Raw genomic sequence first — 72089 nt, 5'->3', positions numbered from 1 at the left:
CCAAGCGAAGGGTAATCAGAGGGAAGTTGCGGTTCTCGCAACGAGGAGCCTTAGACCCGGGGGAAAAATTATAAAATAATTTTTGGGACTCTAGAAAAGGGTTATTGAGGTTCCCATGGCATTAGAATGCCAAGAAAATACCTAGAAAAATTTTTCAATCGGTACAGCCAATTTTGACCCGTTAAGCCAAACGGAGGGCATTTTGGTCATTTCGCCTTCGGAGGTGATTTTTGACCGACTTGTCCAGTTAAGTAAATAATTATTATGAACTAAAATATGAATTAATATTGATGAAAAATGAATTGAAAGTTAGTAGTGATGAAAAGAAAAGAAAAATACAATATATGCAAATTATGACATCAATGTGATGTCATTTAAAATTGGCCACCAATCACATTTAAACTATCATTTATCTAACTAATAAAAGAGGTAAATAAAGACCAAAGGAAAAGAAAAAATGTGGGCAGTCATTTCCTTCTCCATTTCAGCCACACCATAGCCAAGAAGCAAACCTCCATTTTTCTTCCTCACTCAAGCTTGAAGATCTCTCAAGCCTCACCCCAAAACCCTAAGTTATCTTCACAAAAATTAATCTACACACCCTAAGCAAGCTCTAGGCAGCCACAAAGAAGAGGAATTCTAGAGTTTTCACAAGCTCAATAAGTTGAGCCAAGAGGTTAGTGCTATACTTTCACTCTCACTCCTTTAATCCTTGTTAGAGCATCATTTTAAGTTAAGAAATTGTAAGAAAATGAAGTAAATTATATATGTTAGGGCATCTTCAAATTTTCGGCAGCCCTAAGGAAGGATGAGTTTGATTGTTTAAATGAATTTAGAGTGGATAGAAATGATGTTTAAGGTATGAATATGCATGGATGTTGAACTAGTGTGCTAATTAAGGTTTATGGGTAAATTGAATTGGACATTAGGGTTTTGAGAAGTAAAAATTGAATTGGCTTATCAAACTGTTAAAGAACACTCTAATGGTCAATAAGTGACCATTTGAGGTATGTTGACCATAAATTGGACTGAAAAATAGTATGGCAAAGTGAAGGTGAAATCGCCTAGATACAAAGAATGGATGAAATTTCAGTCCAATTACACAGCCATAACTTTGGCTGTGTTAGTCCAATTGGTGTTTGGCCAAATGGACATGAAATTAGGCTTACAATGGCACATTTTTGCTGAAGAAACCATGCCCAAAAGACCAAAGCAAGAGGACCAAAACTTGGCCCCAATCCGGATACCCTGCAACTGATTCTGCAGAATTGACCAAATGAACAGTAACTGTTCATTTGGCCATAACTCACTGTAGATATGGTCAATTGACCTGAAATGTTTATAGAAACAAGTTAAGACATAGACAAACAACTTTCATGAAGGAACCTCCCCCAAATTATGGCCAGAACCTAACCCAAATGGCAGCGGCAGTCACTGTTCATGTTATTGTAGATATGGTAATTTCTGCAGAATGGAAATCCGGCCAGCTGTGGTTTTTGGACCATATCTGGAGCTACAAAACTCCAAATGGAGTGATTCAAAAAAAGAAATTCAACTAGACAAAATAAGGAACAACTTTCATGTTTTCCATTTCTTCAAATTTCCACTGTAACAGTGTTTAATGGAACAGTGAACTTAGACTCAAAAACTGAAATTTTTTGCCCTCTTGGTTTTAAGTTAGAAATGGTAATGGTGACCAATTCTAACAAGTTCTAAATGTAAAATGTGGTATGTTGGGAGTGCCAAAGTCAATGTACACATTTTCTATCCAAAAGTCAACATTTTTGTTGACCAATGAGGTGAATAGTGACACCAAAACTTGAAATGCACAAATTGAAGAATTTAAAAGTTTCAAATGCCCTAGTATACCTAACATGATTGGTTTGGATAGTTTGGCATACCAATAGGGTTCGATTAGCGATCGCACATGGCAATATGCCATTTTGTGATTTCATGGCTTTTAGCCATTCTGACTTTGCATTGAGAATTGGCCTTGTGCCTGAGATTATTTACAGCTTGGTAGCTGTTCTGTTGCACACCGGGAGATGCATATGTGACCGATGGTGTGACGGCCCGAGGTACTAGATACCCAAAGGCGCTTACGTTATCCAGTCCAGTCGTCTAGTGTAGGTTACTTGGGGCAACCAAATGAATAAAAGTGAATAAAGTAAATGATATACAAACACCAAACAAATAAAACGTACACATTCACTACACATTTAATTTCTTGCTATTTTCTTTTATTATATTATTGCACCACTAAGCATTATTGCTTAGCGCGTTGCTTTTGCCACGCGTAGGTACTGGAGATACAGATCGTGAGCCCAGTAGACCACGGTGGGTGAGCCCATCCTGCGACTCGCACACAGTGTCCGTGTCACCTCAACTTCTGCAGTGCATTGGTAGGACACTAGGTGTTATTTTGACATTTTGTAACTTAATTTTGATTTTCTAATATGTAATTAAACTTGTGTAATGTATATTGAGGTTTATGTAAATTATGAAAATTGTATTTGTGAATGGAAAAGTAAATGGTTATTTATGAATTATATGTGATCATCACATGTGATGGATGGTTGAGAATTGAAAGTGAAATGTGAGATCTTGATATTGAGTTTTGTGATGATATTGGAGTTGAGAATGAATGAATTTGTTTATTGGAAGTGTTTTCACAGGTTCCGAAGAACTGTTTTCTCCATTTTTAGCCAGATCACTGGATTTTCTTTAAACTTTACGGAACCTCAAATAAATTATGATTTCAATAAATGACTTAAATGAGTTATATTTTACAAGTTATATTCAAAATTATGATGAAAATTAATTAGGGTATATTAGAGTGTGCCGGTACACCGTGTGACATTACTTACTCGGGTATACTGTACACGGGTACGGGGTGTCACATGACACGGATACTGTGCAGAACTGCAGGATGGACTCACCCAGTCTGAGGTCTACTGGGCTCACGATCTGTATCTCCAGAACCTACACGTGGCAAAAGCAACGCGCTAAGCAATAATGCTTAGTGGTGCAATAATAAAATAAAGGAAATAGCAAGAAAATAAATATGTATTTAATGTATATGTCTTATTTGTTTTGTATCTGTTATATTCATTTATTTCTTTAACTTTGTCCATTTTCATTCATTTAGTTGCCCAAGTAACCTATACTAGACGCATCGGATCGATAAACGTAAACCGCACCGGGTATCTAGTACCTCGGGACGTCACACCATCGGTCACATATGTATCTCCCGGTGTGCAACAGAACAGCTAACAAGCTGTAAATAATATCAGGCATAAGGCCACATCTCAATACAAGGTCAGAATGGCTAAAAGCCATGAAATCACAGAATGGCATATTGCCATGTGCAGTACTGCTAACTGAACCCTATTGGCATGCCAAACTATCCAAACCAATCTAGTTAGGTATACTAGGGCATTTGATACTTTTGAATTCTTCAATTTTTGAATTTCAAGTTTCGGTGTCACTATTCACCTCATTGGTCAACAAAAATGTTGACTTTTTGATAGAAAATAGGTACATTGGTTTTGACACTCCCAACATACCACATTTTGCATTCAAAACTTGTTGGCATTAAGCATTTATACCATTTCTAAGTTTAAACCAAGGGAAGCAGAATTTTCTGTTTTGTAGCCCAACTTTACTGTTCCATTGGGCACTGTTGCAGTGGGAATTTGAGGAAATGGTAAACATGAAAGTTGTTCCTTATTTTGTCTAGTTCAATTTATTTTTTTGAATCACTCCATTTGGAGTTTTGTAGCTCCAGATATGGTTCAAAAAACACAGCTGGCCGGAATGAAAAAACTGCAGAATTACCAAATCTACAGTACCATGAATAGTGACTGTGACTGCCATTTGGGTTAGGTTCTGGTCATAATTTGGGATAGGTACTTCATGAAAGTTGTTTTTCTATGTCTTAACTTGTTGCTGTAAAAATTTCAGGTCAATTGACCATTTCTACAGTGAGTTATGGCCAAATGAATAGTTACTGTTCATTTGGTCATTCTGCAGAATTGTCTTGCAGGGTATCCGGATTGGGGTCAACTTTTGGTCCTCTTGCTTTGGTCTTTTGGGCATGGTTTCTTCACCAAAAATGTGCCATTATAAGTCTAGTTTCATGTCCAATTGGCCAAACACCAATTGGACCAACACAGCCAGAGATATGGCAGTCCAAGTGGGCTGGAATCACAACCACCCTGATGCACTCACTGGGCAGCATACTCATTCACTTTGCCATGCTATATTTCAGTCCAAATTATGGTCAAATTACCTAAAATGGTCACTAATTGACCAATAAAATGTTCTCTAACAATTTCCTAAGCCAAGCCAAATTTTCACTTCTCAAAACCCTAATTCCCATATGAGTTTTCACAACGTGCTTTAATTAACTAACTAATCCATTATACTTATATTTACACACTTTAAACATAATCTCTAGTGCACTCCAAGTCCATCAAAACACTCAATCTTGTTCCTTACTTAGGGGCAGCTTAAATCCATGGGCTACATACACTTAACTTTTATTCATTTAAGTCACAAGTTCATGTTGATTTCGAGTCCCTAGCATAGAAAATAAGAGTTTTAAATAGATAGGTGCACTAACCTCTTGTAGGGCAGAATTTTCCCAAGCTTGACTTCACTTTCTTTCCTTTTCTAGGCTGCCAAACACTCCTCCTTGGTATGGGTATAATTTTTAGTGAAGAGAGAATAAGGTTTTGAGGTGAAATAAGGTGAGGTTTGGGAGCTTTAGTGAGCTTTCATGGTGGAATGGTTATGGAATTTGAGAGCTACGGGTGGGTTTTGTGAAAGTGATGGCTGCTGGAATTTTTAGGAGCTTTTGCTGTATTCTTATCCATATTTTATTGGTTAATTTAAGTGTTGATTAAATGTGATTGGTGGGTAAGTGTTTAATGACATCATATGATGTCATAATTGGTATTTTCTTCCATTTTCTTTTCTTCTTTTCTCTACTCATTTTCAATTCAATTTTTAGCAATATTTATTCATATTTTAGATCATAATAATTATTTACTTAACTGGACAAGTCGGCCAAAAATCACCTGTGAAGGCGAAATGACCAAAATACCCTCCGTTTGGCTCAACGGGCCAAAATTGTCTGTACCGATTGAAAAATTTTTCTAGGTATTTTCTTGGCATTCTAATGCCATGGGAACCTCAATAACCCTTCTCTGGAGTCCCAAAAATTATTTTATAATTTTTTCCTGTCTAGGGCTCCTCGTTATGAACCGCAACTTCCCTCTGGTTACCCATCGCTTGGGCACCTACTGCTTAACTCGGTTGTATTTTATTTCTAAAATTTTTACTAAATTTTTCTTATTAATATTTGAGTTAATTATGGTCCCTCACTTTGATTTAAATATTTTTCCGGACGTTCTAGCTGTCCGGACCGATACCGATCACCGGAACAGTAGAATGTACGGAGTTGCTACAGGGAGGGTGTTACACTGTCACTCATATTCTTAACAACTTAAGAATAGAATTTCTAACAAAATATCAATGGACCTTTTCTATTACACATAAATACATTATGTAAATAGAAAAGTGAAATTGCGTTATTAATAAAATATGTACAAGATACATACTAAATGATATGCTCTAGGGCATACTACTAACAATCTCCCACTAGCACTAAAGCCATTCATTACAATATCTTAGACCCATCTTCTCAAGATGTTGATCTAAATGAGTTTGTGACATAGGCTTAGTGAATGGATCAGCTGGATTTTTAGCTGATGCTATTTTCTACATAGCTACATCGCTTCGCCCAACTATTTCTCTGATAATGTGGTAGCGCCTTTCTATGTGTTTGGATTTCTGGTGAGACCGAGGATCCTTATATCCAAACAACCTCTTTTGTAGCATCTGATGCAGCAATATACTTGGCTTCTATAGTGGAATGAGCTGTCGTACTCTATTTGAAACTTTTCCAACTAACTGCACCTCCATTACAAATGAACACAAACCCAGAGATAGACTTTCTACGATCGATATCTAATTGAAAATCAGAATCAGTATAACCATCCAATTGCAAGTTAGCACCTCCATAAATCAAGAATAAATCCTTAGTTCTTCTCAAGTACTTAAGGATATTCTTGACAGCTATCCAGTGTTCCAAACCTAGATTGGATTGAAACCTGCTAGCCAAACTAACAACATGTGCGATATCCGGCCTAGTACACATCATTGCATACATCAAACTTCTAATAGCCGAAGAATATGGAATCCTGACTATTTTATCTCTTTCTTCAGGTGTCTTTGGAGACATCTTTTTAGAAAGGTGGATACCATGTCTTACTGCTAACAATCCTCTCTTGGAATCAAGCATGTTAAACCTCTTTAGCACCTTTTCCATGTATAGACTTTGGGATAAACCAGTTATTCTTTTTCGCTCTATCTCTATAGATGTGAATTTCAAGAATATAAGTTGCCTCCCCTAAGTCTTTCATGGAGAATATATTTGACAACCATACCTTTACAGCTGTGAACATACCTATGTCATTACCTATCAATAGAATATCATCCACATATAAGACAAGGAAAGTGATAGCACTATCACTAACCTTCTTATATACACATGGTTCATCCACATTTTTTATAAAACCAAATGATTTAATGGCTTCATTAAAATGGATGTTCTAACTCCTCGAAGCTTGTTCCAACCCATAAATGGATTGGTTTAGCCTGCATACCTTGGAACCATCTTGGGATTCAAAACCCCTATGTTGTTCTATGAAAATGTTTTCTTCAATGTATCCATTGAGAAAAGCCATTTTGACATCCATTTGCCAAATCTCATAATCATAGTATGCAGCTATTGCTAATAGAATCCTAATTGATTTAAGCATGGCAACAGGCGATAAAGTCTCCTCATAGTCGATTCCTTGCCTTTGGAAAAACCCTTTCGCTACTAGCCTTGCTTTATAGGTTTCTACCTTTCCATCAGAACCAATTTTCTTCTTGAAAACCCACTTATTCCCTATAGGTACAATAGCTTCAGGTGGGTCAACAAGATCCCAGACTTGATTCTTATACATGGAATCAATTTCGGATTTCATAGCTTCAATTCATTTTGAAGAGTCTATATCTAATATAGCTTCTTCATAGGTAAGTGGATCATCTCCATGTTAGTAGTATGCCCTAGAACATGTTATTTAGTATGTATCTTGTACATATTTTATTAATAAAAGGCATTTCCACTTTTCCATTTACATAATATATTTATGTGTAATAGAAAAGGTTCATTGATATTTTGTTAGAAATTCTATTCTTAAGTTGTTAAGATTATGAGTAACAGTATTTTTATCACAAAGTATCATAAATTGGTTCACAATCAAGGATACTTCACAATAAGGACATGACTTATCCAGAAAGATTATAATCATGTTTGTTCCCAAGTTATTTATATGAGATATAAATAAGATGGAATGGTGAGTCTCATGCCATATAATAAACATGGAAGGCACTTATACATGACAAGTAGGCCGAACCAGTGACATTTATGACAAGCACATGGAGTTTACTCTTGTCAATGTATTGTCATAAATCATATTAGTGCATATAATCTTTAGACCTGAGGTAGCACAATTATCTTGTATATAGGTGGTTTGAGTTTGATACTGCTTTCATACTTGTACTGTGTTTGGGTATATGGGCATGTGTTGGCTCCTACTAGTTATATATGGATGTAGGTGTTGATCAAGATGGAATCTGTTACCCTAGGTACATAGGGATAAAATCCTATGTTCATTTAATTGTTATTGATGTTTCAAGTTCCTAGCCAGGACAGAGAGATTTATTCAGAAAAGAGTTTTTGATGAGAAATCCTTTTTAATCAAGAACTGGAATTAAAAGAGAACATAATATTCATAACAAATGGGGTTTTGACATAAACCATGACTCCAGCTCGAATTGGGATTTTGTAACAGAGAGATTCTAGTGCATGGTAACATATGATTATAGGTTCATTTAAGGTAAACCTTATTGCTGATTGGATGGCTATGGCATGCTATGCTAGGTGTTAACCATAGTCTATGAGCTGCATAAAATTATTTACAGAAATCATTTATGGTAAGAAAGAGTTCTGATGATATTAAGAGTTGACATCATGTCTCATTGCCAATTAGTGATGAGCTTAGTGAGTCACACACATACACAAGTAATCACCAAATTAAATATGATTTAATTAATTAATTAAAGAGTTTAATTAATTAATTAAGTATGTTTGGTTTGCAATTAGATTGCAAAGTCCTTAGCATGGCTTGAAACCAAATCTAGGTTATTGGATGTATAGTATAAGTTAAATTTATATTTAAAGTATTTAAATATGAATTTAATTATGAGAAATTAATTAATAGAGATTAATTAATTAATTTATATGTGATATAAATTGATTAGAAGAAGAGAAATAATTATTTTGGGTTGAGAATTCAAAATTAAGACATAAGGGTTTTAAGTGGTGACCTAGCTATATAAGAGAAAGGATGAAATAACAAAATACAATCTACTCATTCATCCAAAGGTGCCGCCACCCTTGCCTTACTCTCCCTCTCATCTTCTTCATCTCTCATCAATTCAATGAGAATAGCAAACAATCTCTTGAATTAAAAATACCAGAAATCATTTCTAGTGTCCTGTTTACATCTGTAATCTCTCAAAAGGCAAAACTTGATTTTCTAATTGCTTGAAAAAGTTTTAGAAGATGTTCAAGGGCTGCCATTGGTGATCTTGGTGTGGACAAGCTAGAGGGACAACATCTGGTGTCCCAAGCACATGCCAAAGGTTCCAAACACACTGCAGTGCATCAATAAGGTTAGTGCACTTATTCTTGATCTAATCTAGGGTTCTAATGTCCAGAAAGATTGTAATCATGTTTGTTCCCAAGTTATTTATATGACATGTAAATAAGATGGAATGGTGAGTCTCATGCCATATAACAAACATGGAAGGCACTTATACATGAGAAGTAGGCCGAACCAGTGACATTTATGACAAGCACATGGAGTTTACTCTTGCCAATGTATTGTCATAAATCACATTAGTGCATATAATCTTTAGACCTGAGATAGCATAGTTATCTTGTATATAGGTGGTTTGAGTTTGATACTGTTTTCATACTTGTACTGTGTTTGGGTATATGGGCATGTGTTGGCTCCTACTAGTTATATATGGAGGTAGGTGTTGATCAAGATCGAATCTATTACCCTAGGTACATAGGGATAAAATCCTATGTTCATTTAATTGTTATTGATGTTTCAAGTTCCTAACCAGGACATATAGATTTATTCAGAAAAGAGTTTTTGATGAGAAATCCTTTTTAATCAGGAACTGGAATTAAAAGAGAACATAATATTCATAACAAATGGGGTTTTGACATAAACCATGATTCCAGCTCGAATTGAGATTTTGTAACAGAGAGATTCTAGTGCATGGTAACATATGATTATAGGTTCATTTAAGGTAAACCTTATTGCTGATTGGGTGGCTATGGCATGCTATGCTAGCTTGAAACCAAATCTAGGTTATTGGATGTATAGTATAAGTTAATTTTATATTTAAAGTATTTAAATATGAATTTAATTATGAGAAATTAATTAATAGAGATTAATTAATTAATTTATATGTGATATAAATTGATTAAAAGAAGAGAAATAATTATTTTGGGTTGAGAATTCAAAATTAAGACACAAGGGTTTTAAGTGGTGACCTAGCTATATAAGGGAAAGGATGAAATAACAAAATACAATCTGCTCATTCATCCAAAGGTGCTGCCACCCTTGCCTTGCTCTCCCTCTCATCTTCTTCATCTCTCATCAATTCAATGAGAATAGCAAACAATCTTTTGAATTAAAAATACTAGAAATCATTTCTAGTGTCCTGTTTACATCTGTAATCTCTCAAAAGGCAAAACTTGATTTTCTAATTGATTGAAAAAGTTTTAGAAGCTGTTCAAGGGCTGCCATTGGTGATCATGGTGTGGACAAGCTAGAGGGACAACATCTGGTGTCCTAGGCACATCCCAAAGGTGCCAAACACACTGTAGTGCATCAATAAGGTTAGTGCACTTATTCTTGATCTAATCTAGGGTTCTAATGAATTAATCTGTTAATTCTAAAATCTTAAATGGCAAATGTAGAACCAAAATATATTAAAAGAGTTTTAATATGCTGTTTATCATTGAAATGAAATAGATAAAAATGAATCTTGCATGATGCATGCTACCCTAGATGTTAAATTTTTGAATTCAATGATCTAAACTTATATTTTTCATGCTTTCGCTCCTTCAATTGGTATCAGAGCCATTATATTTGCCATTTAGATTGTTGATTATATGATTTAATTGTGTGATTTGATCATGAGATGATTGTTTCATTGCTGGTTGGACCAACAAAGGTAGCGGCTTGAGGAAGAACACCATAGTGCGCATGGTTTGATCCATTCAACCATGCGCATGGCTGTTTGGGTTTATTTGTGGGCTTGGTTCCAAGGCCCATAATGAGGCCCATGTCTAATTAAAGTGATTAATTAGGAGTTTTAATCATACAATTAAATTTTGATTCAAATCTGAATTTTTAAATTTGTTTGAATGTTATTCAAATCTAAATTTTTAAATTTGTTTGAATGTGATTCAAATCTGAATTTTTAAACTTGTTTGAATCATATTCAAATATAGATTTTTAAGTTGAATATGAGATATTAAATTTAATTTAAGTATGTATATTTTATTTAATTATTAAATAGTGATATGCATGATGGATGATCGTGGACTATAAAAGACTAATGTGATTGGATTTATTTTTTTTATGTTTCTTTGGGTTGTAAATTAATTAATTTATTTTGGGCATGTATTATAAAGGTTGTAATATTTATTGGGTTGTAATTTCATTTATTTAGTTCTTATAAATTCGCCTTGGTATGCCAAGGATTACTATGTAATTGGATTGTGAGAAGATCAAAGAGGTCAAGAGCATCGGTGGGACTAGTGGGAGGAATTCAAGATCAAGTGTTGATTATGTACTCCTTCAGCAACTCTTGTAATATGAATAAATGAAATGCACCTAGGAATGCCCTGATTCAATTCTTGGTGGCTCAGAATTGAATCCCTTAGAAAGTCCATGATCATGCCATATTTATGATTATCCATGAATGCATGAGATGTATGAGAATGTATGCAAGTATATGATATATGCATGCTAATTGGATAATGTGCAAAGTGAGACCTTAATAGTAATTAGGACAACTACAAAATCTTCCAAACAAATGATTAAGTTGGAAATGGTATAATTAAAATAATTATAACATGGGCCCTCCATTGGGGCAATTATTTTAAGAAATTTTATATAGTTGCGTATGATGCAATTAATTTAAGAAATTTTCTAAAGAATAATTGTTAAGCATGAGATGTTGTAAATATGTAAATGGTTTGGTGGCCAATAATGGATGTGCCTGAGGAAATTGAAATTATTTACATGTTTACTGGCTCAATGGGATCAACTTAACTATTGCAAGATAAGTCAATAATGGATGTGCCTGAGATTTTGAGCATTAGGGGGCTAGGTAAAGGATTGAACCTCACATAAGATGTGATGGCCAAGGAGTTGCTCACTTATAGTTTATTGTTATTCCAATAATGGATGTGTCTGAGGATGATCAATAGGATTATAAGAATTCAATCACCCATTAGAAATCCATCCAACTAGGATTTCAATTTTCTACTTTAGAAGTGTATGATTCGCTAAGTTAGTGGGAGGACCAATTTGATTAAAAGACCATAATCATTTTGGTTAATTACATGATACATTTACTACTTAATCTGGTTATTTTTCTGCAGTTAATTTTCTGATAATAATGAGCACAGAAGAACCACCACCATCCAATATCCTTGCAAGCATACTTCATTGCAATAGGTTGACAGGACCTGATCTATTTGATTGGCTAAAAAATTTGAAACTTGCCCTGAACCTTGAACATATAGGATATGTTCTTAACTCAAATGTTCCTACTCCCTTACCTCCAGAGGGCACTCAAGAGGAACATGAAACTTTGGACAAGTGGAAGCAGCATGTATGAGAGCCAAGTGTTACATGCTTGCGTCTATGAGTAATGAGTTATAGAAGCAGCATGAGAACATGCAGAGTGTGAGTGAGATCCTTCTTCACCTACAAAAATTGTATGGCGAGTACAATAGGAATGCTATGTATGAGATATCTAGGCAGCTGTTTCACATGAGGATGTCTGAGGGGCTGAATGTTGGGGATCATGTCCACAAGATGATTCGGCTGATTGAGCAGCTAGAACATCATGACTTTAACATGGATTTCCAACTGCAGACGGATTTGATCCTTCTGTCCCTTCCTGAGTCATTTGGGAATTTTGTGACAAATTTCCATATTTGACTAAACAGGAATGCACCTTGGCTGGTTTACTCAACATGCTGATTATTGCCCAAAAGAATATGCCGGGCAATAAAGGAAAAGAGGTAGCTTTGATTGCATCTTCTTCTGCTGGAAAGTCCAATAAGAAGAAGGGCAATAAGAAAAAGAAACCTCATATTCCTAGTCCTTCTAAGAAAATAGCTAAACAGAAAAGGAAGACTAAAGCTGATGAAAGAAAAGGAAAGTGTTTCCATTGCCAGCAGGATGGGCACTGGAAAATGAACTGCCCAGGGTATCTTGCTTCTTTGAAGGACAATAAGGATACACCTTCTGAAGGTATGTCCATATCTTGTTATTTAGATTATGATGATACTCATAGTTCATCTACAACTTGAGTTTTAGATACTGGTGCCAGTTCTCACATTTCTTATGATATACAGGAACTAGCAAATAGAGCAGCTTGCGTTCTCGAGATGTTAGACTCCGGATTAGCGATGGCTCAACTTTTGAAGCTTTAGCCATAGGATCTAAATCTTTTTACATGTCTAGACATGTTTTGTGCTTAGATAATATTTTATATGTACTTGATGCTTTTAAGAACATCATTTTTATATCTAGTTTGACTAGAAATGGCTATGAATTTTAGTTCACAGATGATGTTTGCAATATTTATTTTGCAAATAAATATATTGATTCAGGTTATATGAATAATGCTCTTTATTATTTGGATAATAATGACAAATACAAAATGAATGCAAGTGATCTAAATGAATGCAATGCCATGGTGAAAATCAACTCAAGTTCAAAATATATTTGGCACTTAAGGTTAGGTCATGTTGCAAAAGATAGTATTGCAAAACTGGACAAAATAGGGATTCTATCCTCATTGGGTTCTGAACCTACTCCAACCTGTGAATCTTGCCTTAAGGGAAAAATGACTAGATTGCCCTTTGTAGGATAAGGACTAAGAGCTGAATATATTTTGGAGCTAATACATAGTGATGTATGTGGTTCATTTAAAGAAATGGCTAGAGGTGGTTTTCATTACTTTATTACCTTTACTGATGATAAATCAAAGTTTTGGTATTTGTATTTGATGAAATACGAACATGAATCCTTTGAAAAGTTCAAAGACTTTAAATCTGAAGTAGAAAATCAAATAGGAAAGAGTATTAAAGCTCTTCGATCAGATCGTGGAGGTGAATACTTGAGTACTAAATTTGATGAATACTTGAGAGAGCACGGCATTGTTTCCCAGCTGACTCCTCCAAGAACACCACAGCTAAATGGTGTATCTGAAAGGAGAAATTGTACCCTATTGGATATAGTATGTAGTATGATGAGCTATACAGATATGCCAATCTCCTTTTGGGGATTTGCATTAGAATCAACTTTGCATATTCTGAATAGGATTCCATCAAAATCAGTATCTTCCACACCTTATGAGATATGGCATAGAGGAAAACCAAGTCTTAAGCATGTTAAGATTTGGGGTAGTCTAGCTTATATCAAAAAGCTGAACACTGATAAATTGGAAATCAGATTAGAAAAGGGTCGATTTGTTGGATATCCAAAAGATAGTTTTGGATATTATTTTTATTTGCCTACATCACAAAAGGTTGTGGTAAGTAGAGATACCACATTTCTTGAACAGCAGTTTGTTCAAGAAGGAGCTAAAGGAAGGCATATATAGTTAGAATTGGAGAATTCTGACCAACCAACAGATCAGATGGATATAGATCCATCTAGTCAACCTACACCTATTGATGAAATATCTATAGTTGTTCCTCATAGAACAACTAGGGTATCTCACCCACCAGTGAGATATGGTTTCCTTCATGAAGAAGAACAAGAGTTGTCTACTCATGAAGAAGTTGATCATGGAGATGATCCACTTACCTATGAAGAAGCTATAACTCTACAAAATGGATTGATGCTATGAAATCTGAGATTGATTCCATGTATAAGAATCAAGTTTGGGATCTTATTGACCCACCTAAAGGCAATGTACCTATAGGGAGCAATTGGGTTTTCAAGAAGAAAACTGGTTCTAATGGAAAGGTAGAGACCTATAAAGCAAAACTAGTAGCGAAAGGGTTTCGCCAAAGACAAGGAATCGACTATGAGGAGACTTTCTCTCCTGTTGCCATGCTTAAATCAATTAGGATTCTATTAGCAATAGCTGCATACTATGATTATGAGATTTGGCAGATGGATGTCAAAACAGCTTTTCTCAATGGATACATTGAAGAAAACATTTTCATGGAAAAATCTAAGGGTTTTGAATCCCAAGATGGTTTCAAAGTATGCAAGCTAAAGCGATCCATTTATGGGATGAAGCAAGCTTTGAGGAGTTGGAACATACATTTTGATGAAGCTATTAAGTCATTTGATTTTATCAAAAATGAGGATGAGCCATGTGTATATAAGAAGGTTAGTGACAATGATATCACTTTCCTTGTCTTATATGTGGATGATATTCTATTGATGGATAATGACACAGATATGTTGATAACTGTAAAGGTATGGTTGTCAAACACATTCTCCATGAAAGACTTAGGGGAGGCAACCTATATTCTTGGGATTCGCATCTATAGAGATAGAGCAAAAAGAATAATTGGTTTATCCCATAGTTTATACTTGGAAAAGGTGTTAAAGAGGTTTAACATGCTTGATTCCAAGAGAGGATTGTTACCAATGAGACATGGCATCCACCTTTCTAAAGAGATGTCTCCAAAGACACCTGAAGAAAGAGATAAAATGGCCAGGATTCCATATGCTTCGGCTATTGGAAGTTTGATGTATGCAATGTTGTGTACTAGGTCGGATATCGCATATGCTATTAGTTTGACTAGCAGGTATCAATCCAATCCAGGTTTGGAACACTAGATAGCTATCAAGAATATCCTTAAGTACTTGAGAAGAACTAAGGATTTATTCTTGATTTATGGAGGTGGAGACTTGCAATTGGATGGTTATACTGATTCTAATTTCCAATCAGATATCGATGATAGAAAGTCTACCCCTGGATATGTGTTCATTTGTAATGGAGGTGTAGTCAGTTAGAAGAGTTCGAAATAGAGTACGACTACAGATTCCACTACTGAGGCTGAGTATATTACTGCATTAGATGCTAAAAAGGAAGCTGTTTGGAAAAAGAAGTTCGTGACAGAACTTGCAGTGATTCCTTCCATTGAGTTAGCAGTTCCATTAACTGTGACAATAATGGAGCAGTCATACAGGCTAAAGAACCTCGGTCTCACTAAAAATCCAAACACATAAAAAGGCACTATCACATTATCAGAGAAATAGTTGGGCGAGGCGATGTAGCCATGCAGAAAATAGCATCAGCTAAAAATCCAGCTGATCCATTCACTAAGCCTATGTCACAAACTCAACTAGACCGACATCTTGAGAAGATGGGTCTAAGATACTATAATGAATGGCTCTAGTGCTAGTGGGAGATTGTTAGTAGTATGCCCTAGAGCATATCATTTAGTATGTATCTTATACATATTTTATTAATAAAAGGCAATTTCACTTTTCCGTTTATATAATATATTTATGTGTAATAGAAAAGGTCCATTAATATTCTTAAGTTGTTAAGATTATGAGTGATAGTATTTCTAGCACAAAGTATCATAAATTGGTTCTGTCACACCTTACCCCTCTGTAAGGCATAACATGATCCCGTAGAATACTTTATGAACTACCGAACTTCACCTACCGATAACTCATTAAGTACCCTACAAGGGATTTTAAAACAATTTTCTTACATTTTGGAAGTGGTGAGTATTTTGGTGAGAATTAAAAACCATTTGTTCAAGCTTGAATACTAGTAAAAATTTTGTCCATTTTAAATTTTGCCAAAAATTTTATAAAAATTTTGACAGAGTTCTGTTTGAAAACTAGAGAAAACAGTTCTTCAAATACCTAAAAAAAACAGTTCCAAAAATATTTCACAACTCCCAACCTTCAATAACTCAATCAACTCAGTTCAACACACTTCAAAATAATTTCACAATGCAATTCAAGACTTATCATCTCAAAATATTTAATATCTCCAATCACAAAGTATAAAGTAAGAAATTCATAAGTACAAATATTAATTTACAGAAGGAAATCCAAAAAATATTATTACAATTTATTTACAACTGCTCAACTTTCATTGATACATATAACATTTCTATATTTACATCAAAATTATCTACAAGGGTATAAAATGATACCCGTACAAAAGATTGGTGTGATCTTCAACTCGATGTGACTCACTCTGCTGCTTTTTCCTTGCTCTTATCTGCGACAGCAAAATAAGCTATCGCTGAGTATAAAAATACTCAGTGGTGCACAATAAAAATTTAAAATGCAATAAATAAATCATTCATTGCCAAACATAATTTAAATGTTTCTCAATCACATTTCACAAATATTAAAGTTCATAATAATATCATCTTGTCAAATAATTTATTAAACACAATTTAGTCAAACAATTTCATAAACACAGTGTTACCAAAGTCATACACAACTTAAGCCATGACACAAAATTTCCGATCAATGCCGCGTTGTACACCACGACAAAGCAATCTCAACCCCATTAATCGAAATCAATGAGGGAGGTGGCTAGCTAGCTAATGAGTACTCATCCGATCTACAACCTCAACTCGCAAGCCAGAGAGGGAGGGAAAATAAACGATCTCAACCCCATAAATGGAGGAGGAATAATGTGATACTATCATGCTAAGTGTGAACATAAAATCAATTTAAAACAATTTATACAGACAATTTATGAGAAATTTGATCAATTTTCATAGTCACATTTACGATTATAAAATGGCAACACAGTAGATAAATAATCAAAGAAGTCAAATTTTTGAGATTAAAATATTTAAACAATTCTTATTGTGCGCAAACCTAACTTGAGTTGGTATGGGAACTCCAACTTCACCCACATACCACATTTTGGTCATTAAATTTGTTGGTTTTGGTCATTTTCTCAAAGCTTAAATCCTTTTGGTTAAATTGTCAAATTTTCAGTTTTGGTGCTCCTAGTTGCACTGTTCCATTGGCAATTTTACTGTTGGAATTTGGCAAAACTTCCTTCACAGAAAATGTTCCTTAATGTCTTAAGTTTATTCTCATTTTTGGATCACCTCAATTGGAGTTTTGTAGCTCAAGTTATGGCCCTTTGAATCAGAGCTGCCGGATGGAAAATAACCCAGATTTTCTGGGCAGTTTTGGTGCTGGTAGATTTGAGTCACTAAATTGGGGTGGCCAAATGACTTGGTTGCTGGCAGAATTTGGACTTGTTTTCTGCATAAAAGTTTTAGGTCTATATGTGATCTAACCACTGGTAAAATTTCAGGTCAATTTGACCTGCCTAGCTCGAGTTATGACCAAATGAACAAACACTGTTCATTTGGTCAGTTTGTACAGTGGCAGACTGCTCTCAACCAACTTTGGTCAATTGGTTCACTAGGTTGTGGTTAGTTTTTGGGCATGGTTTCTTAATGAAAATTGTGCCATTTTATGTCTATTTTCATCCCCAATTTGTGGCATATTAATTGGACTTGTAAAATTTCTATTTTGGTCCTTCAAAGTTGGTTTGGTCATGCTGCCAGCAGTATGACCATTCAACCTCCGAATTTGGCTTCACTTCCAACAATTCAAACACATCTCCTTTGGTCATTATTAACCATTTTTCAGCTCACAATAGGTCAAAGTCATCATTTATGCATTTCTCTAAATTTTAGTTCACAAACCCTAACATTCAAACCCTAACTCATTTAATTATTGCAATTGACTAAATTCAAAGCTCTCAACATAATCAATCAACTAATGGAGGTCCATAAACTCATTTAAACTCATTAAGTTCATGCAATTCATACTCCCTTCAACAAGGCCGAAATTTCAGCAATGGTCCTTCCCCCATATTTGCTTCATTTAATCAAGTTCTAAGCTCACTTTCACAACTAATTATGCATTTAAAGAAGTAAAATAGTAAGTTAGCACACTAACCTTTCTTAAATCCTTCAAACCCTATCTTTAACTCTTCTTTCTTCCTGTAATCTTCTTCTCAAGTTGTAATAACAAGCTTTAGTGAAGTTTTTTGGGAATTTATGAAGATTGAGTGGAAGAATTAAAGCTTGAGTGTAAGCTTTAATGGTGGATTTTCATGGAGGGACTTGGGAGAAGATGGGGCGGCAACTTGATGGGAGAAGAAGACAACTTTAATTTTTTTTTCTTTTGTTTTCTTTTATTTATTATGCTATGGAAGACCATAAAAATCTAATTTAGTTAATCAAATTAATTCATTTAGTTATGGCATCATGCATGAGGTCATGCATGATGTCATCACCTTTTTACTTTTTGATTTTCCTCTTTTTTTTTCTATTTTTCTATTAGTTCTTTAATTTAATTCTCGATTCCGAAATTTTCTTTTCTCCGATTTTATTTGACAGTTAGGTCAGGAGTCAGCTCTCGGGGTCAATTGACGAAATTGCCCTCGCCGGTTCATCCCGGTTTGTAAATATTTCCTCCGGCTCCCTGACCTAATTATTTGACTGGCTTAACAGTTCCTTTTCGTGATTTTCTCTTTTCCACTATGTTTATAAGGGTCCTAAGGACCGCAACGTCACTTTTTACGGTTCGAAATTTGAGTTTAAAATGACTTCGCAGTCGTTCCCGAGGAGGTCACCCATCGCTGTGACTCTCGGCTCGTTTAACCTCTTATGTTCTGTTTTTCTTATTTATAGTTAACTAATTAAACATTACTAATTATTTGTGTTTATGGCTTCTCTAGTTGTCTTAAGTATGGTTTTAATCCCCTTAATTGTCCGGACCGACAGGTCAGGAGCACGATGAAATATACCAGGCTATACAAATAGGGGTGTTACAATTCTCCCCCCCTTAAAATAAATTTCGTCTCGAAATTTTACCTGGTATCAATTTCTGAATAGCTGTGGGTGTTGTCTCCACATGTCCTCCTCTCGTTCCCAAGTAGCTTCTTGGCCCGAATGATGGTTCCACAACACTTTTACCAATGGTATCTGCTTGTTCCGTAGCTGCTTCACCTCATAAGCCAGAATCTTTATGGGTTCTTCTTCATATGAGAGGTCTAGATTTACTTAAATTTCTTCTACCGGTTGTACATGAGATGGGTCTGATCGATACCTCCTCAACATAGACACATGGAAGACATTATGTATCTTCTCCAACTCTGGAGGTAGTGCCAAACGATATGCCAAAAGACCCACTCTTTCCAATATCTCATATGGCCCGATAAAACGAGGACTTAGTTTCCCCTTCCTGCCGAATCTCATAATCCTCTTCCAAGGAGAAACCTTGAAGAAAACTTTCTCACCCACTGCATACTGAATATCCCTTCTTTTTAAATCAATATAGGACTTCTGACGGTCTGATGCAGCTTTAAGTCGATCTCTGATTACCCTGATCTTCTCTTTAGTCTGTTGAACTATTTCGGGTCCAATCATTTTTCTTTCACCCACGTCATCCCAACACAACGGGGTTCTACATTTTCTGCCATACAAAGCTTCATATGGAGGCATCCCAATGCTTGATTGGTAGCTGTTATTGTAACAAACTCAATCAAAGGCAACTGTGTATCCCAACTACCCTCAAACTCAATCACACAAGCCCGTAGTATGTCCTCCAAAATCTGAATCACCCTCTCAGACTGGCCATCTATCTGTGGGTGGAATGCCGTACTGAAGTTCAATCTAGTTCCTAGGGCTCTCTGAAGACTACCCCAGAATCTAGAAGTGAACCTAGGATCTCTGTCTGATATAATGGATACTGGCACTCCATGAAGCCTCACAATCTCATCAATGTACAACCTGGCCAATCTGTCTAAACTGTAGTCCATTCGGAATGGCAAAAAATGAGTACACTTAGTTAGTCTGTCGACAATGACCCCTACTGCATCATGACTCTTTTGTGTCCTCGGAAGTCCCATCACAAAATCCATAGTTATTCTTTCCCATTTCCATTCTGGCACTGACAGTGGATGTAACAACCCAGTTGGTACTTGATGCTCTGCCTTTACTTGCTGACAAGTTAGGCATTTGGATACAAACTCTGCCACGTCTCTTTTTAAACCCATCCACCAGTAATGCTCCTTTAGCCCTCTATACATTTTTGTACCACCAGGGTGCATAGCAAAAGGAGACTCATGTGCTTCCTTCAAAATGATCTGCCTCAAATCAACATCATTAGGAACACACATTCTGCCCTGGTGTAGCAGTAAACCATCATCTCTGATTGAGAACTCTGGTTTCTTGCCCTGTCGAACCTCCTTCAACAACTTCTGATACTTTTCATCATTCTGAGCAACCATTCTGATCTGATCAATTAACACTGGTTGTACATGCCATGCAACTGCTGTCTGCCCCTCATCATTAATCTCTAGACTGGATGTAATGATCTCAACTCATGTACTAAAGACAAAGGAGTAACCCGTAGACTTGCCATAGTCTTGCGACTTAGGGCGTCAGCCACAACATTAGCTTTTACTGGCTGATAGTCTATCAGACAATCATAGTCTTTTATCAACTCTAACCATCTCCTCTGTCTCAAATTCAACTCTTTTTGGGTGCCCAAATACTTCAGACTCTTATGATCTGTGTAGATGTAACACTTCTCCCCATACAAATAATGCCTCCAGATCTTAAGAGCAAACACAATAGCTGCAAGCTCCAAGTCATGTGTCGGATAATTCCTCTCATGCGGTTTTAACTGGCGTGATGCATAGGCAATGACATTTCGATCTTGCATCAATACACAGCCTAACCCATTGTGAGAAGCATCAGTAAATCAGATATTTCTTTACCCGGTGTAGGTAAAGTCGGATCGGAGCCTCACAAACATCTCTTCAATTCATCAAAACTTTGCTGGCATTTGTCCGTCCACTAAAATTTCACATCCTTTCTAAGTAGCTTGGTCAATGGAGATGCCAACATGGATAATCCCTTTACAAATCGACGGTAGTATCCAGCTAACCCCAGAAAACTACGAATCTCTGTGACATTTCTGGGTGGCTTCCAATTAAGGACAGCTTCAATCTTGCTAGGATCTACCTTAATACCCTCTGCTGATACTATGTGCCCCAAAAAGGATATCTCCTTCAGCCAAAATTCACATTTCGATAATTTGGCGTATAGCTGTTTCTCCCTCAAAGTTTGTAGTATAATCCGCAGATGTCTATCATGCTCTTTTGCATTCCTCGAATAGATTAATATATCATCGATAAATACCACAACAAACTGGTCGAGGTATGGTCTGAAGATAGTGTTCATCAGATCCATAAAAGCAGTCGGAGCATTAGTTAGCCCGAATGGCATGACCAAGAACTCATAATGGCCATAGCGGGTTCTGAAGGCAGTTTTAGGAATACTCCGCTCTTGTACTTTCAGCTGATAATAGCCTGACCTTAGGTCAATTTTGGAGAACACAGCTGCACCCCTTAACTGATCAAATAAGTCATCGATGCGGGGTAATGGATATCTGTTCTTTATTGTCACCTTATTCAACTACCGATAGTCAATGCATAACCGAAGAGTGCCATCTTTCTTCTTTACAAACAATACTGGCACTCCCCAAGGTGACACACTAGGGCGAATGAAGCCCTTGTCAAGCAACTCTTGCAACTGCACTTTCAATTCCTTTAGTTCTGCTGGTGCCATTCTGTATGGTGTTATGGAGATTGGGTCCACACCAGGCATAACATCAATTTCAAACTGCACTTCTCTTTCTGGAGGTAATCCTAGCAATTCTTTAGGAAATACATCCAAAAAGTCACATACAGTAGGAATGTCCTTCAGTGCTGGACTCTCCACTTGGGTGTCTATCACATGTGCCAAGTATGCCTCACACCCTTTTCTAATCATTTTTCTGGCCAGTGCAGCCAAAATGATGTTTGAAGGTAATAACTGTCTCTCCCCATGTATTACTACATCACCATACTGAGGAAGACCAAAAGTGACTTTCTTCAGCCTACAGTCAATCATCGCATGATGCCTGGCTAACCAATCCATGCCCAAGATAATATCATAATCTCTGAAGGGCATTTCAATTAAATCAGACAAAAAAGTGTGTCCTTGGATCACCAAAGGACAATCCCTATATAGCCTATTTACCCTGACTTCCTGGCCTAATGGACTAGTTACTAGCACATCATAGTCCATTGGTACACACTGAATAGCAGTAGAATACATCACACTAGCACTAACATACGAATGTGTGGAGCCAGGATCAAATAACACATACACATCTTGGTCATGGATGGAGAAAATACCAGCTACTGCATCCGATGTCTCAGCTTCCTCCCTCTGACGCATAGTATACACTTTGACTGGTGCGCCGCTGGATACTGGCTGGTTAACAGTGCTCTGACTCCCAGGAGTGCTACTAGGACCCCTACCTCTGCCTCTACCTCTAGCAGTTGATGGTGACCCTCTAGGTGCAGAGATTTGGGCTGATCCTTCCGATGTAGCAAAAGATCCAGGCTGGCGCGGACTAGTGCAATCCTTCGCGAAATGTTCGCTCCCTTCACAGTTAAAACATGCGCCAGTAGCTTTGAAACAAACCCCGCCATGAGTTTTCCCACAAGTTTCACACTGTCGTACTGATAGAGATCCTCGAGAAGCTTGTTGGGTCTACCGACTGCATCGGGTGGTCTTTGGCCAGAAAATCTGCCTCTGCCTCTACGGGAGCTGGATCCACCAAACTGTTTCCTCTTGCCAGAACCACTTTCAGATGCTTGTCCAGTAGTCTTTTCAGCCTTCTCTTTCTCTTGAGTACCCTTCTTCACTGCCCCTTCAGATTCTATCCTTTTCAGTTTCAGGGCCTGTGAGATCAATTCAGCAAAATTCTGATGTCGAAAACCCATGACTTGCATTCTCAAATTCTGCCTTAACCCGGACTCAAATCTCTTGCATCTGTCTCTGGGGGTGGAGACTAAGCTTCACGCATAGTGGTTTAGCCTTGAGAAATCTCTCTCATACTCTGCTACAGTACAGTCCTCTTGTTTCAAACTCAAAAATTCTTGCAACTTCATAACCACATATGCATCGGGAACCCATTTCTGTTGGAACTCCCTCAGAAAATCTGTCCATGTCAGCACAGGTGGCTCAACCAGGCTGTGGGGGATGGTCTTCAACCATTCATATGCATCCCCTTGGAGAAGAGATACTGAATAATCGAACTTCAGCTCTTCCGTACACTGCAGCTTTCTAAAAACCCATTCCATTCTTTCCAACCACTGTTCTGCCTCCAGTGGATCCACAGTGCCTTTAAACTCAGTGGCCCCAAATTTTATCAGTTTTTCATATTGCCGAGCTGAGGGCTGTGGTTGTGCTACAGGTACTGGCATTTGAACTTGGGGTGGCACATTACCCACCATTTGCTGGAAGAATGCAGCCATCTGCTGTACAAATTGAGCAGGAATCGCGGCCGAGCAGAGCTGGAGTGGCTGACCCACTCACGTTCTGGAGTGCTGGGGCTTCCCCTTGAACCTTAGCCTCAACAGATTGTTCTTCGGAATGATCTCCTCCTTCCATTCCGTTTTCTCAAATTTTCTACTTCCTGAGATCAAACACAAGGAGGTTGACCTCCGTTAGTGCATATTCATGATGTAAATACGTCATATGTATCAATTAAAGACACTTGAGCAGTTGTACTTATCAATAAAATGTTCATACACATAGTTAAAATTTATTGAAAAACCATGCTCTGATGCCACTAAAACATGTCACACCTTACCCCTCTGTAAGGCATAACATGATCCCGTAGAATACTTAATGAACTACTGAACTTCACCTACCGATAACTCATTAAGTACCCTACAAGGGATTTTAAAACAATTTTCTTACATTTTGGAAGTGGTGAGCATTTTGGTGAGAATTAAAACCATTTGTTCAAGCTTAAATACTAGTAAAAATTTTGTCTCAAATTTTATAAAAATTTTGACAGAGTTTCGTTTGAAAACTGGAGAAAACAGTTCTTCAAATACCTAAAAAAAACACTTCCAAAAATATTTCACAACTCCCAACGTTCAATAACTCAATCAACTCAGTTCAGCACACTTCAAAATAATTTCACAATGCAATTCAAGACTTATCATCTCAAAATATTTAATATCTCCAATCACAAAGCATAAAGTAAGAAATTCATAAGTACAAATATTAATTTACAAAAGGAAATCCAAAAAATATTATTACAATTTATTTACAACTGCTCAACTTTCATTGATACATATAACATTTCTATATTTACATCAAAATTATCTACAAGGGTATAAAATAATACCCGTACAAAAGATTGGTGTGATCTTCAACTCAGTAGCAGCTCACTCTGCTGCTTTTTCCTTGCTCTTATCTGCGACAGCAAAATAAGCTATCGCTGAGTATAAAAATACTCAGTGGTGCACAATAAAAATTTAAAATGCAATAAATAAATCATTCATTGCCAAACACAATTTAAATGTTTCTCAATCACATTTCACAAATATTAAAGTTCATAATAACATCATCTTGTCAAATAATTTATTAAACACAATTTAGTCAAACAATTTCATAAACACAGTGTTGCCAAAGTCATACACAACTTAAGCCATGACACAAAATTTCCGATCAATGCCGCGTTGTACACCACGACAAAGCAATCTCAACCCCATTAATCGAAATCAATGAGGGAGGTGGCTAGCTAGCTAATGAGTACTCATCCGATCTACAACCTCAACTCGCAAGCCAGAGAGGGAGGGAAAATAAACGATCTCAACCCCATAAATGGAGGAGGAATAATGTGATACTGTCATGCTAAGTGTGAACATAAAATCAATTCAAAACAATTTATACAGACAATTTATGAGAAATTTGATCAATTTTCAAAGTCACATTTACGATTATAAAATGGCAACACAGTACATAAATAATCAAAGAAGTCAAATTTTTGAGATTAAAATATTTAAACAATTCTTATTGTGCACAAACCTGACTTGAGTCGCCTTGAAGCCTTGACTCAGTCTCTTCGAATTTCCAAGTCTTTTCAAATGAAACACACAGCCAGTTGTTTGATACCATAACTTAGCATAAATCCAAAAATAAATTTCACTCAATTTTTACTTAGCTTTAATGTGCTAATTTCGACGTTCTCGAAGTTTTTGTGTTTTGGGTTACTATTCACTACACTATTCAAGTCAAATTGTTGACTCTTTAAGGCTTAATAGGTATGGGAACTCCAACTTCACCCACATACCACATTTTGGTCATTAAATTTGTTGGTTTTGGTCATTTTCTCAAAGCTTAAATCCTTTTGGTTAAATTGTCAAATTTTCAGTTTTGGTGCTCCTAGTTGCACTGTTTCATTGGCAATTTTACTGTTGGAATTTGGCAAAACTTCCTTCATAGAAAATGTTCCTTAATGTCTTAAGTTTATTCTCATTTTTGGATCACCTCAATTGGGGTTTTGTAGCTCAAGTTATGGCCCTTTGAATCAGGGTTACCGGATGGAAAATTACCCAGATTTTCTGGGCAATTTTGGTGCTGGCAGATTTGAGTCACTAAATTTGGGTGGCCAAATGACTCGGTTGCTGGCAGAATTTGGACTTGTTTTCTGCATGAAAGTTTTAGGTCTATATGTGATCTAACCACTGGTAAAATTTCAGGTCAATTTGACCTGCCTAGCTCGAGTTATGACCAAATGAACAAACACTATTCATTTGGTCAGTTTGTCTGATGTGACTGCTCTCAACCAACTTTGGTCAATTGGTTCACTAGGTTGTGGTCAGTTTTTGGGCATGGTTTCTTAATGAAAATTGTGCCATTTCATGTCTATTTTCATCCCCAATTTGTGGCATATTAATTGGACTTGTAAAATTTCCATTTTGGTCCTTCAAAGTTGGTTTGGTCATGCTGCCAGCAGTATGACCATTCAACCTCCGAATTTGGCTTCACTTCCAACAATTCAAACACATCTCCTTTGTTCATTATTAACCATTTTTCAGCTCACAATAGGTCAAAGTCATCATTTATGCATTTCTCCAAATTTTAGTTCACAAACCCTAACATTCAAACCCTAACTCATTTAATTATTGCAATTAACTAAATTCAAAGCTCTCAACATAATCAATAAACTAATGGAGGTCCATAAACTCATTCAAACTCATTAAGTTCATGCAATTCATACTCCCTTCAACTAGGCCGAAATTTCAGCAATGGTCCTTCCCCCATATTTTTTCATTTAATCAAGTTCTAAGCTCACTTTCACAACTAATTATGCATTTAAAGAAGTAAAATAGTAAGTTAGCACACTAACCTTTCTTAAATCCTTCAAACCCTATCTTTAACTCTTCTTTCTTCCTGTAATCTTCTTCTCAAGTTGTAATAACAAGCTTTAGTGAAGTTTTTTGGGAATTTATGAAGATTGAGTGGAAGAATTAAAGCTTGAGTGTAAGCTTTAATGGTGGATTTTCATAGAGGGACTTGGGAGAAGATGGGGCGGCAACTTGATGGGAGAAGAAGACAACTTTAATTTTTTTTCTTTTGTTTTCTTTTATTTATTATGCTATGGAAGACCATAAAAATCTAATTTAATTAATCAAATTAATTCATTTAGTTATGGCATCATGCATGAGGTCATGCATGATGTCATAACCTTTTTACTTTTTGATTTTCCTCTTTTTTTTTCTATTTTTCTATTAGTTCTTTAATTTAATTCTCGATTTCGAAATTTTCTTTTCTCCGATTTTATTTGACAGTTAGGTCAGGAGTCAACTCTCGGGGTCAATTGACCAAATTGCCCCTCGCCGGTTCATCCCGGTTTGCAAATATTTCTTCCTGCTCCCTGACCTAATTATTTGACTGGCTTAACAGTTCCTTTTCATGATTTTCTCTTTTCCACTATGTTTATAAGGGTGCTAAGGACCGCAATGTCACTTTTTACGATTCGAAATTTGAGTTTAAAATGACTTCGCAGTCGTTCCCGAGGAGGTCACCCATCGCTGTGACTCTCGGCTCGTTTAACCTCTTAAGTTCTGTTTTTCTTATTTATAGTTAACTAATTAAACATTACTAATTATTTGTGTTTATGGCTTCTCTAGTTGTCTTAAGTATGGTTCTAATCCCCTTAATTGTCCGGACTGACACCGGTCACCGGAATAGTGAAATATACCAGGCTATACAAATAGGGGTGTTACAGGTTCACAATCGAGGATATTTCACAATAAGGACATGACTTATCTAGAAAGATTATAATCATGTTCGTTCCCAAGTTATTTACATGAGATGTAAATAAGATGGAATGGTGAGTCTCATGCAATATAACAATCATGATAGGCACTTATACATGATAAGTAGGCCGAACCAGTGACATTTATGACAAGCACATGGAGTTTGCTCTTGTTAATGTATTGTCATAAATCATATTAGTGTATATAATCTTTAGACTTTAGATAGCATAGTTATCTTGTATATAGGTGGTTTGAGTTTGATACTGCTTTCATACTTGTACTGTGTAAGCATGCTCTAGAGCATATCATTTAGTATGTATCTTGTACATGTTTTATTAATAAAAAGCATTTCCACTTTTCCATTTACATAAGATATTTATGTGTAATAGAAAAGGTCCATTGATATTTTGTTAGAAATTCTATTCTTAAGTTGTTAAGAATATGAGTGACAGTATTTCTAGTACAAAGTATCTTAAATAGGTTCACAATCGAGGATACTTCATAATAAGGACATGACTTATCCAGAAAGATTGTATTCATGTTTGTTCTCAAGTTATTATATGAGATATAAATAAGATGGAATGGTGAGTCTTATGCCATATGACAAACATGATAGGCACTTATAAATGATAGGTAGGCCGAACTAGTGACACTTATGACAAGCACATGGAGTTTACTCTTGTCAATGTTTCGTCATAAATCATATCAGTGCATATAATCTTTAGACCAGAGATAGCATAGTTATCTTATATATAGGTAGTTTGAGTTTTATACTGCTTTCATACTTGTACTGTGTATGGGTATATGGGCATGTGTTGGCTCCTACTAGTTATATATGGAGGTAGGTGTTGATCAAGATGGAATCTGTTCCTCTAAGTAAATAGAGATAAAATTCTATACTCATTTAATTATTCTTGATCTTTCAAGTTCCTAGCCAAGACAGATAGATTTAATCAGAAAAGAGTTTCTGATGAGAAAATCTTTTTAATCAAGAACTGGAATTAAAAGAGAATATAATATTCATAGCAAATGGAGTTTGACATAAACCATGACTCCAGCTTGAGTTGGAATTTTGGAACAGAGAGATTTCAATGCATTGTAACATATGATTATAGGTTCATTTAAGATAAACCTTATTAGTAATTGGGTGGCCATGGCATGCTATGCTAGGTGTTAACCATGGTATATGAGGTGCATAAAATGATTTAGAGAAATCATTTATGAGAGTTCTGATGATATAAGAGTTGATATCATATCTCATTGCCAATTAGTGTTGAGCCTAGTAAGTCACACACATACACATTAAATATGATTTAATTAATTAATTAAAGAGTTTAATTGATTAATTAAATAGGTTTGGTTTGCAATTAGATTGCAAAGTCCCTAACATGACTTGAAACCAAATCTAAGTTATTGGATGTACAGTATAAGTTAAATTTATATTTAAAGTGTTTAAATATGAATTTAATTAATGAGAAATTAATTAATAAAGATTAATTAATTAATTTATATTTGATATAAATTGATTAGAAGAAGAGAAATAATTATTTTGGGTTGAGAACTCAAAATTAAGACACAGGGGCATTTTGGACATTTCGCAGGGTAACATGTGGCACCATGAGATGGTGACACATGGCATTACACATAACCTTGCCAAATGTCTTTTAATCATGTACGATGGTTAAAATCAAGATTAAACATAGATTGGACACTTGGCACAATGTGATTGGGTCAATTAAACCTAGAACCAATCAAAGGGTGACATGTAGCAAGGGTTTAATGTGTTTACCTAGCCATATAAGTATTGTTATGAAAGGAAAAATAACACAAGCAGCAGCCAATCCCTTGGTGCTGCCACCTAGAAGCTCTCATTCTTCTTTTCTTCTTCTTCTTTAATCAGTCCAAGAGATTAGCAAACAATCTCTTGAATTAAAAACACCATAAATTGTTTCTAGTGTCCTGTTTACATCCTTAATCTCTTAATAGGCAGAACTTGATTTTCTAAATAATAGAAAAAGCTTTAGAAGCTATTCAAGGGCTGCCATATGTGTTCTTGGTGTGGACAAGCTAGAGGGACAACATTTGGTGTCCTGAAGACGAATCTCAAAGGCGCAAATACACTGCAGTGCATCAAGAGGTTAGTGTGTTTGTTCTTGATTTAATCTAGGGTTCTAAAATTATTCTGATTAATTTTAAAAATCTTAAATGGCAAATGCAAATCCAAAAAACATATTAAAAGAGTTTTAATATGTTGTTTATCATTGAAATCAAATAGATAAAAATAAATCTTGCAAGATGCATGTGACCCTAGGTGAAAATTTTTGAATTCAATGGTATAAACTTGTGTTTTTCACGCTTCCGTTCCTACAATTGGTATTAGAGCTACTATATTCGCTATTTAGATTGTTGATTATATGATTTATTTGTGTGTTTTGATCATGAGATGATTGATCCATTGCTGGTTGGATCAAAAGGTATGGCGGCATGCTTGATCTTCCATCTTTGGTGCGCACTCTTTGGGTATCCCATGGTGTGCATGGTTTGATTCTTGATTTTGCAATTGTTGTATGATCTGAAAAATCATCCTATGTCTAATTTAATTGTTTAATTAGAATTTCAATCACACAATTAAATTTTGATTCAAATCAGAATTTTAAAAATTATTTGAATGTGATTCAAATCTGAATTTTAAAAGTTATTTAAATGTGATTCAAATCTGAATTTTTAAAATTGTTTAAATCATATTCAAATCTGAATTTTTAAAGTTGATTGAATAATATTCAGATCTGATTTTTTAAAAAATGTTTGAATGTGATTCAAATATGATTTTTTAAGAAATGTTTGAATGTGATTCAAATCTGAATTTTTAAGGTTGTTTGAATGTGATTCAAATCTGAATTTTTAAATTTGTTTGAATGAGATTCAAATCTGAATTTTTTAATTTATTTGAATCATATTCAAATCTGGATTTTTAAGTTGAATATGAGATATTCAATTTAATTTAAGTATGTATGTTTATTTAATTGTTAAATAGTGATATGCATGATGGATGATCATGGACTATAAAAGACCAATGTGATTGGATTTATTTCTTTTATGTTTCTTTGGAATTGTAAATTAATTAATTTATTTTAATTTATTTTGGGCATGTATTATTAAGTTTGTAATAATTTTTGGGTTGTAATTTCATTTATTTAAGTTCTTGTAAATTTGCCTTGGTATGCCAAGGATTACTATGTAATTGGATTGCAAGAAGTTCAAGGAGGTCAAGAGCATTGGTGGGACCAGTGAGAGGAATTCAAGATCAAGTGTTGATTATGTACTCCTTCAACAACTCTTGTAAAAAGAATGAATGAAATGCACCTAGGAATGCCCTGATTCAATTCTTGGTGGCTCAGAATTGAATCCCTTAGAAATTCCATTATCATACCATATTTACTGCTCATCCATGAATGCATGAGATGTATGGGAATGTATGCAATTATATGATATATGCATGCTAAATGGATAATGTGCAAAGTGAGACCTTAATAGTAATTAGGATGACCATAAAATCTTCCAAACAAATGATTAAGTTGTAAATACTATAATTAAAGTAATTATAATATGGGCCCTCCATTGGGGTAATTATTTTAAGAAATTTTAAATAGTTGCATAAGATGCAATTAATTTAAGAGATCTTTTTAAGAATAATTGTTAAGCATGAGATGTTGTAAATATTTAAATGGCTTGGTGGCCAATATTAGATGTACTTGAGGACATTAAAATTATTTGCATAATTACTGGCTCAATGGGATCAACTTAACTAATGCAAGATAAGTCAATAATGGATGTACCTGAGATTTTGAGCATTAGGGGCTAGAACCTCACATGAGATGTGATGGGCAAGGAGTTGCTCACTTATAGTTTATTGTAATTCCAATAACGGATGTACCTGAGGATGATCAATAGAATTATAAGAATTCAATCACCCACTAGAAATCCATCCAACTAGGATTTCCGTTTTCTACTTTGGAAGTGTAGGATTCGCTAAGTTAGTGGGAGGACCAATTTGATTAAAAGGCCATAATCATTTTGGTTAATTACTTAATACATTTACTAATTAATCTGGTTATTTTTTACAGTTAATTTTCTAATAATAATGAGCATAGAACAACCACCACCCTCCAATATCCTTGCAAGCATACTTGAACGCAATAGGTTGACAGGACCTAATCTCTCTGATTGGCTAAGAAATTTGAAACTTGTCCTGAACCTTGAACATATAGGATATATTCTAGACTCAAATGTTCCTAGTCCCTTACCTCCAGAGGCCACACAAGAGGAACATGAAACTTTAGACAAGTGGAAGGAGCATGATATGAGAGCTAAGTGTTACATGCTTGCTTCCATGAGTAATGAGTTACAGAAGCAGCATGAGAACATGCAGAGTGCGAGTGAGACCCTTCTTCACCTACAAGAGTTGTATGGTGAGCACAGTAGGAATGCTAGGTATGAGATATCTAGGCAGCTGTTCTACATAAGGATGTCTGAGGGACAGAATGTTGGGGATCATGTCCACAAGATGATTCGGCTGATTGAGCAGTTGGAACATCTTGACTTCAACATGGATTTCCAACTACAGATGGATTTGATCCTTCAGTCCCTTCCTGAGTCTTTTGGGAATTTTGTGACAAATTTTCATATGATAAATTTTCATATGGTTTACTCAATATGATGGTTATTGCACAAAAGAATATGCCAGGTAATAAAAGAAAAGAGGTAGCTTTGATTGCATCTTCTTCTGTAAGATAGTCCAATAAGAAGAAGGGCAATAAGAAAAAGAAACCTTAGATTCCTAGTCCTTCTAAGAAAATAGCTAAATAGAAAAGGAAGACTAAAGCTGATGGAGGCAAAGGAAAGTGTTTCCACTGCCAGAAGGATGGGCTCTAGAAAAGGAACTGCCCAGAGTATCTTGCTTCTCTAAAGGACAAGAAGGATACACTTTTAGAAGGTATGTCCATATCTTGTTATTTAGATTCTAATGATACTCATAGTTAGTCTACAGCTTAGGTTTTAGACACTAGTGCCAGTTCTCACATTTCTAATGATATACAGGAACTAGGAAATAGTAGCAGCTTGCGTTCTCAAGATGTTAGAGTCCGGATTGGCAATGGCTCAACTGTTGAAGCTTTAGCCATAGGATCTAAATCTTTTTACTTGTTTCGACATGCTTTGTGTTTGGATAATATTTTATATGTACCTGATGCCTTTAAAAACATCATTTCTATGTCTAGTTTGACTAGAAATGGCTATGAATTTCAGTTTACAGATGATGTTTGCATTATTTATTTTAGAAATAAATATGTTGGTTCGGGTTATATGAATGATGGTCTTTATTATTTGGATAATAATGACAAACACAAAATGAATGCAAGTGATCTAAATGAATGCAATGCCATGGTGAAAATCAACTCAAGTTCAAAATATATTTGGCACTTAAGGTTATGTTATGTTGCAGAAGATAGGATTGCAAAACTGGAGAAAGTGGGGATTCTATCCTCATTAGGCTCTGAGCCTACTCCAACTTCTGAATCTTGTCTTCAGGGCAAAATGACTAGATCACCCTTTGTTGGACAAGCGCTAAGAGCTGAAAATATTTTCGGGCTAATACATAGTGATGTATGTGGTCTATTTAAAGAAATGGCTAGAGGGGGCTTTCATTATTTTATTACCTTTACTGATGATAAATCAAGGTTGGGGTATTTGTATTTGATGAAATACAAACATGAATCCTTTGAAAAGTTCAAAGAATTTAAATATGAAGTAGAAAATCAAACAGGAAAGAGTATTAAAGCTCTTCGATCAGATCGTGGAGGTGAATATTTGAGTACTGAATTTGATGAATACTTGAGAGAGCACGACATTTGTTTCCCAGCTGACTCCTCTAGGAACGCCACAGCTGAATGGTGCATCTGAAAGGAGAAATCGTACCCTATTGGATATGGTACGTAATATGATGAGCTATACTAATATGCCAATCTTCTTTTGGGGATTTGCATTAGAATCAACTTTGTATATTCTGAATAGGATTCCATCAAAATCAGTTTCTTCCACACCTTATGAGATATGGCATGGAAGAAAACCAAGTCTTAAGCATGTTAAGATTTGGGGTTGTCCAGCTTATATCAAAAAGCTGAACACTGATAAATTGGAGACCAGATCAGAAAAGGGTCAATTTGTTGGATATCCAAAAGATAGTTTTGGATATTATTTTTATTTGCCTACTTCACAAAAGGTTGTGATAAGTAGAGATGCGACATTTCTTGAACAACCGTTTGTTCAAGAAGGAGGCAAAGGAAGGAAAATAGAGTTAGAATTGGAGAATTCTGACCAACCAACAAATCAGAGGGATATAGATCCATCTAGTCAACCTACACCCATTGATGAAACATCTACAGTTGTTCCTCGTAGAACAACCAGGGTATCTCACCCACCAATGAGATATGGTTTCCTTCATGAAGAAGAACAAGAGTTTTCTACTCATGAAGAAGTGGATCATGGAGATGATCCACTTGCTTATAAAGAAGCTATATTAGATATAGACTCTCTAAAATGGATTGATGCTATGAAATCTGAAATTGATTCCATGTATAAGAATCAAGTTTGGGATCTTGTTGACCCACCTGAAGGTATTGTACCTATAGGGAACAAATGGGTTTTCAAGAAGAAAATTGGTTCTTATGGAAAGGTAGAGACCTATAAGGCAAGGCTAGTAGCGAAAAGGTTTCAGGGCAAGGAATCGACTATGAGGAAACTTTCTCGCCAGTTGCCATGCTTAAATCAAATAGGATTCTATTAGCAATAGCTGCATACTATGATTATGAGATTTGGCAGATGGATGTCAAAACAGCTTTTCTCATTGGATACATTGAAGAAAACATTTTCATGGAACAACCTAGGGGTTTTGAATCCCAAGATGGTTCCAAGGTATGCAAGCTAAAGCGATCCATTTATGGGTTGAAGCAAGCTTCGAGGAGTTGGAATATCCGTTTTGATGAAGCCATTAAATCCTTTGGTTTTATCAAAAATGAGGATGAGCCATGTGTATATAAGAAGGTTAGTGACAGTGCTATCACTTTTCTTGTCTTATATGTGGATAACATACTATTGATGGGTAATGACACAGGTATGTTACAACTATAAAGTTATGATTGTCAAATGCATTCTCCATGAAAGACTTAGGGCAGGCAACCTATATTCTTAGGATTCGCATCTATAGAGATAGAGCGAAAAGAATAATTGGTTTATCCCAAAGTCTATACTTGGAAAAGGTGTTAAAGAGGTTTAACATGCTTGATTCCAAGAGAGGATTGTTACTAGTGAGACATGGTCTCCATCTTTCCAAAGAGATGTCTCTAAAGACACTTGAAGAAATAGATAAAATGGCCAGGATTTCATATGCTTTGGCTATTGGAAGTTTAATGTATGCAATGTTGTGTACTAGGCTAAATATCACATATGCTGTTAATTTGACTAGCAGGTATCAATCCAATCCAAGTTTGGAATATTGGATAGCTATCAAGAATATCCTTAAGTACTTGAGAAGAACTAAGGATTTATTCTTGATCTATAGAGGTGGAGACTTGCAATTGGATGGTTATACTGATTCTGATTTCCAATCAGATATCGATGATAGAAAGTCTACCTCTGGATTTGTGTTCATTTGTAATGGAGGTGTAGTCAGTTGGAAGAGTTCCAAACAGAGCACGACTACAGATTCCACTACTGAAACTGAGTATATTTCTGCTTCAGATGCTGCAAAGGAAGCTATTTAGATAAAGAAGTTCGTGACAGAACTTACAATAGTTCCTTACACTGAGTCAGCAGTTCCACTACACTATGACAACAATGGAGCAGTCATACAGGCTAAGGAACCCAAGTCTCACCAAAAATCCAAACACATTGAAAAGTGCTACCACATTATCAAAGAAATAGTTGGACGAGGCGATGTAGCCATGCAGAAAATAACATCAGCTGAAAATCTAGCTGATCCATTCACCAAGCCTATGTCACAGACTCAGCTAGACCGACATCTTGAGAAGATGGGTCTAGGATATTGTAATGAATGGCTCTAGTGCTAGTGAGAGATTGTTAGTAGTATGCCCTACAGCATATCATTTAGTATGTATCTTGTACATGTTTTATTAATAAAAGGCATTTCCACTTTTCCGTTTACATAAGATATTTATGTGTAGTAGAAAAGGTCCATTGATATTTTCTTAGAAATTCTATTCTTAAGTTGTTAAGAATATGAGTGACAGTATTTCTAGTACAAAGTATCATAAATAGGTTCACAATCGAGGATACTTCATAATAAGGACATGACTTATCCAGAAAGATTGTATTCATGTTTGTTCCCAAGTTATTATATGAGATATAAATAAGATGGAATGGTGAGTCTCATGCCATATGACAAACATGATAGGCACTTATAAATAACTAGTAGGCCAAACCAGTGACACTTATGACAAGCACATGGAGTTTACTCTTGTCAATATTTTGTCATAAATCATATCAGTACATATAATCTTTAGACCTGAGATAGCATAGTTTTAGGTAGTTTGAGTTTGATACTGCTTTCATACTTGTACTGTGTATGGGTATATGGGCATGTGTTGGCTCCTACTAGTTATATATTGAGGTAGGTGTTGATTATGATGAAATCTGTTCCTCTAAGTAAATAGAGATAAAATCCTATGTTCATTTAATTATTCTTGATGTTCAAGTTCCTAGCCAGGACAGATAGATTTAATCAGAAAAGCATTTCTGATGAGAAAATCTTTTTAATCAAGAACTGGAATTAAAAGAGAACATAATATTCATAGCAAATGGAGTTTGACATAAACCATAACTCCAGCTTGAGTTGGGATTTTATAACAGAGAGATTCTAGTGCATGGTAACATATGATTATAGGTTCATTTAAGGTAAACCTTATTACTAATTGGGTGGCCATGGCATGCTATGCTAGGTGTTAACCATAGTCTATGAGGTGCATAAAATGATTTAGAGAAATCATTTATGGTAAGAAAGAGTTCTGATAACATTAAGAGTTGATATCATATCTCATTGCCAATTAGTGATGAGCCTAGTAAGTCACACACATGCACAAGTTATCACCTAATTAAATATGATTTAATTAATTAATTAAAGAGTTTAATTGATTAATTAAATAGGTTTGGTTTGCAATTAGATTGTAAAGTCCCTAACATGACTTGAAACCAAATCTAGGTTATTGGATGTACAGTATAAGTTAAATTTATATTTAAAATGTTTAAATATGAATTTAATTAATGAGAAATTAATTAATAAAGATTAATTAATTAATTTATATTTGATATAAATTGATTAGAAGAAGAGAAATAATTATTTTGGGTTGAGAACTCAAAATTAAGACACAGGGGCATTTTGGTCATTTCGTAGGGTGACATGTGGCACCATAGGATGGTGACACATGGCATTACACATAAGCTTGCAAAATGTTTTTTAATCATGTAAGATGATTAAAATCAAGATTAAATATAGGTTTGACACTTGGCACAATGTGATTGGGTCAATTAAACCTAGAACCAATCAAAGGGTGACATGTGACAAGGGTTTAATGTGTTGACCTAGCTATATAAGTGTTGTTATGAAAGAAAAATAACACAAGCAGCAGCCACTCCCTTGGTGCCGCCACCTAAAAGCTCTCATTCGTCTCTTCTTCTTCTTTTTTAATCAATCCAAGAGATTAGCCAACAATCTCTTGAATTAAGAACACCAGAAATTGTTTCTTGTGTCCTGTTTACATCCTTAATCTCTTAAAATGCAGAACTTGATTTTCTAAATAATAGAAAAAGCTTTAGAAGCTGTTCAAGGGTTGCCATAGGTGTTCTTGCTGTGGACAAGCTACAGGGACAACATTTGGTGTCCTGAAGACGAATCTCAAAGGCGCAAATACACTGCAGTGCATTAAGAGGTTAGTGTGTTTATTCTTAATTTAATCTAGGGTTCTAAAATTAATCTGATTAATTTTAAAAATCTTAAATGGCAAATACAGATCTAAAAAACATATTAAAAGAGTTTTAATATGTTATTTATCATTGAAATCAAATAGATAAAAATAAATCTTGCATGATGCATGTGACCCTAGGTGAAAATTTTTGAATTCAATGGTATAAACTTGTGTTTTTCACGCTTCCGTTCCTACATATGGGTATATGGGCATGTGTTGGCTCCTACTAGTTATATATGGAGGTAGGTGTTGTTCAAGATGGAATCTATTACCCTAAGTAAATAGGGATAAAATCCTATGTTCATTTAATTGTTATTGATGTTTTAAGTTCCTGGCCAGGATAGATAGATTTATTCAGAAAAGAGTTTCTGATGAGAAAATCTTTTTAATCAAGAACTGGAATTAAAAGAGAACATACTATTCATAGCAAATGGGTTTTGACATAAACCATGACTCCAGCTCGAATTGGGATTTTGTAACAGAGAGAATGTAGTGCATGGTAACATATGATTATATGTCATACCCTACCCCTCCGTAAGGCATAACATGATCACGTAGTATACCTAATGAATTACCAGCTTCGTCTACTAATAACCCATTAAATACACTACAAGGGATTTTAAAACTTTTCTTACTTTTTTTTACAGTGGTGAGCACTATTTACAGGTGTTAAAAATTTTTTTGAACTGAAGTGAAACAGTTAACACATTTAAATTGTTAGGAATTTCTATAAAAATTTAGGCGGAGTGCCATCTGTATTTTGAATAAACCAGTTCTTCAAAAACCTGTAAAAAGAATTTCAAATATATTTCTTAATCTCAAACTCCAACATTTAATCAACTCAATATGTTTCTCAACTCAAATCCACAGTAATTTTTCAGTATTTTCAAAGGCTGAGATAAAATAAATATATCACAAATTTTACAAGCTAAAATAATTTACAACTTATTTTACAACTTCAATGTATAATTTTAAATTTACAACTGCTCAAAACCAAGAACACTATATACATATAGTGAACATATATTACAATATAAAATACAAAATATGGTATACTCAATATACCTAATGAGCTCTCAATATAGCATTAGCAGCCTAGTCTGCTGCCCTGTCAGTCTATCTACCTGCGACAGCAATGAGAAGCTATCGCTGAGTAAAATTTACTCAGTGGTGCACAATAACAATTTGAAATGCGATATATAAATCTTTTATTGACAATTCACAAATCAAATAATTCACAATTCCATTTCACAATTTACAAAGTTCATATAACACAAATTTGATCAAATAACTTAATAATACAGTTTTACCAATCAATAACACAATTTAATCAAATAACTGAATAATACAGTTTTGTCAATCAATAAGACCATTTGATCAAATAATTGAATAACACCGTTTTGCCAATCAATAACACAATTTGATCAAATAACTGAATAACACAGTTTTGCCAATCAATAACACAATTTGATCAAATAACTGAATAATATAGTGCTGTCAATCAATAACACAATTTGATCAAATAACTGAATAACACAGTTTAGGCCATGACACAATTTTTCCGCACATGCCGTATTGTACACCACGACAAGACACACTCACCCCAATAATCGAAATTAATGAGGGAGGAAGCTGGCTAAATAATGAGTACTCATCCACACTCACCTCAGACTGGCAAGTCAAAGAGGGAGGAACATAATCACACTCACCCCAGACTGATAAGTCAAAGAGGGAGGAATATAATAACAGTGTCATGCCAAGTGTGAATCAAAACAATTCCAAATCACAATATTTCATACAATTCCCAAATCACATTTTATCTCAAAATTTTTATTTGCGAAGTACGCAACACAATAATTTCCAAATAAGATTCTCAAAGCTAAAACAATAAAAAATTATTCATAACTCATTTCTCCAAATAAATTTTTTGGTAAAAGTAGTGAATATAAAAAGTATTGTGCACAGAAACAATTTAAAACTATAATGTTCAAATAAATTTTTAAGTAGAAAATAAGAAATCAAAATTACTGTGCACAAACAAAATTTAAAATAATAACATACAAATAATCATAATTTATTTTAATTGAAAAATTTAAAAGAAATAACTATTGTGCACAAACCTCTGATATATGCCTCTTGCTCTGACTCAGTGTTTCCTTCCCCTTCCCTGAGTCTTTGCTAATTGAGAAACACAATTTGAAGTGTTTCAGTAATCATTTAAACCATTTCTAACAATAAGGCTTAATACTTAATTTATTGAATTCTATCATTTCCTTAGTCAACCTAAGATGTTGACCCTCGATGCAGTCTAGGTGAATTAGGTTGTAATGTTACAAATATATCACATTTGTAGCCTTTTAGAATTGGTACATGTTATCAAATTCATTTCCATGTATATTGCGTTTTATTGCAATTTGTTAGATTTCGGTATATTAATTTGACCTAGCCAAACAACCTAGTTTTCTCAGTTTTCGAGTCTCGGTCAAAACTACAAACTTGTAGATCTATGTCTTATTGCATGCGGGGCAAAATTTCAGGTCATTCTGAGTTTACTAGACCAAGTTATGGTCATTTTACTATTGCTGGTCAAAATGTACCAAAATTGGTCACTTTAGGTCATTTTAGGTCAATTTTGGTTCGGCCAGTTTTTGGACCCAAACTTATGCAAGCTATTTGGCTTGCTTATGGTCATTTCTGGGCTTTGGTGTCTTCATAAGACTTTTAGATATATGTCTTAACTATTCATAGTAAAAATTTCAGGTCAATTGGACCTGTTTTGAGTGAGTTATGGCCAAAACACTAACTGCTGCCCAAATGGTCAATTTTCAGGCCTTAATTGCACTAATCCGGATTTGGTCATTTTTCAAGTTACCTTCCAAGCAGAATTTTGGTAAGCTTCCTTCATGAAAGTTGGCACATTTTGTGCCTAGTTTCACCTCCAATTAGAGCCACGAACTTAAGGTTCTAAGCCAAAACAAACTGCCCTATTGCACATTGTCCATCACTCATCAAAGGACACATTTAATATTACCAAGTTACACACTCATGCCGATTCTAGTTTGTACCATAACCTAAACACATTTTACTTCACATTATTGGTCATTTTGGCAGCTTATAATCACACTCAATATGCACCTTACAGTATAGAATTTACCAAGTCCAATTTACACACAATTTAACTACATAACCTAGCTCAATTGCATGTCCAAACTCACACCTTCATACACATGTACAAGCTGCCATAACAAGTACCATAATTTAACCATATAATTCCATAAACCAAAACATGAAATAACATATTTTGGTTCACCATTCAAGCTGCCGATTCATACATCTCACTCAATTAACTTCCAAGCTTCCAAAATCAAGTGTACATTCACATATACTTAGTATACATCACCCAAATTAATTCCTACACATATAAACACTTCATCAACACTTTAATCTACCATTTACATAAAAGGATAAACTGTTCTTATAGAGTTTCCATGGCTGCCAAAAATATACATCTCCCTTAAAACATCAAACTCCAAAAATCCTTCCACAATTCATCTACCCATAACATCCACACAAACTTTAATGAAGCAAGCATCAAAAATACCTACTTACCACTTTGGAAACTCTTCAAAACTTCACCAAAACTTGATCTTCTTGCTGCCTATGTACTGCCCAAGGTGTATGGACAACTTTTAGTGAAGGAAAGCACAAAGAAAGAGGCTTGGATCATGCTTGCACGAAGCTTCAAAGTGGACGGCAATGGAGTTCTTCATTCTTCCATTTTCAGCTAGTTCTTGGGGGTTTGAGGAAGATGAGAATCTGCTGTCCTAAATGAGGATTAAGAGGTCCACTTTAGGTGTGAGTGGAGCACTAAGTGTGATTTAATGTTTATTTAATCTTAAATTCCCAATTTCTCACATTAAGCTCCCAATTTTTGCTATTTACATTAGGTACCACCAATTTAATTTTTCATGAAATTTTCCAAGTGTAATATCATGTATTTTGAATGGACATTTAGGTCAAAAGACAATTTGGGGTGTCAAATGACCACAATCCCCCAGTTTGGATTGCATTCCCAATTTTTCGGTAACACCGAGTTTTGTCATTTTCTCGATTTCTCACTTTTCTTTGTACTAATTAATTAATTTTTCATTGATATTTCTAATGATATTTATACTTCAATAGGTCTTTATTTAAGTCCTAAAAATATTTTCCAGGGTTCCCCGCGGTCCAGGGCTAGTCAACGGTCCACGCCGCAACTTCCCAGTGCGGTCACCCATTGCTAGGGTTCTCGGCTCGTTTAACTTGGTTACATTTCATTACTATTATTTTTCCTTTGCTTTTCTTGTCTTTTCTTTCCTTGTATTTCATTATTCTATGTCTTCTCACTAATATTTAAATATAGTTCTAGGCATTCTAGCTGTCCGGACAGACACTGGTCACTAGAGCAGTAGAACGCACTACCGAACATAGGGGTGTTACATTATAGGTTCATTTAAGGTAAACCGTATTACTGATTGGGTGATTGTGGCATGCTATGCTAGGTGTTACCCATAGTTTATGAGCTGCATAAAATGATTTAGAGAAATCATTTATGGTAAGAAAAAGTTCTGATGATATTAAGAGTTGATATCATGTCTCATTGCCAATTAGTGATGAGCCTAGTGAGTCACGCGCATATACAAGTAATCACCAAATTAAATATGATTTAATTAATTAATTAAAGAGTTTAATTGATTAATTAAATATGTTTGGTTTGTAATTAGATTACAAAGTCCCTAGCATGGCTTGAAACCAAATCTAGGTTATGGGATGTATAGTATAAGTTAAATTTATATTTAAAGTGTTTAAATATGATTTTAATTATGAGAAATTAATTAATAGAGATTAATTAATTAATTTATAATTGATATAAATTGATTAGAAGAAGAGCAATAATTATTTTGGGTTGAGAACTCAAAATTAAGACACAATGATTTTAAGTGGTGACCTAGCTATATAAGGGAAAGGATGAAATAACAAAATACAATCTGCTCATTCATCCAAAGGTTCCTCCATCCTTGCCTTGCTCTCCCTCTCATCTTCTTCGTCCCTCATCAATTCAAAGAGAATAGTCAACAATCTCTTGAATTAAAAATACTAGAAATCATGTCTAGTGTCCTGTTTACATATGTAATCTCTCAAAAGGCAAAACTTAATTTTCTCATTGATTGAAAAAGCTTTAGAAGCTATTCAAGGGCTGCCATTGGTGATCTTAGTGTGGATAAGCTAGAGGGACAACATCTGGTGTCCTAGGCGCATCCCAAAGGTGTTAAATACACTGCAGTGCATCAATAAGGTTAGTGCACTTGTTCTTGATCTAATCTAGGGTTCTAATGAATTAATCTGTTAATTCTAAAATCTTAAATGGAAAATGTAGATCCAAAATATATTAAAAGAGTTTTAATATGCTATTTATCATCGAAATCAAATAGACAAAAATGAATCTTGCATGATGCATATGACCCTAGATGAAAAATTTTTTAATTCAATGATCTAAACTTATGTTTTTCATACTTTCACTCCTTCACTCCACGATGTACTCACTCATGAGTAAACAACTCTTGTTCATCTTCATGAAAAAAACTATATCTCACTGGTGGGTGAGATATCCTGATTGATCTGTGAGGAATTACTATAGATGTTTCATCAATAGGTGTAGGTTGATTAGATAGATCTATATCCATTTGATCTGTTGGTTAGTCAGAATTCTCCAATTCTAACTCTATTTGCCTTCCTTTCCCTCCTTTTTGAACAAATTGTTGTTCAAGAAATGTGGCATCTCGACTTACTACAACCTTTTGTGATGTAGGTAAATAAAACTAATATCCAAAACTCTCTTTTGGATATCCAACAAATTGACCTTTTTCTGATTTGGTTTCCAATTTATCGGTGTTCAGCTTGTTGATATAAGCTGAACAACCCCAAATCTTAACATGCTTAAGACTTGGTTTTCTTCCATACCATATCTCATAAGGTGTGGAAGATACTAATTTTGATGGAATCCTATTTAGAATATGCAAAGCTGATTCTAATGCAAATCCCAAAAAGGAGACTGGCATATTAGTATAGCTCATCATACTGCGTACCATATATAATAGGGTATGATTTCTCCTTTCAGATACACCATTCAGCTATGGCGTTCCTGGAGGAGTCAACTGGGAAATAATGCCATGCTCTTTCAAGTATTCATCAAATTCAGTACTCAAGTATTCACCTCCATGATCTGATCGAAGAGCTTTAATACTTTTTCCTGTTTGATTTTCTACTTCAAATTTAAATTCTTTGAACTTTTCAAAGGATTCATGTTTGTATTTCATCAAATACAAATACCCAAACCTTGATTTATCATCAGTAAAGGTAATAAAGTAATGAAAACCACCTCTAGCCATTTCATTAAATGGACCACATACATCACTATGTATTAGCTCTAAAATATTTTCAGCTCTTAGTCCTTGTCCAATAAAGGGTGATCTAGTCATTTTGCCTTGAAGGCAAGATTCACAAGTTGGAGTAGGTTCAGAACCCAATGAGGATAAAATCCTCATTTTCTTCAGTTTTGCAATCCTATCTTTTGTAACATGACCTAATCTTAAGTGCCAAATATATTTTGAACTTGAGTTGATTTTCACCATGGCATTGCATTCTTTTAGATTGCTTGCATTCATTTTGTGTTTACCATTATTACCCAAATAATAAAGATGATCATGCATATAACCTGAGCCAACATATTTATTTCAAAAATAAATATTGTAAACATCATCTATGAATTGAAATTTATTGCCATTTCTAGTCAAACTAGAGATAGAAATGATGTTCTTAAAAGCATCAGGTACATATAAATATTATTCAAACACAAAACATGTCCAGATATGTAAAAAGATTTAAATCTTATGGCCAAAGCTTCAACAGTTGAGCAATCGCCAATCCAAAGTCTAACATCTCGAGAACGCAAACTGCTACTGTTTGCTAGTTCCTGCATATGATAAGAAATGTAAGAAATGTTAGTAGTGTGCCCTAAAGCATATCATTTAGTATGTATCTTGTACTTATTTTATTAATAAAAGGCAATTCCACTTTTCCGTTTACATAATTTATTTATGTGTAATAGAAAAGGTCCATTGATATTTTGTTAGAAATTATATTCTTAAGTTTTTAAGAATATGAGTGACAGTATTTCTAGCACAAAGTATAATAAATTGGTTCATAATCGAGGATACTTCACAATAAGGACATGACTTATCTGGAAAGATTGTAATCATATTTGCTCCCAAGTTATTTATATGAGATATAAACAAGATGGAATGGTGAGTCTCATGCCATAAAACAAACATGATAGGCACTTATGCATGATAAGTAGGCCGAACCAGTGACACTTATGACAAGCATATGGAGTTTACTCTTGTCAATGCATTATCATAAATCATATCAGTACATATAATCTTTAGACCTGAGATAGCACAGTTATCTTGTATATAGGTGGTTTGAGTTTGATATTGCTTTCATACTTGTATTATGTATGGGTATATGGGCATGTGTTGGCTCCTACCAGTTATATATAGAGGTAGGTGTTGATCAAGATGGAATCTGTTACCCTAAGTAAAAAGGGATAAAATCCTATGTTCATTTAATTGTTCTTGATGTTTCAAGTTCCTGGCCAGGACAGATAGATTTAATTAGAAAAGAGTTTCTGATGAGAAAATCCTTTTAATCAAGAACTGGAATTAAAAGAGAATATAATATTCATAGCAAATGGGGTTTGACATAGACCACAACTCCAACTTGAATTGGGATTTTGTAACAGAGAGATTCTAGTGCATGGTAATATATGATTATAGGTTCATTTAAGATAAACCTTATTACTGATTGGGTGGCTATGGCATGCTATGCTAGGTATTAACCATAGTTTATGAGCTGCCTAAAATGATTTAGAGAAATCATTTATGGTAAGAAAGAGTTCTGATGATATTAAGAGTTGATATCATATCTCATTGGCAATTAGTGATGAGCCTAGTGAGTCACACAGATACGCAAGTAATCACCAAGTTAAATGTGATTTAATTAATTAGTTAAAGAGTTTAATTCATTAATTAAATAGGTTTGGTTTGCAATTAGATTGCAAAGTCCATAGCATGGCTTAAAATCAAATCTAGGTTATTGGATGTATAGTATAAGTTAAATTTATATTTAAAGTGTTTAAATATGAATTTAATTATGAAAAATTAATTAATAGAGATTAATTAATTAATTTATATTTGATATAAATTGATTAGAAGAGGAGAAATAATTATTTTGGGTTGAGAACTCAAAATTACAACATAAGGGTAATTTTGTCATTTCACAGGGTGACATGTGGCACCATGAGATGGTAACACATGGAACCATATAAGCTTGCCATTTGTCTTCCAATCATGTAAGATGATTAAATTCAAGATTAAATCTAGGTTTAACTCTTGGCATAATGTGATTGGGTCAATTAAACTAAGAGGCAATCAGAAGATGACATGTGACAAGGGTTTTAAGTGATGACCTAATTATATAATATAATGTTATGAAAGAGTAAAATAACAATCTGCTATTCTCTCATATGTGCCGCCACCTTTGAGCCTCTCTTCCTCTTTTCTTCTTCATCTCTCATCAATTCAAAGAGAATTGCCAAAATTCTCTTGAATTAAAATTGCCAGAAATCATTTCTAGTGTCCTGTATACATCTACAACCTCTCTAAAGGCAAATCCCTATTTTCTAATTGGTTAGCAAGGCTTTATAAGCTGTTCAATGGGCTGACAATGGTGATCTTGGTGTGGACAAGCTAGAGGGACAACATCTAGGGTCCTAGGTGCTTCACAAAGGTACCAAACACAACTACAGTGCATCAAAAGGTTAGTGCACATGTTCTTGATTTAATCTAGGGTCTTGCATGATTTATGAGACCCTAGAAGAAAATTTTTGAATTCAATGTTCTAATTTAATAATTTTCATGCTTCCGCTCCTTTAAGAACTGGCACCAGTATCTAAAACCTAAGCTGTATATGAACTATGAGCATCATCAGCATCTAAATAACAAGATATAGACATACCTTCTAAAGGTGTATCCTTCTTGTCCTTCAGAGAAGCAAAATACTCTGGGCAGTTCCTTTTCTAGTGCCCATCCTTCAGGCAGTGGAAACACTTTCCTTTGCCTCCATCAGCTTTAGTCTTCCCTTTCTATTTCGCTATCTTCTTGAAAGGACCAGGAATTTGAGGTTTCTTTTTCTTATTGCCCTTCTTCTTGTTGGACTTTCTAGCAGAAGAAGATGCAATCAAAGATACCTCTTTTCCTTTATTGCCCGGCATATTCTTTTGGACAATAACTAGCATGTTAAGTAAACCAGCCAAGGAGTATTCCTGCTTAGTCATATGAAAATTTGTCACAAGATTCCCAAATGACTCAGGTAAGGACTGAAGGATCAAATCCATCTGCAGTTGGAAATCCATGTGAAAGTCAATAAGCCGAATCATCTTATGGATATGATCCCCAACATTCTGTCTCTCAGACATCCTTATGCAAAATAGCTGTCTAGATTTCTCATACCTAGCATTCCTGCTGTGCTCACTATACAACTCTTGCAGGTGAAGGAGGATCTCACTTGCATATTGCATATTTTTGTGTTGCTTCTGTAACTCATTACTCATAGAAGCAAACATGTAGCACTTGGCTCTCATATCATGCTCCTTCCACTTGTCCAAAGTTTCATGTTCCTCTTGAGTAGCCGCGGGAGGTAAAGGACCAGGTGCCTTTAAGTCTATAACATATCCTGTATGTTCAAGGTTCAGGACAAGTTTCAAATTTCTAAGCCAATCAGAAATATTAGGTCCTGTCAACTTATTGTGATCAAGTATGCTCACAAGGATATTGGATGGTGGTGATTGTTGTGTGCTCATTATTATCAGAATAACAACTGCAGAAAATAACCAGATTAATTAGTAAATGTATCACGTAATTAACCAAAATGATTATGGTCTTTTAATTAAATTGGTCATCCCATTAACTTAGCGAATACTACACTTCCAAAGTAAGAAACCGAAATCCTAGTTGGATGGACTTCTAGTGGGTGATTGAATTTTTATAGTCTTATTGATCATCCTCAGGCAAATCCATTATTGGAGTTACAATAAACTATAAGTGAGAAACTCCTTGCCCATCACATCTCATGTGAGGTTCAATCATTTGTTAGTAGTATGGCCTAGAGCATATCATTTAGTATGTATCTTGTACATATTTTTATTAATAAAAGACATTTCCACTTTTCGTTTACATAATATATTTATGTGTAATAGAAAAGGTCCATTGATATTTTGTTAGAAATATTATTCTTAAGTTGTTAAGAATATGAGTGACAATATTTCTAGCACAAAGTATCATAAATAGGTTCACAATCGAGGATACTTCATAATAAGGACATGACTTATCCAGAAAGATTGTATTCATATTTGTTCCTAAGTTATTTATATGAGATATAAATAAGATGGAATGGTGAGTCTCATGCCATATAACAAACATGATAGGCACTTATAAATGATAAGTAGGCCGAATCAGTGACACTTATGACAAGCACATGGAGTTTACTCTTGTCAATGTTTTGTCATAAATCATATCAGTGCATATAATCTTTAGACCTGAGATAGCATAGTTATCTTGTATATAGGTAGTTTGAGTTTGATACTGCTTTCATACTTGTACTATGTATGGGTATATGGGCATGTGTTGGCTCCTACTAGTTATATATGGAGGTAGGTGTTGATCAAGATGGAATCTGTTCCTCTAAGTAAATAGAGATAAAATCCTATGTTCATTTAATTGTTCTTGATGTTTCAAGTTCCTGGCCAAGACAGATAGATTTATTCAGACAAGAGTTTCTGATGAGAAAATCTTTTAATCAAGAACTGGAATTAAAAGACAACATAATATTCATAGCAAATAGAGTTTGACATAAACCATGACTCCAGCTTGAGTTGGGATTTTGTAACAGAGAGATTCTAGTGCATGGTAACATATGATTATAGGTTCATTTAAGGTAAACCTTATTACTAATCGGGTGGCCATGGCATGCTATGCTAGGTATTAACCATGGTCTATGAGGTTCATAAAATGATTTAGAGAAATCATTTATGGTAAAAAAGAGTTCTGATGATATTAAGAGTTGATATCATGTCTCACTACTAATTAGTGATGAGCCTAGTAAGTCACACACATACATAAGTTATCACCTATTTAAATATGATTTAATTACTTAATTAAAGAGTTTAATTGATTAATTAAATAGGTTTGGTTTGCAATTAAATTGCAAAGTCTCTAGCATGACTTGAAACCAAATCTAGATTATTGGATGTGTAGTATAAATTAAATTTATATTTAAAGTGTTTAAATATGAATTTAATTAATGAGAAATTAATTAATAAAGATTAATTAATTAATTTATATTTGATATAAATTAATTAGAAGAAGAAAAATAATTATTTTGGGTTAAGAACTCAAAATTAAGACACAGGGGCATTTTGGTCATTTCATAGTGTGACACGTGGTACCATGAGATGGTGACACATGAGATTACACATAAGCTTGCCAAATGTTTTTTAATAATGTAAGATGATTAAAATCAAGATTAAATATAGGTTTGACACTTGGCACAATGTGATTGGGTCACTTAAACCTAGAGCTAATCAAAGGGTGACATGTTGCAAGAGTTTAATGTGTTAACCTAGCTATTTAACTGTGGTTATGAAAAGAAAAAATAACCAGCAGCCACTCCTCTCCTTTCTCACGCCACTTTGAGGTTTTTCATCTATTCTTCTTCATCTCTCATCAATTCAAAGAGATTAGCCATAAATCTCTTGAATTAAGAACACTAGAAATTGTTTCTAGTGTCCATTTTACATCTCTAATCTCTTAAAAGGCAGAACTTGAGTTTCTAATTAATAAAAAAAGCTTTAGAAGCTGTTCAAGGGCTGCCATAGGTGTTCTTGGTGTGGACAAGCTAGAGGGACAACATCTGGTGTCCTGAAGACGAATCTAAAAGCGCGAACCATTGCGATTGCATCAAGAGGTTAGTGTAATCATTCTTGATTTAATCTAGGGTTTTAAAATTAATCTGATTAATTTTAAAATCTTAAATGGCAAATACAGATCCAAAAATATATTAAAAAAGTGTTAATATGTTGTTTATCATTGAAATCAAATAGATAAAAATAAATCTTGCATGATGCATGTGACCCTAGGGTAAAATTTTTGAATTCAATGGTATAAACTTGTGTTTTTCACGCTTCCGTTCCTTCAATTGGTATCAGAGCCACTATATTTGCCATTTAGATTGTTGATTATATGATTTAATTGTGTGTTTGATCATGAGATCAAAAGATCATTGCTGGTTGCAAAGCAAGGTGGCGGTATACTTTAAAAAAACACCATCAATGGTGCACATGGTTTGGCTACCATGGGTGGTTTAAGATTTGGCTTTTAATTCTGCAATTGTTGTATGATCTAAGGCCTATTCTTTGACTAATTAAAGTGTTTAATTAGTAATTTTAATCACACAATTAAATTATGATTCAAATCAGAATTTTAAAAATTGTTTGAATGTGATTCAAATCTGAATTTTAAAAGTTGTTTGAATGTGATTCAAATCTGAATTTTTAAAGTTGTTTGAATCATATTTAAATCTGATTTTTAAAATTGATTGAATAAAATTCAGATCTGATTTTTTAAAAAATGTTTGAATGTGATTCAAATATGATTTTTTAAAAAATGTTTGAATGTGATTCAAATCTGAATTTTTAAAAATTATTTGAATGTGATTCAAATCTGAATTTTAAAAGTTGTTTGAATGTGATTCAAATCTAAATTTTTAAAGTTGTTTGAATCATATTTAAATCTGATTTTTTAAAATTGATTGAATAAAATTCAGATCTGATTTTTTAAAAAATGCTTGAATGTGATTCAAATCTGATTTTTTAAAAAATGTTTGAATGTGATTCAAATCTGAATTTTTAAAGTTGTTTGAATGTGATTCAAATCTAAATTTTTAAATTTATTTGAATGAGATTCAAATCTGAATTTTGAAATTTATTTGAATCATATTCAAATCTGGATTTTTAAGTTGAATATGAGATATTCAATTTAATTTAAGTATGTATGTTTTATTTAATTGTTAAATAGTGATATGCATGATGGATGATCATGGACTATAAAAGACCAATGTGATTGGATTTATTTCTTTTATGTTTCTTTGGAATTGTAAATTAATTAATTTATTTTAATTTATTTTGGGCATGTATTATTAAGTTTGTAATAATTTTTGGGTTGTAATTTCATTTATTTAACTTCTTGTAAATTCGCCTTGGTATGCCAAGGATTACTATGTAATATTGGATTACAAGAAGTTCAAGAAGGTCAAGAGCATTGGTGGGACCAGTGGGAGGAATTCAAGATCAAGTGTTGATTATGTACTCCTTCAGCAACTCTTGTAAAATGAATGAATGAAATGCACCTAGGAATGCCCTGATTCAATTCTTGGTGGCTCAGAATTGAATCCCTTAGAAAGTTCATGATCATACCATATTTACTGCTTATCCATGAATGCATGAGATGTATGGGAATGTATGCAATTATATGATATATGCATGCTAAATGGATAATGTGCAAAGTGAGACCTTAATAGTAATTAGAATGACCATAAAATCTTCCAAACAAATTATTAAGTTGGAAATGCTATAATTAAAGTAATTATAACATAGGCCCTCCATTGGGGCAATTATTTTAAGAAATTTTAAATAGTTGCATAAGATGCAATTAATTTAAGAGATTTTCTTAAGAATAATTGTTAAGCATGAGATGTTGTAAATATGTAAATGGTTTAGTGGCCAATATTGGATGTACCTGAGGACATTAAAATTATTTGCATAATTACTGGCTCAATGGGATCAACTTAACTAATGCAAGATACGTCAATAATGGATGTACCTGAGATTTTGAGCATTAGGGGCTAGGTAAAGGATTGAACCTCACATGAGATGTGATGGGCAAGGAGTTGCTCACTTATAGTTTATTGTAATTCCAATAATGGATGTACCTGAGGATGATCAATAGAATTATAAGAATTCAATCACCCACTAGAAATCCATCCAACTAGGATTTCCGTTTTCTACTTTGGAAGTGTAGGATTCGCTAAGTTAGTGGGAGGACCAATTTGATTAAAAGACCATAATCATTTTGGTTAATTACATGATACATTTACTAATTAATCTGGTTATTTTCTGCAGTTAATTTTCTAATAAAAATGAGCACAAAACAACCACCACCATCCAATATCCTTGCAAGCATACTTGATCACAATAGGTTGACAGGACCTAATCATGCGATTGGCTAAGAAATTTGAAACTTATCCTGAACCTTGAACATATAGGATATGTTCTAGATTCAAATGTTCCTGGTCCCTTACCTCCAGAGGCCACACAAGAGGAACATGAAACTTTGGACAAGTGGAAGGAGCATGATATGAGAGCTAAGTGTTACATGCTTGCTTCCATGAGTAATTAGTTATAGAAGCAACATGAGAACATGCAGAGTGCGAGTGAGATCCTCCTTCACTTACAAGAGTTGTATGGTGAGCACAGCAGGAATGCTAGGTATGAGATATCTAGACAGCTATTCCGTATGAGGATGTCTGAGGGACAGAATGTTGGGGATCATGCCCACAAGATGATTCGGCTGATTGAGCAGTTGGAACATCTAGACTTCAACATGGATTTCCAACTACAAACGGATTTGATCCTTCAGTCCCTTCCTGAGTCTTTTGGGAATTTCTTGACAAATTTCCATATGACTAAACTGGAATGCACCTTAGCTGGTTTACTCAACATGCTGGTTATTGCCCAAAAGAATATGCCGGGCAATAAAGGAAAAGAGGTAGCTTTGATTGCATATTCTTCTGCTGGAAAGTCTAACAAGAAGAAGGGCAATAAGAAAAAGAAACCTCAAATTCCTGGTCCTTCCAAGAAAATAGCTAAACAGAAAAGGAAGACTAAAGCTGATGGAGGCAAAGGAAAGTGTTTCCACTACCAAAAGGATGGGCACTGGAAAAGGAATTTCCCAGAGTATCTTGCTTCTCTGAAGGACAAGAAGGATACACCTTCGGAAGGTATGTCCATATCTTGTTATTTAGAATCTGATGATACTCATAGTTCATCTACAGCTTTGGTTTTAGATACTGGTGCCAGTTCTCACATTTCTAATGATATGCAGGAACTAGCAAATAGTAGTAGCTTGCGTTCTCAAGATATTAGAGTTCGGATTGGCAATGGCTCAACTATTGAAGCTTTAGCCATAGGATCTAAATCTTTTTACATGTTTAGACATGTTTTGTGTTTGAATAATATTTTATATGTACCTGATGCTTTTAAGAACATCATTTCTATATCTAGTTTAACTAGAAATGGCTATGAATTTTAGTTCACAGATGATGTTTACAATATTTATTTTGGAAATAAATATGTTGGTTCGGGTTATATGAATGATGGTCTTTATTATTTGGATAATAATGACAAACACAAATTGAATGCAAGTGATCTAAAAGAATGCAATGCCATGGTGAAAACCAACTCAAGTTCAAAATATATTTGGCACTTAAGGTTATGTCATGTTGCAGACGATAGGATTGCAAAACTGGAGAAAATGGGGATTCTATCCTCATTGGGCTCTGAGCCTACTCCAACTTGCGAATCTTGCCTTCAGGGTAAAATGACAAGATCACCCTTTGTTGGACAAGGGCTAAGAGCTGAAAATATTTTGGAGCTAATACATAGTGATGTATGTGGTTCATTTAAAGAAATTGCTAGAGGGGGTTTTCATTATTTTATTACCTTTACTGATGATAAATCAAGGTTTGGGTATTTGTATTTGATGAAATACAAACATGAATCTTTTGAAAATTTCAAAGAATTTAAATCTGAAGTAGAAAATCAAACAGGAAAGAGTATTAAAGCTCTTCGATCAGATCGTGGGGGTGAATATTTGAGTACTGAATTTGATGAATACTTAAGAGAGCATGGCATTGTTTCTCAGCTGACTCCTCCAGGAACGCCACAACTGAATGGTGCATCTGAAAGGATAAATCGTACCCTATTGGATATGATACGTAGTATGATGAGCTATACTGATATGCCAATCTTCTTTTGGGAATTTGCATTAGAATTAGCTTTGTATATTCTGAATAGGATTCCATCAAAATCAGTTTCTTCCACACCTTATGAGATATGGCATGGAAGAAAACCAAGTCTTAAGCATGTTAAGATTTGGGGTTGTCTAGCTTATATCAAAAAGCTGAACACTGATAAATTGGAGACCGGATCGTAAAAGGTCGATTTGTTGGATATCCAAAAGATAGTTTTGGATATTATTTTTATTTGCCTACTTCACAAAAGGTTGTGATAAGTAGAGATGCCACATTTCTTGAACAACAGTTTGTTCAAGAAAGAGGCAAAGGAAGGCAAATAGAGTTAAAATTGGAGAATTCTGACCAACCAACAGATCAGATGGATATAGATCCATCTAGTCAACCTATACCCGTTGATGAAACATCTATAGCTGTTCCTCGTAGAACAACCAGGGTATCTCACCCACCAGTGAGATATGGTTTTCTTCATGAAGAAGAACAAGAGTTGTCTACTCATGAAGAAGTAGACATGGAGATGATCCACTTACTTATGAAGAAGCTATATCAGATATAGACTCTTCAAAATGGATTGATGCTATGAAATTCGAGATTGATTCCATGTATAAGAATCAAGTTTGGGATCTTGTTGACCCACCTGAAGGTATTATACCTATAGGGAACAAATGGGTTTTCAAGAAGAAAATTGGTTCTGATGGAAAGGTAGAGACCTATAAGGCAAGGTTAGTAGCAAAAGGGTTTCGCCAAAGGCAAGGAATCGACTATGAGGAGACTTTCTCGCCTGTTGCCATGCTTAAATCAATTAAGATTTTATTAGCAATAGCTGCATACTATGATTATGAGATTTGGCAGATGGATGTCAAAATAGCTTTTCTCAAAAGATACATTGAAGAAAACATTTTCATGGAACAATCTAGGGGTTTTAAATCCCAAGATGGTTCCAAGGTATGCAAGCTAAAGCAATCCATTTATGGGTTGAAACAAGCTTCAAGGAGTTGGAACATCCGTTTTGATGAAGCCATTAAATCCTTTGGTTTTATCAAAAATAAGGATGAGCCATGTGTATATAAGAAGGTTAGTGACAGTTCTATCACTTTCCTTGTCTTATATGTGGATGACATACTGTTGATGGGTAATGACATAGGTATGTTGACGACTATAAAGGTTGTCAAATACATTCTCCATGAAAGACTTAGGGGAGGCAACCTATATTCTTGGGATTCGTATCTATAGAGATAGAGTGAAAAGAATAATTGATTTATCTCAAAGTCTATACTTGGAAAAGGTGTTAAAGAGGTTTAACATGCTTGATTCCAAGAGAGGATTGTTACTAGTGAGACATGGTATCCACCTTTTTAAAGAGATGTCTCCAAAGACACCTGAAGAAAGAGATAAGATGGCCAAGATTCCATATGCTTCGACTATTGGAAGTTTAATGCATGCAATGTTGTGTACTAGGCCGGATATCGCATATACTGTTAGTTTGACTAGCAGGTATCAATCTAATCCAGGTTTGGAACACTGGATAGCTGTCAAGAATATCCTTAAGTACTTGAGAAGAACTAAGGATTTATTCTTGATTTATGGGGGTGGAGACTTGCAATTGGATGGTTATACCGATTCTGATTTCCAATCAGATTTCGATGATAGAAAGTCTACCTCTGGATATGTGTTCATTTGTAATGGAGGTGCAGTCAGTTGGAAGAGTTCCAAACAGAGCACGATTGCAGATTCCACTACAGAGGCTGAGTATATTCTTTGCATCGAGATCTTGCAAAGGAAGCTGTTTGGATAAAGAAGTTCGTGATAGAACTTACAGTAGTTCCTTCCATTGAGTCAGTAGTTCCACTACACTGTGACAATAATGGAGCAGTCATACAGGCTAAGGAACCAAGGTCTCACCAAAAATCCAAACACATAGAAAGGCGCTACCACATTATCAGAGAAATAGTTGGGCGAGGCGATGTAGCAAAGCAGAACATAGCATCAGCTGAAAATCCAGCTGATCCATTCACTAAGCCTATGTCACAGACTTAGTTAGACCGACATCTTGAGAAGATAGGTCTAAGATATTGTAATGAATGGCTCTAGTGCTAGTGGGAGATTGTTAGTAGTATGGCCTAGAGCATATCATTTAGTATGTATCTTGTACATATTTTTATTAATAAAAGGCATTTCCACTTTTCTGTTTACATAATATATTTATGTGTAATAAAAAAGGTCCATTGATATTTTGTTAGAAATATTATTCTTAAGTTGTTAAGAATATGAGTGATAATATTTCTAGCACAAAGTATCATAAATAGGTTCACAATCGAGGATACTTCATAATAAGGACATGACTTATCCAGCAAGATTGTATTCATGTTTGTTCCCAAGTTATTTATATGAGATATAAATAAGATGAAATGGTGAGTCTCATGCCATATAACAAACATGATAGGCACTTATAAATGATAAGTAGGCCGAACCAGTGACACTTACGACAAGCACATGGAGTTTACTCTTGTCAATGTATTGTCATAAATCATATCAGTGCATATAATCTTTAGACCTGAGATAGCACAGTTATCTTGTATATAGGTAGTTTGAGTTTGATACTGCTTTCATACTTGTACTATGTATGGGTATATGGGCATGTGTTGGCTCCTACTAGTTTTATATGGAGGTAGGTGTTGATCAAGATGGAATCTGTTCCTCTAAGTAAATAGAGATAAAATCCTATGTTCATTTAATTGTTCTTGATGTTTCAAGTTCCTGGCCAAGACAGATAGATTTATTCAGAAAAGAGTTTATGATGAGAAAATCTTTTAATCAAGAACTAGAATTAAAAGAGAACATAATATTCATAGCAAATGGAGTTTGACATAAACCATGACTCCAGCTTAAGTTGAGATTTTGTAACAGAGAGATTCTAGTGCATGGTAACATATGATTATAGGTTCATTTAAAGTAAACCTTATTACTAATTGGGTGGCCATGGCATGCTATGCTAGGTGTTAACCATAGTCTATGAGGTTCATAAAATGATTTAGAGAAATCATTTATGGTAAGAAAGAGTTCTGATGATATTAAGAGTTGATATCATGTCTCATTGCCAATTAGTGATGAGCCTAGTAAGCCACACACATACACAAGTTATCACCTATTTAAATATGATTTAATTAATTAATTAAAGAGTTTACTTGATTAATTAAATAGGTTTGGTTTGCAATTAAATTGCAAAGTCCCTAGCATAACTTGAAACCAAATCTAGATTATTGGATGTGTAGTATAAATTAAATTTATATTTAAAGTGTTTAAATATGAATTTAATTAATGAGAAATTAATTAATAAAGATTAATTAATTAATTTATATTTGATATAAATTAATTAGAAGAAGAAAAATAATTATTTTGGATTAAGAACTCAAAATTAAGACACAGGGGCATTTTGATCATTTCACAGTGTGACACGTGGCACCATGAGAAAGTGACACGTGGGATTACACATAAGCTTGCCAAATGTTTTTTAATCATGTAAGATGATTAAAATCAAGATTAAATATAGGTTTGACACTTGGCACAATGTGATTGGGTCACTTAAACCTAGAGCTAATCAAAGGGTGACATGTGGCAAGGGTTTAATGTGTTAACCTAGCTATTTAAGTGTGGTTATGAAAAGAAAAAATAACAAGCAGCCACTCCTCTCCTTTGTCACGCCACTTTGAGGCTTTTCATCTATTCTTCTTCATCTCTCATCAATTCAAAGAGATTAGCCATCAATCTCTTGAATTAAGAATACTAGAAATTGTTTCTAGTGTCCTGTTTACATCTCTAATCTCTTAAAAGGCAGAACTTGAGTTTCTAATTAATAAAAAAAAAGCTTTAGAAGCTGTTCAAGGGCTGCCATAGGTGTTCTTGGTGTGGACAAGCTAGAGGGACAACATCTGGTGTCCTAAAGATGAATCTGAAAGGCGCAGACACGCTGCAGTGCATCAAGAGGTTAGTGTAATCATTATTGATTTAATCTAGGGTTTTAAAATTAATCTGATTAATTTTAAAATCTTAAATGGAAAATACAGATCCAAAAACATATTAAAAAAGTGTTAATATATTATTTATCATTGAAATCAAATAGATAAAAATAAATCTTGCATGATGCATGTGACCCTAGGTTAAAATTTTTGAATTCAATGGTATAAACTTGTGTTTTTCACGGTTCCGTTCCTTCATCATTTACCCAGACCCTAATGCTCAAAATCTCAGGCATATCGATTATTGACTTATCTTGCATTAGTTAAGTTGATCCCACTAAGCTAGTAAACATGCAAATAATTTTAATGTCCGTAGGCACATCCATTATTGGCCAATAAACCATTTACATATTTACAACATCTGATGCTTAACAATTATTCTTAAGAAAATCTCTTAAATTAATTGCATCATATGCAAGTATTTAAAATTTCTTAAAATAATTACCTCAATGGAGGGCCCATGATATAATTACCTTAATTATAACATTTTTAACTTAATCATTTGTTTGGAAGATTTAGTAGTCGGCTTAATTACTATTATGGTCTTACTTTGCATATTATCCAATTAGCATCCATATATCATATACTTGCATATATTCCCATACATCTCATGCATACATGGATAAACATATAATATGGTATGATCATGGACTTTCTAAGGGATTCAATTCTGAGCCACCAAGAATTGAATCAGGGCATTCCTAGGTGCATTTCATTCATTCATTTTATAAAAGTTGCTGAAGGAGTACATAATCAACACTTGATCTTGAATTCCTCCCACTAGTCCCACCAATGCTCTTAACCTCCTTGATCTTCTTGCAATCTAATTACATAGTAATCCTTGGCATACCAAGGCGAATTTACAAGAACATGGACTTTATAGTCCTCAAATAAATTAAATTACAACCCAAAATTATTATAACAATTATAATACAATGCCATCAAAATAAAATTAATTATTTTACAACCAAAGAAAAATAAAAGAAATAAATCTAATCACATTAGTTTTTTATTGTCCATGATCATCCATCATGCATATTACTATTTAACTATTAAATAAAACATGCATACTAAAATTAAATTGAATATCTCATATTCAACTAAAAAAATCAGATTTGAATCTCATTCAACCAAATTTAAAAATTCAGATTTGAATCTTATTCAAAACAAATTTAAAAATTCAGATTTAAATCTCATTCAACCAAATTTAAAAATTCATATTTGAATCTCATTCAACCAAATTTAAAAATTTATATTTGAATCTCATTCAAACAAATTTAAAAATTCATATTTGAATCTCATTTAAACAAATTTAAAAATTCAGATTTGAATCTTATTCAAACAATTGAATCAAAATTTAATTGTGTGATTAAAACTCCTAATTAAACATTTTAATTAGTCATGGGCCTTGAAACCAAGCCCACACTCAAGCCCAAAACCATGTGCATAGTTGAATAAACCAAACCATGCACACCAATGGTGCTCTACACCTTGCTGCCACATTGTTGGTCCAACCAATAATGAATCAATCAACTTTTGATCAAATCAAACAATTAAATCAGATATTAAACAATCTAAATGGCAAATATAGTGGCTCTAATACCAATTGAATGAGCGGAAGCATGTAAATTGTTAGATTAGAACATTGAATTCAAAATTTTTCTTCTAGGGTTTCATGCATCATGCCACATCCATTATGTGCCTAATTGATTTCAATGTTCAATTGCATATTAAAACACTTTTAATATGTATTAGGATCTATGTTTGCCATTTACGATTTTTAAATTAACAAATTAATTCATTAGAACCCTAGATTAAAAGAATAATATGTGCACTAACCTTTTCATACATTGCAGATGTAATTGGTACCTTTGTGAAGCACCTAGGACCCCAAGAGTTATCCCTCTAGCTTGTCCACACCAAGATCACCAATGGTAGCCCCTAAACTAGCTTTTCAAGCCTTGCCAACCAATTAGAAATTAGGGATTTGCCTTTAGAGAGTATGTAGATGTGTATAGGACACTAGAAATAATTTCTAGCAATTTTAATTCAAAGGAATACGGGCAATTCTCCTTAAATTGATGAGAAAAGATGAAGAGAGGAGATGGAGGAAGAGGTGCCACCACACATAGAGAGAATAAGAGTGTTGGCTGATTTTTTTTGTTTTCTCATAACATCACTTTATATAATTAGGTCATCACTTAAAACCCTTGCCACATATCATCACCTGATTTCATCTTGATCTTAATTGACCTAATCACATTAAGCCAAGTGTCAAAGCTAGATTTAATCTTGACTTTGATCACCTTGCATGATAGGAAGATAAATGGCAAACTTATATGGTGCCATGTGTCACCATCTCATAGTGCCACATGTCACCCTGTGAAATGACCAAATTACCCTTGTATTTTAATTTTGAGTTCTCAATCCAAAATAATTATTTCTCCCCTTCTAATCAATTTATATCAAATATAAATTAATTAATTAATCTCTATTAATTAGTTTCTCATAATTAAATTCATATTTAAACACTTTAAATATAAATTTAACTTATACTATACATCCAATAACCTAGATTTGATTTCAAGCCATGCTAGGGACTTTGCAATCTTATTGCAAACCAAACCTACATAATTAATCAATTAAACTCTTTAATTAATCAATTAAATCACATTTAACTTGGTGATTATCTTGTGTATGTATGTGACTTACTAGGCTCATCACTAATTGGCAATGAGATATGATATTAACTCTTAATATCATCAGAACTCTTTCTTACCATAAATGATTTCTCTAAATCATTTTAGGCATCTCATAGGCCATGGTTGTTGCCCAGCGTAGCATGCCATGGCCACCCAATCAGTAACAAGGAATACCTTTAAATGAACTTATAATCGTATGTTACCATGCACTAGAATCTCTCTGTTACAAAATCCCAATTCGAGCTGGAGTCATGGTTTATGTCAAACCCCATTTGCTATGAATATTATGTTTCTCTTTTAATTTTACTTCTTGATTAATTAGATTTTCTTGTCAGAAACTCTTTTCTGACTAAATCTGTCTGTCCTGGCCCGGAACTTGAAACATCAAGAACAATTAAATGAACATAGGACTTTGTCCCTATTTACTTAGGGTAAGAGATTCCATCTTAATCAACACTTACCTTTATATATAACTAGTAGGAGCCAACACATGCCCATATACCCATGCACAGTGCAAGTATGAAAGCAGTATCAAACTCAAACCACCTATATACAAGATAACTTTGTTATCTCAGGTCTAATGATTATATGCACTAATATGATATATGACAATGCATTAACAAGAGTAAACTCCATGTCCTTATCATATGCGTCACTGGTTCGGCCTACTTATCATGCATAAGTGCCTATCATGTTTGTTATATGGCACGAGACTCACCATTCCATCTTATTTACATCTCATATAAATAACTTGGGAAAAAACATGATTATAATCTTTCTGGATAAGTCATGTCCTGTGTGAAGTATCCTCGATTGTGAACCGATTTATGATACTTTATGTTAGAAAAACTGTCACTCATATTCTTAACAACTTAAGAATAGAATTTCTAACAAAATATCAATAGACCTTTTCTATTACACATAAATACATTATGTAAATGGAAAAGTGAAATTGCTTTTTATTAATAAAATATGTACAAGATACATACTAAATGATATGCTCTAGGGCATACTACTAATAATAAATGCAATCAATAAAGAAAAGCTAATGGATAAAGAATACTCCCCTTTGAAGCGTGCCTTCCCTTGAAGATTTGTATGCTTGATCTCCAATGCTCCTTTGTAGTGCTTCTTAAACCTATAAAGTAACAATGATCAAAACAAGTTTGAAGGGTGATAAAACAAAAGAATAAACAAATGCAAAAAAGTAAAAGTAAAACTTGGGTTGCCTCTAAAGAAGTGTTAATTTAAGATCATTAACTTAACCTCTTTTCCTTATCATGGTAGCTTGAATACAGAGAAATAGAGCCCACACTTGACATGCATTTCATATATTTGAATTTTATCTTCTTCCATAAACTGTGAAAACACATTTTATTTTGTCTAAAACTCTAATCACACCTTGGGTTGCAACATTGGAGATCTTGGATGAGTTGGACTTCTTTAGCTTAGGATGAGGGGGCTTGAGCTTCACCTTAGGAGCTTTACTTTTATTAGAGGGTGGTGATAAAGCTGAGTTTTGATCAGTTCATCATGTTCTTAGTAGTATGCCCTAGAGCATATCATTTTGTATGTATCTTGTATATATTTTATAAATAAAATGCAATTTCACTTTTCCATTTTCATCATATATTTATGTGTAATAGAAAAGGTCTATTGATATTTTGTTAGAAATTTTATTCTTATGTTGTTAAGAATATGAGTGATAGTATTTCTAATACAAAGTATCATAAATTGGTTCACAATCGAGGATACTTCACAAAGGACATGACTTATCCAGAAAGATTGTAATCATGTTTGTTCCCAAGGTATTTATATGAGATATAAATAAGATGGAGTGGTGAGCCTCATGCCACATAATAAACATGATAAGCACTTATACATGATAAAGCACATGGAGTTTACTCTTGTCAATACATTGTCATATATCATATCAGTGCATATAATCTTTAGAACTGAGATAACACAGTTATCTTTTATATAGGTGGTTTGAGTTTGATATTGCTTTCATACTTGTGCTGTGTATAGGTATATGGGCATGTGTTGGCTCCTACTAGTTATATATGGAGATAGATATTGATCAAGATGGAATCTGTTACCCTAAGTAAATAGGGATAAAATCCTATGTTCATTTAATTGTTCTTGATGTTTTAAGTTCTCGGCCAGGACAGACATATTTAGTCAGAAAAGAGTTTCTTATAAGAAAATCTAATTAATCGAGAACTGCAATTAAAAGAGAACATAATGTTCATAGCAAATGGGGTTCGACATTAACCATGACTCCAGCTCTAATTAGGATTTTGTAACAGAGAGATTCTAGTAAATAGTAACATATGATTATAGGTTCATTTAAGGTATTCCTTGTTACTGATTGGGTGGCCATGGCACGCTATGCTAGGTCTCAACCATGGTCTATGAGATGCCTAAAATGATTTAGAGAAATCATTTATGGTAAGAAAGAGGTCTGATGATATTAAGAGTAAATATCATATCTCATTGCCAATTAGTGATGAGCTTAGTGAGTCACACACATATACAAGTTGATTACCAAGTTAAATGTGATTTAATTGATTAATTAAAGAGTTTAATTGATTAATTAAATAGGTTTAGTTTGCAATAAGATTGCAAAGTCCTTAGCATGGCTTGAAACCAAATCCAGGTTATTGGATGTATAGTATAAGTTAAATTGATATTTAAAGTATTTAAATATGAATTTAATTATGAGAAATTCATTAATGAAGAGTAATTAATTGATTTATATATGATATAAATTGATTAGAAGAGGAGAAATAATGATTTTGGGTTGAGAACTCAAAATTAAAGCATAAGGGTAATTTGGTCATTTCACATAGTGACATGTGGCACCATGAGATGGTGACACATCGCATCATATAAGTTTGCCATTTGTCTTCCTATCATGCAAGGTGATCAAAGTCAAGATTAAGTCTAGCTTTGAAATTTGGCTTAATGAGATTAAGTCAATTAAAAATAAGATGCAATGTGGTGATGACATGTGGCAAAGGGTTTAAGTGATTATTTGACCTAATTATAAAAGGGAAAAGAAAAAAAGAAACATATAACTGTCTCTTGTCTCTCAAAGGTGGCGACACCTCTCTCCCATCTCCTCTTCTTGCTTTCCTCATCAATTCAAAGAGAAATCATTCATTCCTTTTGAATTAAAATTGCTAGAAATTGTTTCCACTGTCCTATACACACATACAACCTCTCTAAAAGCAAAACCCCAGATTATAATTGTTTGGCAAGGCTTGAGAAGCAAAATTGGGGGCTGCACAATGGTGATCTTGGTGTGGACAAGCTAGAGAGACAACACATAGGGTCCTAAGAGCTTCCTAAAGGTGTCAATTGCATCCATAGTGCATCAAAGAGATTAGTGCCCAAATTCCTCTTTCAAATTAGGGTTTAATTGAATTAATTTGTCAATTCACAATCTTGAATGGCAAATGAAGATCCTAACACATATTAAAAGTGTTTTAATATACAATTGAGCATTAAAATTAATTAGGCACATAAGAGATGTAACACCCTCCCTATAGCAACTCCGTACATTCTAATATTCTGGTGACCAGTGTCGGTCCGGATAGCTAGAACGTCCGTAAAAATATTTAAACAAAAGTGAGAAACCATAATTAACTCAAATATTAATAAGAGAAATTTAGAAAAAATTTTAGAAATAAAATACAACCAAGTTAAATGAGTCGGTGCCCTAGCAATGGGTAACCCAGTGGGAAGTTGCAGTTCTCGCAACTAGGAACCCTAGACCTAGGGAAAAATTCATAAAATAATTTTTAAAACTCCAGAGAAGGGTCATTGAGGTTCCTATAGCATTATAATGCCAAGAAAATGCTTAGGAAAAATTTTCAATCAGTACATATAATTTTGGCTCAATAAGCCAAACGAAGGGCATTTTGGTCATTTCGTCTTCATAGATGATTTTGGCCAACTTGTCCAGTTAAGTAAATAATTATTATGACATAAAATGTGAATAAATATTACTAAAAATTGAATTGAAAATGAGTAGAAAAGAAAAAAAAATGAATTAAATGGGAATTTATGACATCACATGATGTCATTAATGTGCCTTCACCCAATCACATGGTGACACATGGCTATAACTCTTTTAAATTGAATAAATGGGGCAGAAAATGAAAGGAAACAATCAGATTCTCTTCCTCCTCTCTTGTGGCCAAACTCATCTCTCTTCCTCCATAGCTTTTTCTTTCTTTAAGCTTTGATTCCCTTCAATTTCCCTCATAAAACCTCTTAAACCTTTCATAAAAAATTGTCTTTGCACCTTGGGCAAGGTTAAGGTAGCAAAAAGAAGTGACAAAGAAGAGCTTTTGCAAGCTTGAAAATTAACTCCATTAAAGGTTAGTGTCCAATCTCCTCCTTTTCTTGCTTAATTCATGTTTAAGGCCATGAGTCAAGTGGAAATTGTCATAAAAACATAATATAATTTATGTGTATTTATCTATACAATTTTTACAGCTTAGGGATGTTAAGGATTTCATGAATTTCCTTGAAACAAAATGGTATGTGAGCTGCCTTGACATGAGATGAGTGTTTAAACATTTAAGTGCAAGTGAAATGTATGTATGGAACTAGAAAACTAGGAGACTTGAACAAAATTAGGTTTTGCTCATATAACAGCATATGAAAATTGTAATGGTCAATTAGTGACCATTTGTATATATGTGAGGAGGAATTGAAGTGATTTAGGACAATGGAATTGAGGTTAGGCAAGCTATCCTTGGATGACCTACAGGACTGAGCATGAGTCCAGCAGGTTTGGGTAGTTATAAATAGAGTTGTACAGGTTCAATTGGTGCATGGCCAATTGAACATGAAACTAGATACATAATGGCATAACTTTGGTACAGAAACCCTGCCCAGAAAACTAAGCCAAGTTGACCTAAAAATTGCCCTAATCCGGGTGACCTACAGTCTACCTGAGCAAAATGACCAAATAAATAGTGTTTATTGATTTAGTCATAACTCAGTATAGAAAGGTCCAATTGACCTGAAATTTTACCAGCAAAAATTTGAGACATAGAACTACAACTTTCATGAAGAACATAAATCCAAATTCTAACTATAATCTAGTCAAATTGCCAACCAAACTTAGGTTACCAAATTTGGCAGAACCAGTTTTGCCCAAAATTTTGGATTCTGTCCAATTCAGCCAGTTATGGTGTTTAGGCTATAACTTGAGCTACAAAACTCCAAATGGAGTGATTCAAAAAATGAAATATAACTAGACAAAATAAGGAACAACTTTCATGAAGACAACTTTGCCAAATTCCTATTGTATAAATGACTAATGGAACAGTAAACATAAGGCTTGAAATCTGAAAATTGTGAATAATTAACACTAAGCTAAGAAATGGTATTGGCAACCAATACCAGCAACTTTACAATGCAAAATGTGGTATGTTGAGAGTATTAGAACCAATGTACCTATTGTAAAGTTTAAAAGTATAACATGCCCTAGTACACCTAGCAAGATTGGTTTGGATAGGTTGGCATGCCAATAGGATTCAGTTAGCAGTACTGCACATGGTATTATGCCATTCTGTGATTTCATGGCTTTTAGCCATTCTGACATTGTGTTGATACTTGGCCTTGTGCCTAATGTTATTACAGCCTATTAGCTGTTCTGTTGCACACCGGGAGATACATATGTGACTGATGGTGTGACAGCCCGAGGTACTTGATACCCAGTGCCAGTTTACCCATTTATCCAGTCTAGTCGTCCAGTATAGGTTACTTGGGCAACCAAAAATGAAAGTGGATAAATTTAATGAAATTATGAATATAACAAGTACAAAATAAATAAGATTACCAATAATGATCGAAAAATTGTCTGCATAAGACATCAGGACATGCACTGCATATTTATTTACTGTTACTTCATTTTATTTTATTGTTGGCACCACTAAGCATTATTGCTTAGCGCATTGCTTTTTGCCACACGTAGGTTCTGCAGAGACCGACCGAGAGACCAGTAGACCACAGACTAGGTGAGACCTTCTGAAGCTCAGCATAGTGTCCGTATCACCTCACCGTCATCAGTGCGTTGGTAGGACAATAGGTTGTGTTTTGATATTTTATAATTAACTTTTACTTTCTCATGTGCAATTGAAACTCATGTAATGTATTTTGGTATTAATGTAAATAGTGAGAATTGTCTTTATGAATGAAAAAAAATTGAATATTTATGTATGACTTGTATATAAATATCATAAGAAATGAATGATTGAGAAATGGAAATGTTGTTGAAAAATATTGAGATTTTGATGATGAAATGGAGTTTGGGATTGATTGAGAATTTTGGAAGTGTTTTTCTTAGGTTCCAAAGAACTATTTTCTCCATTTTTAACCGGTACTCTGCCGAATTTTCTATAAAATTTGTGGAACCTCAAATAAATTGATGTTTTCCATAAATGACTTAAATAAATTATACTTCACCAATTGTACTTCATAGCTATGAAAAAATAAATAAGGAATGATAAAAAGGATTAAAATAAAATAGGGTGTTTCGGTACACTGTGTGACATATCTTACTCGGCTATACTGTAGACGAGTAAGGAGTGTCACATTTAGTGGTATCAGAGCACGGTTTAAGCATTTCAGGGCCTAGATCGAGTCCATACCATGCATTGAATTTGTAAGAGTTGAGGTGACACTAATGCAGATCTGTTTGTCTTCGTTATTTTGAATAGGATATGGACCCTACATCACAGAGGGCAATTGAGGAGGAAGTGGAGAGTCATGCTCCACCTACAGTAGCTGAGACTGGGGGTAGGGGAGAACCTGCTCCACCAGCTCCAGCAGATCCTGCAGAGTCAGCTCCAGTAGAGCCTGCTCAGCCTCCACAAGCTATGTTTCAGCAAATGGCCGAATTCTTCAGACAAATGGCTAGGGTAATGCCACCGCCACCACCACCTCCATAGCAGAAATCACATCTAGAAAGGCTGAGAAAATTTGGAGCAGTGGGCTTCTTTAGCAAGAGAGAAGATGATTCTGTTGCAGTCGAAAACTGGTTGAACAGAACAAGAAGGGTTTTAAAGCAACTCCACTGCACTCCAAAGCAAAACTTAGAAGCTATTGTATCTCTGTTGCAAGATGATGCCTACCAATAGTGGGATACAGTATCTAGTGAAGTACAGCCAGAACTAATGACTTGGGACTTCTTCCTCTCAGAATTCAAGAAGAAATATGTGGGTAGTGTATACCTAGAAAAGAGAAGAAGAGAGTTCATTAACTTGAGGCAGAGACAGCTGATAGTGGTAGAGTATGAAAAAGAATTTGTCAGACTAAGCCGCTATGGAAGGGAGATAGTCCCTAATGAAGCTGGGAGGTGTAAAAGATTTGAAGAGGGATTAAATGATAACATAAAGACCATGATCACTGCCTTAGGAATCACAGACTTCACCAAGTTAGTGGAAGCTGCAATAAAAGTTGAAAAAGCAAGAATAAGTGAGCGGACCAGAAGAGAGAGATAGTAAAAGAGGGGCCCGGGTCAGTCTAGCTCATCTCCTGCACCTGGAAAGAAGTTCAAAGGTCCACCTGCACAGAGTTCAGGTCAACCTCAAGGTCAGGGTTAGTCTCAGGGGCCGAGGCCCCAGTTCACCCCTAGGAGAGGTCAGTCCACACCATCAGTGGGCAGCTCTCCAGGGATGGGGTTCAGGGGACCAGCCCCAGCATCTTCTGCATGTCCACATTACCTGAAGTGGCATAAAGGGGGAGTGTTGGAGAGTGACTGGTGCCTGCTTAAGGTATTGGTCGACAGAGCATTAGCTGAGAAACTGTCCACGCAGAACTACTACAGCTGCTCCAACACAAGTAGACAGACCTACTCCTACACCACAAAGGGGTAGGAAATCTAGCAAATCTGAGGCAGTGGGACCATCACAGAGGCCTACATCTGAGCCAGCAGAGAGGCTTGAGGGTAGACCACCTGCCAGAGCCTATAACATGAGAGCTCAGGAGGAGTAAGATGCCTCGGACGTCATCAGGGGTACGTTTTCCCTTTATAATACATCTGTGCATGCATTGGTAGATATAGGATCCACTCATTCATACATCTAGATCAACCTACCCGTAGAAAAGGGGATACTATTAGGGGAGAGTGACCAAGACATCCTAGTCACTAATCCATTGGGCCATAATATAGTGGTGAACAAAGTGTACAAAGGTTACCCGTTAAGGATTCAGGGGTATGAATTCTTAGCAGACCTGATTGAGTTGCCTTTCCATGAGTTTGACGTGATTTTGTGAATGGACTGGTTGTCACGTCATCAGGGAATGGTTGATTGTAAACTAAAGAGGATTTCTTTGAAAACTCTTGAGGGTAATGAGATCACAATTGTGGGGGAAAGGACAGATTCCTTGTCTAATGTCATCTCAGCCACAGTTGCAAGAAAACTGATGAGAAAAGGCTGTGAAGCCTACCTAGCACATGTGGTGGATACTAGGCAGGCTAAGCCAGATCTGTGTGACATACCCACAATAAGAGACTTCCCAGATGTGTTCCCTAAAGAATTGCCTGGCTTGCCACCAGAAAGGGAAGTTGAATTTTCTATTGAGATACTGCCAGGTACAGCACCAATCTCTATTGCTCCTTATAGGGTGGCACCCACAAAATTGAAGGAACTGAAAATTCAGTTATAGGAGTTACTGGATAAGGGTTCATACGCCCCAGTGTGTCACCATGGGGAGCTCCAGTGCTGTTTGTGACAAAAAAGGATGGGACTTTGAGGTTGTGCATCGATTACCGACAGTTGAATAAAGTGACAGTGAAGAACAAATATCCGTTGCCTAGAATTGATGATCTGTTTGATCAGTTGAAGGGAGCAAGAGTATTTTCCAAAATTGATCTCAGATCAGGGTATCATCAGTTGAGGGTGAAGGATGTAGATGTGCCAAAGACTGCATTCAGGACCTGGTATGGGCATTATGAGTTTCTGGTGATGCCCTTTGGCCTAAAAAATGCATCAGCAGCATTCATGGACCTTATGAATCGTATCTTTCATCCATACCTAGATTGGTTTGTAGTGGTCTTTATTGATGATATTTTGGTGTATTCCAAGACCAGTGAAGAACATGATGAGCATTTAAGGATTGTCCTGCAAACCTTGAGAGAAAAGAAGCTGTATGCTAAGTTGTCCAATTGTGATTTTTGGTTGAATGAGATTGCATTCCTTGGACACATAGTGTCAGCTGATGGGATTAAGGTGGATCACAAGAAAATAGAAGCGGTGATGGAATGGAAGCCTCCTAGAAATACAACCGAGGTCAGAAGTTTCTTGGGGCTAGCTGGGTATTATAGAAGATTTGTGAAGGGATTTTCGTTAATAGTTGCTCCAATGACCAAGTTGTTACACAATAATGTCAGATTTGACTGGAATGATAAGTGTCAGGCTAGTTTTGAGAAGTTGAAGGCTATGTTGATAGAGGCACTAGTATTAACACAGCCAGTGTTGAGAAAGGACTTTGTGGCCTATAGTGATGCCTCTCATAATGGGTTAGGGTGTGTATTGATGCAATAGGGGAAGGTGATCGCTTATGCTTCCAAGCAGCTAACGCCACATGAATAGAATTACCCTACCCATGATCTAGAACTTGTAGCAATTATCTTCGCACTGAAGATATGGAGGCACTACTTGTATGGTGAAAAGTGCTACATTTACACAGACCACAAGAGTCTGAAATACTTGCCAACCCAGAAGGAACTCAACCTCAGACAGAGGCGATGGATTGAGTTCCTGAAGGACTATGATTGTGTGATTGACTACCATCCCGGGAAGGCAAATGTAGTTGCTGATGCTTTAAGCAGAAAATCCATCACAGCTTTGAGATCATTGAATGCCCATCTATCTTTGGCTCGAGATGGAGCTATTTTGGCTGAGTTACAAGTGAGGCCAAACCTGTTACAGCAGATTTTAGATGGGCAGAAGGTAGATGAAAAGTTAGTGACTACTGTGAGTAAAGTCTCAGAAGGGAAAGTAACTGACTATGAGGTGAAAGCAGATGGGTGCCTGTACTACAAAGAAAGACTGTGTGTACCAGATGATGGGGAATTGAAAGCCAATATCCTGAAAGAGGCACATACCAGTGTTTATGCTACGCACCCAGGAAGTACAAAAATGTATCATGATCTGAATCTTCATTATTGGTGGCCTGGTATGAAGAAGGACATAGCTAACTATGTGACTAAATGCTTGACATGTCAGCAAATCAAGGCAGAACATCAAGTTTCATCAGGTTTGCTACAGCCTATACGCATACCTAAATGGAAATCGGATCGGGTCACCATGGATTTTATAAGTCGTCTACCTTTCACCCAGAAGAAGCATGATGCAGTATGGGTGATAGTAGATAGATTGACAAAGTCAGTACGTTTTCTGCCAGTTAGGACTGACTACTCACTGGAGAAGTTAGCAGAATTGTATATTAGTGAGATAGTTAGACTGCATGGAATTCCACTTTCCATCATATCTGATCGAGACCCAAGGTTTACATCGAGATTCTGGAAGAAGTTGCATGAATCCTTGGGTACACAACTCCACTTCAGCACAGCTTTCCATCCTCAGACGGATGGGCAATCAGAAAGAGTAATCCAGGTAAACAATTGAAACCAATTAAACTAATAGAAATATTGAACTGAAATACTAATAATAACATGAAATATATGTCAGGTCCTTGAGGATATACTGAGGAGTTGTGTTATTGAGTTTGAGGGAAGTTGGGATAGATACCTCCTACTGGCAGAATTTGCATACAACAATAGCTACCAAGCTAGCATCCAAATGACCCCGTATGAAGTACTATATGTGAGGAAATGTAGAACTCCAGTGTACTAGACTAAATTAGGTGAAGATAAACTAGTAGGGCTAGACCTAGTGAAACAAACTGAGGAGAAAGTAAAGCTAATCAAAGCCAATCTGAAGGTTGCCTTAGACAGACAGAAATCCTATGCTGACCTAAAGAGAAAAGAAATAGAATATGCAGTGGGCGACAAAAGTGTTTCTTAAGGTGTCACGGTGGAAGAAGGCATTAAGGTTTGGAAAAAAAAGGTAAGTTAAGCCCTAGGTTCATTAGCCCATATGAAGTCATTGAACGTGTGGGTCCAGTGGCCTACAAGCTAGCTTTACCACCAGAGCTGGACAAGATCCACAATGTGTTCCACGTGTCTATGCTAAGAAGATACCGCTCAGATCCTTCACATGTCATCTCCATGGAAGAAATTGAAGTACAACCGGATTTGACATATGAAGAACCCATACGGATCCTGGCTCGGGAAGTGAAAGAGTTGAGGAATAAGCAGATTCCATTGGTGAAAGTGCTTTAGAGGCACCATAACATCGAGGAGGCAACTTGGGAAAGTGAAAAGACGATGAGGCAACAGTTCCCTCAACTGT

Source organism: Hevea brasiliensis, chromosome 3 (assembly GCF_030052815.1).
Source record: "Hevea brasiliensis isolate MT/VB/25A 57/8 chromosome 3, ASM3005281v1, whole genome shotgun sequence".
In the NCBI taxonomy this organism is placed as follows: Eukaryota; Viridiplantae; Streptophyta; class Magnoliopsida; order Malpighiales; family Euphorbiaceae; genus Hevea; species Hevea brasiliensis.
This window is presented reverse-complemented; position numbering follows the sequence as displayed.